The 60,948-nt window shown below is 40.2% G+C and overlaps 6 long non-coding RNA genes across 8 annotated transcripts; all 6 read left to right on the forward strand.

Moving 5' to 3' along the window:
• The first annotated feature begins 10,142 nt into the window (after positions 1 to 10,142).
• On the forward strand, positions 10,143 to 11,784 carry LOC143889807 (uncharacterized). Its single transcript, XR_013254942.1, has 3 exons — positions 10,143 to 10,316; positions 11,382 to 11,437; positions 11,530 to 11,784. It is a non-coding gene; the product is annotated as an uncharacterized LOC143889807 (long non-coding RNA).
• Positions 11,785 to 20,718: 8,934 nt separating this feature from the next.
• On the forward strand, positions 20,719 to 34,207 carry LOC143890742 (uncharacterized). Of its 2 annotated transcripts, XR_013255237.1 has the most exons (4): positions 20,719 to 21,874; positions 32,893 to 32,948; positions 33,050 to 33,186; positions 34,153 to 34,207. It is a non-coding gene; the product is annotated as an uncharacterized LOC143890742 (long non-coding RNA). The 2 variants fall into 2 exon arrangements; XR_013255236.1 differs by lacking the exon at positions 34,153 to 34,207 and having other exon boundaries at positions 20,720 to 21,874; positions 33,050 to 33,339.
• A 4,105-nt stretch (positions 34,208 to 38,312) lies between these two features.
• On the forward strand, positions 38,313 to 39,151 carry LOC143889350 (uncharacterized). Its single transcript, XR_013254810.1, has 3 exons — positions 38,313 to 38,547; positions 38,616 to 38,671; positions 38,774 to 39,151. It is a non-coding gene; the product is annotated as an uncharacterized LOC143889350 (long non-coding RNA).
• A 1,363-nt stretch (positions 39,152 to 40,514) lies between these two features.
• LOC143889725 (uncharacterized) lies at positions 40,515 to 41,256 on the forward strand. Its single transcript, XR_013254918.1, has 3 exons — positions 40,515 to 40,623; positions 40,705 to 40,760; positions 40,867 to 41,256. It is a non-coding gene; the product is annotated as an uncharacterized LOC143889725 (long non-coding RNA).
• Positions 41,257 to 44,371: 3,115 nt separating this feature from the next.
• On the forward strand, positions 44,372 to 45,556 carry LOC143889421 (uncharacterized). The gene is made up of 3 exons (XR_013254831.1): positions 44,372 to 44,435; positions 45,157 to 45,215; positions 45,300 to 45,556. It is a non-coding gene; the product is annotated as an uncharacterized LOC143889421 (long non-coding RNA).
• Positions 45,557 to 58,267: 12,711 nt separating this feature from the next.
• Positions 58,268 to 58,904, forward strand: LOC143890822 (uncharacterized). Of its 2 annotated transcripts, none has more exons than XR_013255253.1 (3): positions 58,268 to 58,442; positions 58,516 to 58,571; positions 58,681 to 58,904. It is a non-coding gene; the product is annotated as an uncharacterized LOC143890822 (long non-coding RNA). The 2 variants fall into 2 exon arrangements; XR_013255254.1 differs by having other exon boundaries at positions 58,268 to 58,402.
• The last annotated feature ends 2,044 nt before the right edge of the window (positions 58,905 to 60,948 follow it).

Genomic DNA, 60,948 nt, shown 5'->3' on the forward strand with positions numbered 1-60,948 from the left:
ATCATGAAAAGGTATCCATTTCTTTTCACTTCCCTATAATATTCTTCACCAACTTCTGTTGTTTTTTCATACTGCAATTCAATAATGTAGACCATTTAGCATGATGTCGGGATCAGGAAAACAAGTTTCCAACTGCTAAATTTTGGTTGGCTATTTTTAAGAAGATTGAGGGGAGAACATCTTCTTGAGATCTTCTTGAGATTGTTTAGTTGCCTTTTAAGGTCTTTGACCACTAGCACTGTCCGGCGACGGTCGGGTGATGTGGCGCGCTCGAGATCTTCTCTCCAAATTTCTTCAAATCAAACAAATTTGTGGAGAAGATCTTGGGGAGATCTTTTTGCCCTTATCCCAACCCCCCCCATCCCATATTTGCAAGACAAACCAAACAATGTTTCTTTCTTCCACCCTTAATCTTCCCGTTGACTAATCTGCTTTAGATCTCCCCTTTGACCGTTGGGATATAGATCTCCCAACGAATTAATGGCATCCAAACAGAGCAAACATGAATTAGGTGGCTTCACTTTTTGAAAAAGCCCGTGTCAATCGTTGACTTCCTTTTCCCATGGCTGAGTTCTCACTCGAGTCAAAGTTTTATCCTAGTAAATCAGTCAAAACTCCTTTTACTCATCTGAGTTCATGAAAATTTGACTGTACCTAAGTCCTCATTTGTAGAAAACCGAGAAATACCTCCTCAACAAGGATCAAACACGATATGCAACAAGCAAAAGATCCGAGCAACATAAGAATAAAGACAAGATTTACGTGGTTCAGCACTGTGCCTACGTCCACGGGTGAAGAACTTCACTATTTCGGTTTTAGGGTTACAAAACTCTCTTTTTTTACCCAAAAAAACCGAGAGAAAAGCTAGCTACCTGTAACCCTAACACGGTGGTTTATATATCAATGCCGCCACATCAAGAAAACTACTGAAATACCCTGTACAGCAAAACCGTAAATTAAATTTTCCTTCTTGGGCGCTGCTTGGGAAACTCTAGCAGGGGTGCGCTGCCCCTGCACCTCAGCGAGCTGACCATAGAGCTCGACCTGTGTGCATCAAAAACATTAGTCTGTCAGGGTCCTGTATAATGTCAGAATCCAAGATATTTGTACAACATCATCCGAGTCCACATGTATATTGTCTACACAACTTAGCTTTCCGCAAGAAATTCCAACATTTTTATTCAACACTGTCAGGCTCACGCAGCATTGAGAAATCTCAAGAATTTGTTGAACGAAGAAATAAATGTGAGATTGGTTGAACAACTTGTGTGAGAAGTACTGCGAAATCTGTTCAAAGTCGGGGTGCAACTTGGGCCGGGCTCAACCCGAACCCGACGGGTTGAACCAGATTTTGGCATGGGTTGGGTTGGCATTTTCTCGGGTTGGGTTGGGAAAACCAGCCAGATCTAATTTCGGGTTGGGTTAGGGTTGATGCCTTGGCAACCCAATCCGACCTGAACCCGACCTCCATCTTCTAAGTTTATCAAATCATGAGGATTATGTTTTTTTTTCTGTGTATTTCTCTATTTCGCCCTAGATGAACCCGAATCCAACCCAAGTCAACCTGACCCAATTTGGAGGCGGGTTGGGTTAGGGTTGACCATCCTCAACCCGAGGCTTGGGTGGGGTTGGGTTGGGTTAGGGTTGAGGGAATGCTATCCCAGGTTGGGTTAGGGTTGGCCTCAACCCGACCCGACCCAACCCGATCCGAGTTGCACCCGTAGTTCAAAGATGTCATTTTCTTACAGGAGACTTACCGAACTTACATTTCTCATTTCATCTGCATTCAAAGCTATTTACATTTCATCCTTTTACCAGATATGCCAAACAACTTCATCTTTTTCATAATAAGTGTACAACAGTTTGGTCATTTTCACTGAAAGCCAGGACCAACCATCAGATATTTGTTGCTGAGAATCAATGGTGGACCACATGATTCCTATAAGCTCAGTTGTTGTGGGACCAAATGCATGTTACTTTCCAAGAAGCTCCTCCACATATTTCTTTCCTTCCTTTTCTTCCTTTTAGAAGAAGACAAGAGGCCTTTTTCCCTATCTGTATACTTGATTTCCATTATGTGTTGGTCTCACAGCCACAAATGTAGCCAGGTTTGAGAGCAATTTGATATTTTCAGGCCACTATAAAAGATGTGGGGCCAGACAATCCTAGCGGTCAGATTCAGCGTGCTTATTATATGATATTTGCCTTGATGATCTTGATTAAGCTCTACTAATGCTAAATTCAGTCTTCTGTCACCATTCACAAATAAATAAATAAAATTCAGTCTTCTGTCATACACTAGAATTTGACCTTATGCCAAAAACTGTGGGTAGTTGAGCTAGATGGAGTCAGTACAATCATAGCCGTCCGATCGATGTTAGAACTTGATTGCCCGTCGCAACCATCAATCCAATGGCCCAGATTGTCTAACTCCAGGTAAGTGCCTAGCGCTAATCCCGGCGCATGATGGGTTGCATGTTATCTGAAGTAAGGGTGTCAATTTTGGCTCGGGCTCGGAAGCTCGCTCGAGCTCGGCTCGAATCCTTAATGAGCCGAGCCGAGCCGGCTCTCAGGCTCGTTAAGCTTAACGAGCCGAGCCCGATTTAGGCCCGGCTCGGCTCGGCTCGTTAAGGCTCGTTAAGAATTTAATATATTTAAATATATATTTATATATTAATATATACACTAAAAGGGTTGTCTAGGGAGTAAAAGAGGGAGGCAAAATATGTCACTTCATTTTAGGAACCCCATTTGTTACTTGGACCACCCCCATAGTGTAAAAAAAGTAGTGAAATTACACTATATAGGGCTGTCCAGGGAAGATGAGGGGTGTGAAAAAAAGCTCTGTAAAGCCGCTCGCGAGCCTGGCCGAGCCGAGCCTGATTCGAGCCCGAGCCGAGCTTTTGAGCTTAACGAGCCGAGCCTGGCCAAGCTCGGCTCGGCTCGGCTCGGCTCGTTTACACCCCTAATCTGAAGTATCTCATCAGTTTGGGTTGTTGTATTGGGAAAATCTGATCTTTTCAGGAACAAATGGGATCTGTGAACTGGACAATCCTATCCGTCAGATCAGACCCGCATTTGATTTTTGGCGCACAATTGGTGTGCCTGGGTCCACAACAGCTCCACCCCTTCCGTGGGTCACCCACAAGGGCACGCAAGGCTGACTTTCCATCCAATCACCTGGAACAACTGTGAGCGGGGGAAATCCAACAATTAATTTCATCATCAATAGGTCTTAAATTAATTCTCGAAATAAATTACTTCTCAAATGATCATAATAACTAATTAAAATCCAACAGAAGTGTCCTTGTCAGCAATTCTAAATGAAATAAGTTGTTCCGGTGAGGTTCCGCTTAGGGGTGTAACTCGGGTCGGGTTGAGGTCAACCCAACCCAACCCGAAAACTTCAACCCCTAACCCTAACCCAACCCAACCTAAATTGATTTTTCCCTAACCCGAACCCAATCCGACCCGACCCGATTTCTATGACAATCACCTGTTTACTTTTTACTTTAGTTGGTTGTTTGCCTTTACTTTTTGGAAATAAGTTAATAGGAAATATTAAATAAGTATTATAATTGTAAGGATGGAAAGAAAAAACAAAAAAGTCAACAAAAGGTCAAAAACTATAAAAAAAACATGTATACTGACAAACTGTGTTTATCTTTGGTGGGTTCATGGGTCGGGTTGGGTTGCTTGGTCCCCAACCCAACCCAACCCGAATTTAAGTTAGGTTGCCAAATCCCAACTCGGACCCGAACCCAACCCGAAATTGGTCAACCCAACCCGCCTAAAAATCGGGTTCAACCCAACCCAAGTTGCACCCCTAGTTCCGCTAGGCTAAATCCTCACTCGCCTGTATCCCGCGGTGCAAATCCATACTCAGGATTCGAAAAACATAAGAATATAATGAAGTGAGCTTAACGCTCACCCGAGTAGCCAAATCACTATAAGAGGCGGATCAAGCATGTTTACAACACAAGATAAAATCATCATGTACATGTCGGAAATCATGCAACAATCACTTATGCCCAATAGCCTATGTTTAGAAAATCCGCCGGGCAATCTGATCCGATCGTGCACAAATTAAACGGAAAAGTAAAATAAATAAACAAGCCACAAGATGAACACCAAGACTTTAAGTGGTTTGGCCAAGCCTACTCCACGGGCGAGAAACACGATCTTCTACTATGAGAAAAATAATATACAAGGATTACAATGGATTAATCGCAAACCCACAAACCCGCAACCCTTTCCTTGCTTCTCAAACCCAAGACTGTACACAAGAGATAATGAGAAAGATAAACCCGAAAAAGAACCCAAGAGAAAACCTCGAGATGAAAAACCTCATCTCCCTTACTCTCTCTTTTTCTTCTCTCTCCTTTGGCAGCCGACACACCAAAGACGTCTTGCTTCGCCGCAACCCAAGAGAACAACACTTCTCTTTTTATAGTTTAGTTTTCCCCAAAAGCTAAAAATAGAAATCTCTATTTTTGCCTTTACCTTCCCACCTAAGCAACCACCGTGGGTGGGAAATAAGGCAACTTTCCCAACAATCTCCACCTTGGCTTATTTCCCAGCCACCTGAAGATTTTTCGTTGATGTTGCCACCGGTCCACCGGTCCGCTATCGTAGCAAACTGCCATTGGCCTTCAGAAGTACCAGCTACACACCCTCGAATCACATTGGTTATGACTCCTCCCGATTCGATCAACACGGCCAATGCACATGTGTAGCTGCCAACCCGTTGACTCACTTAGTCAACCTTGGAGAGGGATCTCGATCCATCCTCCCCAACGTAGGTATCGTCATCCTCTCATGCTTGCCATCATTTCTCTTCAACGCCTTAGCCAAGCCCTGTTGAACTAGGATGTCCTTCACCCTCATCTGCCATAGGGTGAAATTGCCATTTTCGTCAAATCTGTCAATATTGAACTGAGTAGAACTTGATTTTACCGCCATCTCAGATTACTCCACTTTTCAGGGTGTAGCGCTCCACCTCGAACGAGAATCTTTCTTGGACAATCTTTCTACTCTAAAAAATCTCTCTAACCCCGATCCAACCACAACACCCACGATCACTCCACCCGGCCTCAACGATCGCTCCACCTGAGCTTTGATACCACTTGTTGAGAAAATCCGCCGAGCAATCCGATCCATCGTGCACAAATTAAATGGAAAAGTAAAATAAATAAGCAAGCCACAAGATGAACACCAAGATTTTACGTGGTTCTGCCAAGCCTACTCCACGGGCGAGAAACACGATCTTCCACTATGAGAAAAATAATATACAAGGATTACAATGGATTAATCGTAAACCCACAAACCCGCAACCCTTTCCTTGCTTCTCAAACCCAAGATCGTACACAAGAGATAACGCGAGAGATAAACCCGAAAAAGAATCAAAGAGAACCAAGAGATGAAAAGCCTCTTCTCCCTTTCTCTCTCTTTTTCTTCTCTCTCCTTAGGCAGTAAACACACCAAAGACGTCTTGCTTCGCCACAACCCAAGAGAACAACACTTCTCTTTTTATAGTTTAGCTTTCCCCAAAAGCTAAAAATAGAAATCTCTATTTTTGCCTTTACCTTCCCACCCAAGCAACTACCGTGGGTGGGAAATAAGGCAACTTTCCCAACAGCCTGAATACACGGTCAGTGCCACAACCCCACTGACAAGTACAGTGATCGGTCTAACGTGGTCGTGGCCAGTGCCATGACCTCACTGGAAGGTAATGATACCATAAGTACCATGTGTATTCCCACAAAGGCGCATTCTACCGATCTATGTGACCACGTGCTAGTGCCACAGGCAGATGGGAAAACCCGAATACCTAGCTAGTACTCTAACGGCATGCATGATCAAATGACTGACCTAAAGAGTCAAAACATTTCCATGGAAACTCATGCAATAGAAATCATTAAACCTTTACAACATAATACACTCATGCTTGATGCTTGATCCTGAGTTTTCAAAATAAAACATACTTCACAAGTGCATGAGATGTGATTCATGCAAGGTTTTTCATAACTTTTCCAAATACATGCTTTTATAGATAAATATAAGATACGATATCAAAACATGATCTGAAATCACAAAGAATAAGCAAGAGCATTTATGTTTCCAATAACATTTAAGGTAAGTCACTTACATCAGCCAAAACCCAACGTCAATGGCACCGGTCAATCTTCCACTGGCAATGCCCAGAACAATTCAAGGTCCCACACAAACATGATGGAGAATAATACATTCCAGCAAACCACAATCATAAGAAAACAAGAGTTTAAGTGGCTCACCACAATGGGCCACATCCACAGGTAAAGTAAAAGCAACACACAATCTGCTAATTTGCACCAATAGTACTGTTGCTTCAACTGGTACAATCCACCGAAAAACTCTTGCTCCGCCCTTTTGTGTGCCCACAATATAACCTCCAAGCCTTTATATTGAGTACAAGGATAATCTCTCCTTCGACAAATGAAGTGTTTCTAGTGTGAAAACCCAAATCCAATGTTTCTAACATGCCCACTTGCTGGAAAACTATGGGCATGGCAAATCCAAGGGTTCTTGTAGTGGGCATTGGCTTGTGGTGGCACCTTGCACCCTTATCAATAGCCAAGTGGGCCAAGGGAGATAGGCCAAGGAGAAAACAAGGTGGGGAAAAGACCATGGCATGAGGCCAATGGCATGAATAAGACCAAGTGTTTATGGGCTTGGTAAAGAGGCATGGGAAAGACCTTGGTGGCATATCACAAGTGTGCAAGGCAGCAACAATGCCGTGGGCTAGGCATGGCCTAGTGAACTGGCGGACAAGGCACAATATTGGTGGACCGGGCATTGGCAGGAGCGGCAGTGCACAATATTCAATGGCATTGGCGCCAAGCGCTAACACTTGCGGGCAACAATGGGCTAGACGTGGGCGAAATTGGCCAATCGCACAGGGCACAATGGGCCAATTGGGCCATGGCCCACAAGCATTCCAGCGGGAGTTAGTGTAACTGGCGCCAAGTCAATGGGCTAGCGGGCATGCAAACAATCCATGGGCATGGCAAACAACAGTACAAGGCTATTGCTGGGAGTTTGGTGTAGTTATGGGCGTGATAGCTAGGCATTTGGCCACGGGAGTAATGCACATCAAGGTTTCTCCACATGGGAGGTTGTGGGCTGTAAATAATTGATGCACATGTGTAAATGGCCGTACGAGCAGTTGTAATTGTGGCCAATGGGCTTCTTGGCAGTTTGTAAATGGGCCAATGGCCTTGGGGTGGTTGCCAAAACTGGTCTATATTGTTGGAAAACGCCCCATGCACCAAGATAGGGGGATCGGGTGTGTTCTTTGAGAGAGAGGTTCCTTATAAAGGTTTGGGCCTAGAGTGGGAGATCTGTAAAAAGAAAAAGCAATAGAGATTGCTCGAGGAGGTAGGCATTGTTTGTCCGAACCGCGTTAAAAATTGGTGTTCCTCGTTTGCTTGTGTGCTTTATCCTTTTCTTGAGAGAGCCTCGGAGGTTTGGTTGGGTGACTAAGTTGGGAGGACCTAGGCCATCATGGATTACCATTGAGTAGGAGCAAAACAACCTCGTGACACCTACTCTTATGAGGATTGGTATTCCAAAGATGACCCATGATGACTCACCCATCGAGGCTTGAGTTCTGTTCAATCTATTGAGGCAATCATTCGTTGAGGTTCGAAAGCCTATTTCGCGGCTCATCTTTCTTGTGACACATTCTTCAACAACATGGGGTAATCATCTTCAGTAGATATCGGACTAATGTACGTATATCAAATTAGGAAATTTTCTTTGTAATGAAACTTATATTGATTTTTCAAACCACATACGTTTGAGGGGGCATGTTAGACTATGTGATATCTCACCATCGCATTGGGTTAAGATCTCACCATTGGATCTTCTTGGAGGTGAATCAGGCAAGTTTGTTAGATGAAGTTACCTAGGCAACTAGATTTGATTAGAATAATATATTTCCGTAGTTATATTCTCTGTAAATCATCCAAGAATCCAAGGTCAATAGAAATCTTCTCAGATTTTGTCACAAGAATCAGTTTTGGACTCATAGTCCTTTGTCAAAATTTAAAACAAACAAATGTGAACTGCTGACCGTGAACTGGATTCCCAACCAAGCCACAGATGAACCTACGACTTGTGAGATTTGACCTTAATGGATGCCCATGTTCAAATCAATTGCTAAAAAAAAGTGCCTACACTGACAGGAATGAATACTATTCTCCGGGGGAAACCAGGAATGGGGAGAAATTAATTGATATTCAAGATCATTTGTTTTGAAATTTAGGGCCTCTTTCAAAAGGACATTCCCAGTCTCTCACCTCCCTAAATTGGGAGTCACAAACAAAGATAATATTGTACGCTATTAATGGGAAAGGACAGACTAAAATAATAAAAAGGGGTCAAACATAGAAATCAAACTGTGATTCACATGTCTTTATGGTTATATAAACCCACTGTTAATGAACACCAAGATTTTACTTGGTTCGGTGAAGCCTACTCCACAGGCGAGAAACACGATCTTCAACTATGAGAAAAACAATATATAAGGATAACAATGGATTAATCGCAAACCCACAAACCCGCAACCTTTTCCTTGCTTCTCAAACCCAAGATCGTACACAAGAGATAACGCGAGAGATAAACCCGAAAAAAAACGAAAGAGAAAACCCTGAGATAAAAAACCTCTTCTCCCTTTTTCTCTCTTTTTCTTTTCTCTCCTTTGGCAGCAAACACACCAAAGACGTCTTGCTTCGCCGCAACCCAAGAGAACAACACTTCTCTTTTATAGTTTAGCTTTCCCCAAAAGCTAAAAATAGAAATCTCTATTTTTCCCTTTGCCTTCCTACCCAAGCAACCACCGTGGAAAATAAGTCAATTTTCCCAACAGCCTGAACCCACGGTCAGTGCCACAACCCCACTGACAGGTAACAGTGATCAGTCTAACGTGGTCAAGGCCAGTGCCACGACCTCACTCGCAGGTAATGATACCATAAGTACCATGTGTATTCCCACAAAGGCGCATTCTACTGATCTATGTGACCACGTGCTAGTGCCACAGGCAGATGGGAAAACCCGAATACGTAGCTAGCACTCTAACGGCACGCATGATCAAATCACCTAGCACTCTAACGGCACGCATGATCAAATCACCTAGCACTCTAACGGCACGCATGATCAAATCACCGACCTAAAGAGCCAAAACATTCCCATGGAAACTCATATGCAATGGAAATCATTAAACCTTTACAACATAAGACACTCATGCTTGATATTGAGCCAAAACATTTCCTGAATCAGGCAAGTTTGTTAGATGAAGTTACCTAGGCAACTAGATTTGATTAGAATAATATATTTCCATAGTTATATTCTCTGTAAATCATCCAAGAATCCAAGATCAATAGAAATCTTCTCAGATTTTATCACAAGAATCAGTTTTGGACTCATAATCCTTTGTCAAAATTTAAAACAAACAAATGTGAACTGCTGACCGTGAATTAGATTCCCAACCAAGCTACAGATGAACCTACGACAGTACGACTTGTGAGATTTGACCTTAATGGATGCCCATGTTCAATTGTTCAAATCAATTGATAAGAAAAAGTGCCTACACTGACAGGAATGAGTACTATTCTCCGGGGGAGACCAGGAATGGGGAGAAATTAATTGATATTCAAGATCACTTGTTTTGAAATTTACAGCCTCTTTCAAAAGGAAATTCCCAGTCTCTCACCTCCCGAAATTCCATTTTTCGCCCTTTACCAAATTTCGGGCTGAAATTTCAGTAATTTCGGTCCGAAATTTCGGTTTAATGACATTATTTATTAAAAAAAAAAGTGTTACACAATTTCGGCCGAAATTTTGGAATTTGGGTCCTAAATTTCAGAAATCCGAAATTTCGTTTTTTGGTGGGTCCGAAACGGTTACCGAAACCGAAATTTTAAACCTTGATTGGGAGTCACAAACAAAGATAATATTGTACACTATTAATGGGAAAGGACAGACTAAAATAATAAGAAGGGGTCAAACATAGAAATCAAACTGTGTGATTCACATGTCTTTATGGTTATATAAACCCACCGTTAATGAAAATATCAGTTATGTTTTGAGTTATGTTTTGCTATTTACTCCATTGGTAAAAATCACTTTCAAGTACCAGAACTATTAAAACCAAGCTTGATTCATAAATTTGAGAACCCATTTGATAAAAACTAAAAGCACGGAAGATATCATGGGCAGATCGTACTTTATCTTGCTTCTCATAGTTTCATTTGTTGTGGCACTCTGCTTCTCTCAAGGTATTCTTTTCTTTTTTCATATTTATGTTTTCTTTTGGTAAATGATATTAGCAGAAATGATTTCAGCTCTCCAATGTTTGTTTTTTTAAAACATGCGCTCCTATGTTTGTCATGTAGTATTTAAAGAGCTGTCAGAGGAATATTAGGATACTCAAAAAGCTCTTAAAGCCCTTTAAACACTACACGGCAAACATGGGAGTGCATGTTTATCAAGACATTGGAGAGCCGAAATCATTTCCCTTTTTATACGGTGTAAGCCAGTATAATCCAGTATTTTTTAAAAAGTACTATACGGCTTACACCATAGGATCCAAACTGTCCATTTCATGGGCCAAAACGTATATAGGTTGTGCTCAAAAAATCATCTCCATAGGTAGCCCTCCAATCTATAGAGTTCCTCTATAGATCGGAAGGCTAGAATCATTCTATGGATATGAGTTTTTGACACAAGCTATTTACATTGCGGCCCATCAAATGGATGGTTTGGATCATTCTGTTGTGTGGCCCGTACAATACTTTTTGAAAAATACTAGACTATAAAAACTCTGATATCAGCACAACCATTTTTTGTTACTGTCTCAAAACATCTTGTCTTTTAGTATTTAAATGGCTGTCAAAAGGTTATTACATTTCCCAAAAAGCTTTCAGGAGGCAATTAAAGAAGAAAAGAGAGCTAAGTTTGTGCAAATATCAAATATGGTTGTCCTGATCATGGTTTTAAATTTCGACCGAAATCCGAAATTTCAGATTTCGGTGGAGACAGACACCTAAATCACACAAAACCGAAATGGTCATTTATTTTGGCCGAAATTTTGGAATTTCGGTTTTTCCTAAATTTGACACAAAAAATCTGTTTTTTTAAATATTAATTTAATATTTCACCGAAATTTCGACCAAAATTTAATAATGAATAAAATATTGTTTTTTTTTGGTACCAGATTTCGACCGAAATTTCGAAATTTCAAGGTCCGAAACCGGTACCGAAACCGAAATTTTAAACCTTGGTCCTAATAACATTTCCCTTTACTTTTACTTTTGATTGAACTTGTTTCGTATACCACGTAGGGTTTGGGAGAAAGGAAATGAGAACTGAAAAAGGAGCTCCAATCAAAATACTTGAGGTTGGTTTTCCTATTTGTCATATTTTTCTTAATTTTGAACTGTTTTAGTTTTTGCCATGATCTTGAACTCTTGCATCAATGTTGTTTTTTAGGTGAGAAATGAAGAAGGGGGATTAATGCTGGAATCTCTAAAAGGAGACTATGATGAACCCCGGCCAAACCAACCTAGCGGAAAAGAAAAGCCTAAAGATCAGCCCTAAACATCAGCTACCTCCTCCTAAACATTCAAGTTAAATAAATAAACCAAAGCTCTATACCGGTTGTTTTGGATATTAAAATTTGTGCTTATGTTACTCATGGATTCTTTGCTTTGCTTACGAACTCAGCAAGTGGACACAACACACCAATTAGGCTTGATTGGGGAAACATCTTTTCGCTTTAGTATAGAAGTAGAATTTATCTGTAACCATGTGTTTAAAAGTGAATTTGCATTTGGGTTTGAGTCATTCCTAATTACATTCTTCTTTAAATAATGGTTGATAGCATTAACAAAAACAAGTTAGATTTGGTAATGTTGCTGTGGAATGCACTCTAGATAAAACTCCGAATCAAATCCGTCAGGCAAAGAGAATTAGAAATCTTCAACCTGTGGATGTATATTGATTAGTGGCATAACATGAACTGAATTAGGGTCAATCTGTAAGCCATATTCAGTTAAAAAAACTAAATTTATGTAATAGTATGGATGCAAATCCATATTAAACAACAAAAGCAATGAAGAAAATAAACACGCCGGAATATAATACATGTTGTTACTGATATCTGGACTAGGCTCTCGGAAAGTGAACCTTGCTGAGTTGAGATAAGTTGCGATATGCGTACATAGAAGAGCGTCGGAAAGAGAGCCGGAGTTGGTCTCTACGGGTGACTCCCATGGCTAAGTCAATCGCGGCAACAGTATGAGCTGAGCTCTCTGAGGGCCCAATGAATTGAAAGAGAGATTGTGAGATCTTGATTGCTTACGTCGAAGTTTGTCCCACTTTGATAGAGCAGAGTCCTAGGCAATAAATGATGGTCGACTTTTCTGTAGGCTTGCCTGATTGGGCGAGTTTCCCGGAGTTCATCCATTATTATGGCGATTGTGAGTATTAGGGTTTCTAGGGCTTCCGGAAGAGAGGCAATGTCACCCTTTTACCCTCTTAATCCCTTTTGTTTCCTATTGTCATGTGTCAGGCTCCAACTGGATGCCAAAATTTTCCCCACCATATTACCCTCTACTTCCTTGGGTTGATCCGGGCTATGGAAATATATCTTCAACCTAAGTTTCATCAGGTCGGTTCGCTGGGATATGAAAGTTGGTGAAGCGTATTCTCCCAAGTCCTTGTCAGTAGGTTGGTAATTTGTGTCAAGGATTGGCCTTGGTAACCTCAATCCTTCTAGTTTTGACTGTTAAACCTGGGCTAGGCTTTCACCTCGTCTTAGGTCGGTCTCCAAGTTCCTGACTGGAGGGTGTTGGCTGAACTAGATCGGTCTTTGGAGGTGTTTGGCTGGTTCAGGTTGGCACTCGGATCATTCACATCGGTAGATCTAGGCCAATCTTCGGGTAAATTACCTCTGTTTTCTGAGATTGAACTAAGATTTTTCTTCTATCTCGGCCTTGGATTTTATTCCACCTAGATTTGTGTGGCTCGGACGATGGTATATCCTTCAGCTTTATGAATCCGGATTTGAGATTCATGCAGTCATGTAGTTTGTTCATGCACCACGGATATGAGATCTGTATTTACATCGGTCTGTTTAGGTCGGATATATGTTTTCTTGCATCTCAGACGATCTTGGTCCCTCGAAGGCCTTCATTCACCTCGGACCGTTTATGTCACGCCATTGGCTCGAAGGTGTGACAGGCATCAATTCACCTACAAGGTAGACCTCGTAGGCATGCAAGGCTTTCAAATATCACAGACTACCTTTCCAATCCTCCATAGAAGATTTCAATATGAATCAGAGCAACTTCTGTTTCAAGATATGAATAATTGACCATCAAATTCAATGCCCAAACCCCACATAAAGTTATAATTGAATTCTCACCATCTTTTTCAAATTGTTTAAATCAAACGAATAGTCACAACATAAATGAATTAAGTTTCCAAGTGAGCTAATCTCCCAAAGCTAGACTAGCTGAACGCCTCTCCATGCCCACGCGGAACTTCGACTCATGATCTGAAAAAAAAGAAATGGCATGGGTGAGATAAACGCTTAGCAAATAATATAATTTAACATAGTTGGATCTAAGAATGCCAAAAAAAAAAAAAGAAGGCTAAAATAGGTTATTCAAGCAAAGCCGAATCAGAAATGTTGGTCTTAAAACATAAATTCAGAAACCCTCACTTTTTATCAAACAAATAAAGAAGAGCGGAGATTCTGGTTGATGCTGATTGTGTACAGGAAGATATGTCCAATCTCAACTACAATTATGAACTTTTAAGGTCTTCAAAGAGCTGGAATATCATATCACCCGCCCCTTAGGATCTATAATTCCATGGGCATGGTATTCCTAGTTTGCCCCAAGTGACAAATATGTATCAAAGAGCAAGCACATTACACACATTCAAATGTAAACACCCAATAGATGTCATGAAATAAATCTTTTATTAATAAATTAGTTTCAATACAACCAATGTATTGGATTTAAGGCATATAGTCTAACAATCTCCCACTTGCTCTCAAAACAGTCATGCAGGTATTTATGACCCTTTCCCTTTAAGTGTTTCTTAAACATTGTCTGCGCAAGGGACTTGGTCATGGGATCCACCATGTTATCCGCCGAAACAATTTCATGTATGGATATGCATCACCTCTGTTGATGATCTCACGTGTCACTAGATACTGCTGAAGGATGTGCTTTCACATCGGGTGAGATCTTGGTTCCTTTGCTTAAGCAATTGCCCCTTGTTGTAACAAGAACATAATGGGCCTATCAATATAGGGAACAACCTCTAGTCCATCCCAGAACTCCCGTAGCCTACTGCCTCTCTCGCTATATCTTATGCAGCGGTATACTCTGCCTTAGTCGTGGGGTCCGCTGTGGCGTCTTGCTTGTAACTTCTCCAACCAGTTAGCTAAATGGAACATGAAACTCTTTCACATTATGAATGTAAGACTAATATTCGCATCGGTATATCCAGAGATTAACTTATCATCCCCACCATGGACCAAGAAATAATACTTAGTCCTCTTGAGACACTAGAAAATATGCTTTGCCACAATCCAATGCTCAAAACTTGGGTTAGACTAGTATATGCTACACAGAAGAAGTGACATACGTCCGGCCTGGTACACATTAGACTACGCACAACATATGCATGTGATGTCAATCCTTTGCTTATCCTCAGACGTCTCAAAGAACATCATCTTGGAAAGCTTGATTCCATGACGAAATGGAATTAAGCCCTTCTAGGAATTTGTCATAATTTAGCTAGTATCTCGTCCAACTCTTCTTGTATAGCCCTAATATTCTGTTTCCGGTCCCTAAACACTTTAAGGCTCTATAATAGAAATCCATATCCCTATATAGGACAATATCCCTATGTCATTCCCAATGATTGGGATGTTATCCACGTACAACACTAAGAATGTCACAACACTCTCACTAACCTTCTTGTAAACTCAAGCCTCCTCCATATTTTATGAGAAGCCAAACTATTTGACTGTCTCACCAAAACGAGGTTCCAACTGTGGGACACATGCTTCAATCCATAGATTTCAACAACTTGCACACTTTCGATTACCCTTTTTGGCAGCCTCAAACCCCTCAGGCTGGACCACATATATCTTCCTGAATGTTTACATTCAAGAAGGCAATTTTGATGTTGATCTGCCAGATCTTGTAATCCTAGTGCGCTTCTTTTGGCAATAAACTAATGGACTGTGGCACGGCTATAGGAGAAGCGTTTCCACATAGTTAATACCAGCCATTTGGCTATAGCCCTTTTTGCTAGTAGCCTAGTGATGCAGGAGCATCCCATTAAACACATCAGTCTTGTGTGGTTCTTAGTGTGTGTCTTTGTTTGTCCATGTGATGTCTTGTTTAGTCATTTTACTTGTTGTAATTATCCTTAATGGTCATTTTGTGTCATTATGGGTAGTTCATGAGTTTTATATTGTATTAGGGGTTGCCTATATAACGTCCTTCCCTCTCATTTGTAAAAAGTTTTTGGAATATAAGATTTGGGAATTGAAATTTTTGGAGAGATTCTCTTTGGAGAGAAATTTGAGATAGAGATTGGCTCTTCTATATATCTTTCGTATTTCTCTTAGGATTATGGGATTTAGATATTAGTGTTCTAATCTTTATTCCATATCTTCCATGTATCACTTTCTTGTTGAATGCAAGAATGTCATCCTTCGATTCGGCGATTGATCAAGCACTTGCGTCCCCTAGCTCGTGGTGCAGATCTAATCATCCGACGATTCCACTCTTGATCGAGCTCATGTGTCCCCTCTCACATGGCGTAGATCAAGATTTATCTTTTTCTACAAAAAAAAAAAAAAAAAAAAAAAAAAATTAAAAAAGAGGATTTTTTTTAAAAATCTACCCGATCTCCAAGATCGACGAAGAACACTTCCAGATCCAATTACATCAATTGGTATAACTGTATAAGAGCAATACAGAGGAATTCCCTAATTCTTCCTGTTGAGAAAATCCGCCGGGCAATCCGATTCGATCGTGCACAAATATAACGAAGATTTTACGTGATTCGGCAAAGCCTACTCCACGGGCGAGAAACACGATCCTCCACTATGAGAAAAAATAATATACAAGGATTACAATGGATTAATCACAAACCCACAAACCCGTAACCCTTTCCTTGCTTCTCAAACCTAAGATCGTACCCAAGAGAAAACCCGAGAGAAAACCCCAAGAGAAACCCAAGAGAATACCCGTAGAAGAAAACCCAGATAGAAAATCCTCTATTCTTCTTCTTCTCCCTTTGTCTCTCTCTCTCTCTCTCTCTTCACTTCTCTTTTTCTTTTTTTCTCTTTCCCTGTTTTGATTTTTCCACTCTCCAAAGAAGAAAGCCACTTCCTCTTTTTAGTTGTTTCCAAGAAATCCAAATAAGAGGGTTTCTATCTTTGCCTCTTGCCTTCCCACCCAAGCCACCTATGGTGGGTGGGAAATAAGGCAACTTTCCAATAATCTCCACCTTGGCTTATTTCCCAACCACCTGAAGATTTTCTGTTGATGTCTCCACCGGTTCACTATTACCGCAAACCACCATTGGCCTTCTAAAGTACCAGCTACACACCCTCGAATCACCTTGGTTCCGACTCCTCCCGATTTGATCAACACGGCCAATGCACATGTGCAGCTGCCAACCCGTTGACTCACCTAGTCAACCTTGGAGAGGGATCTCGATCCATCCTCCCCAACGCAGGTACTGTCATCCTCTCACCATCATCTGCAACCTGGAAATCTGTCTCTGCACCAACTGCGAAAGAGACCCTATGCGTGCGCACGCCATTACCCTGTTTCCATCTAGCCATCGAGATATTAGAAACAGTAGTCACCGTATCCCCAATCAGACGATATAATCCACCACACTTCTCTCCTTTCATCAGAACCATACAACCGCGTGTGATTTTCATGGCTCCACCTGCAGCTGAAAACCTGCAACCCCTGGAGTCCAACCGGCCAAGAGATACTAGATTCTTCCGTAGCTTTGGGACATACGCCACACCACCCAAAGTACGAACCACTCCAACAAACATTTTGATCTTCACCATCCCAACTCCCGTGACGTCACAAGTGGACCCGCCACCCAAGGACACTACACCAGCCCTTGTCTCCTGGAACGTATCAAAATATTCCCTCCTGGAGCATATATGAACAGAGCAACCTGAATCTAGAATCCACTCATCATGAGAAGTGTGGTTACCTGAGGAGACTGTGAGAACGTCTCCAAACACTTCGCACCGTTCTCTCGCCACCACAGCATTCGTAGCACCATTGTCCACCTAGTCAGCTCGCTTTGGACAATCCCGCTTAATGTGGCCATATTCCTTGCAATGGTAACATTGCACACCCTTTCCGCCGACCCTGGATCTTGACCTGCCTTTTCTTGATCCCATGTCAGACGACCTTTCTCTTTGATTCCTACCATGAACAACTACCCCTTGTTCTTCACTTACACTAAGAACATGTTTCTTCCGCATCTCATTCGATAAGAGTGATGCCGTGACTTTCTCAAACTTTATTGTATCCTTACCATACAATAAAGTCGTCATCAAGTTGTCATACGAATCAGGAAGAGAAGTAAGAAGCAAAAGGGCCTTGTCTTCTTCCTTCAACTTTTCTTCTACCTTGTGGAGCTGATCCACAAGCCCGTTGAACACCGTAATGTGTTCCAGAAGATCCCCGCCTTCCTGCATCTTCAGCCCGTACAATTGCCGCTTCAGATACAACCGGTTGTCCAAGCTTTTTGGCATATAAAGTTTTTCTAACTTATCCCATAATTTAGGCGCTTCTTCTTCTTCCATAACGTTAAACATAATGCTATCCGCAAGACATAGTTGAATCGTGCTGACCGCCTTCGACTCAATGTCTTCCCACTCGGCATCTGTCATCTTCTTTGGCTTCCCATCCTTTCCTTTCAACGCCTTAGACAAGCCCTGTTGAACTAGGATGTCCTTCACCCTCATCTGCCATAGGGTGAAACTTCCCTTTCCGTCAAATCTGTCGATGTTGAACTGAGTAGAACTTGATTTTACCGCCATCTCAGATTACTCCGCTCTTCACGGTGTAGCGCTCCACCTCGAACGAGAATATTTCTTGGACAATCTTTCTACTCCCAAAAATCACTCTACCCGCAATCCAACTACAACACCCACGATCACTCTACCTGGCCTCGACGATCGTGTACAAATATAACGGAAAAGTAAAATAAACAAGCAAATCAAGCCACAAGATGAACACTAAGATTTTACGTGGTTCGGCAAAGTCTACTCCACGGGCAAGAAACACGATCTTCCACTATGAGAAAAATAATATACAAGGATTACAACGGATTAATCACAAACCCACAAACCCGCAACCCTTTCCTTGCTTCTCAAACTTAAGATCGTACCCAAGAGAAAACCTGCGAGAAAACCCTAAGAGAAACCCAAGAGAATACCCGTAGAAGAAAACCCAGATAGAAAACCCTCTATTATTCTTCTTCTCCCTTTGTCTCTCTCTCTCTCTTCACTTCTCATTTTCTTTTTCTCTCTTTCCCTCTCTTGATTTTTCCACTCTCCAAAGAAAAACAGCCACTTCCTCTTTTTAGTTGTTTCCAAGAAATCCAAATAAGAGGGTTTCTCTCTTTGCCTCTTGCCTTCCCACTTGCTTATTGTGGGTGGGAAATAAGGCAACTTTCCAACACTTGCTTATTGTGGAAGTGGAGGAAGATGATTGATGCATTACTGTTCTTGTCTATGAGCTGTTGCTGAAATTTGTAAGAGTTTTAATGAAGTCACTGGAAATCCTTTAAAAAAACAAGGAAAAGAAGTTGAATTCCTTCCATTTCCTGTTCGTGAACTATCACCACAGTTGATTGCATGCGGTTGTCGAAGGTTATTTCATGGAGGATTTCATCTCCAGTTTACTCCGTTATTCTTGATTAGGTAATTTTTATGTTTGAATTCAATCCAGAACTCAAGTTGTGGTATGAGAAAACATTTGAATAGAGAACTCATGGCTCAGATCTAAATGATTAGTAGCCACAGAAATCTTGAGCTGAAATTGTTCAGGTCTGGATTAGAGATTTCTCTTATCTCTAGAGCTGATCCAAATGATCGTTCTAATCACATTCTATTCGGAGAGCTGATGTGGATTCTTAGAACAATTGCCTGAAATTGGTTGTGGAAAGTTTAAGCCATTGATCTGAGCCAAGAAAAGCATTTCTTGTATTGAACAATCTTGTTTGCATACAGACTTACGGTTGAGGTCCTCTAAATAGAGGTTTCTATACTATAATTATTTCCTCAGTTCGATCTTTCCATGACAAAATGCTGTGTAATCTGATTGATAAATGCCTAAAAACCTCAATTCCTTGGTCTCTGTTTCATGAGAGAGCTGGACCTGAGAGTTCTTTGTGAACTTGTTCTCAAGACCTAGAGCCTCATTGTAATGTTTATCTTTTATAGGACCAAAAAAGTGTCGAATTTGAGTTGAAGGAAAGTCACTCAGTCAACAAAGAGAATCTTCTATTAAAGCTAAGATGTAAGGACCATTTCTTACACCTTGAACAGATTCTATGCTTGCATGGGTTCAAAAATCATTATGGATATGAGAGTTAGAAGAGCCTTATTGTCAGTGTATCTTGAGTTTTTCCCTCTTTGACTCTTGAATACTGAAGGAACCATGCATGCAATTCAATCACACAACTATGCTCAGCCATAGCTAGTCTTTGTGGACTCTAATTCAAGGGATTTTAGTGTCAAATGCTTGTATCTGGTTTCTCACTTCATTGATGATATGTTTGGAATGGAAGTATAAAATTCTGCCTACCCATTGTTTGTTTGTTAAAACACTTTCAAGAGAGTGAGTATTTGAGGCTGAGTTACTAATGGGGATTCACTTCAACCTTGACCAAGGATGTTAATTGCCTTCGGTTTTGACATGTAAAAATGTAAAAACCTCGCCAAAGCTGAAGTAATGATATTTGTTTTGCGTCTTTTGAAAGCTGAAAGTACCATCGCCATTTGATTTCATCCCAAAGGCTTAAGTTCGTGAGATTGAAGCTCTTGTGGTGCTTGTTAATTTCACAAATGCAAGTGAAGCATTTTTGAAAAAAGACAGTTCAGTAGGCTGAAAATTTATTCAATCCTATGTGTATTTGGAAGATGCTGGCGTTTTGTGAAGGCTGCATTTTGGTCATCTTATTATTGTGTTCATCTTATTCTTCAATAAAGTTTTAATGCCAAAATATTGCTAAAAGTGTGCTTCTGGAACTGAAAAAAAGAAGAAACATAACTCTGCCTCAGGAATTATTTTGTTTTGCATGCATACCACCTGCTCAGAGTTTTGCTCAAGATCTATGAGGACCCACGATCTGAGAGACGCTTCGATCTCCTGATGATCTTTGGATGATCGGTCTTCTGGTAATCCGTTAGCAATCTCCTCGACACCATCGTCGATCTCAACCGTCTGATCGTGGATCAGGAGGACTTCGATACTCCGATCATCGATCTAGGGATTTCGGTCGTCATTTCGATCAGATTCAACCTGCATCACAATCTCCCTAGCACTTTCATAAGTTTTAATTTCATATGTTGCTCAATCGACCAATTCAACCTGGGCCAACAAACACAAATTTGATTTATATTTTAGTTTACTTCCGGATTTACATATTAGCAACGGCATTTTCATCTATTTGGCAGACAAATACAAGTACCCTTTGATAATCCAAAAGACTCACCGTACATTTTTGAGAATCAACCATATTACAGGTGGTATTTTGTAAAAATCCCTTACACTAATCAATCACAACATGGATTCAGGTTCCCATGGCGCACCGGAGGATCATAATCAGGATCTACCATTGCTTCGATCATCAGTCTCTCTTCCTTCATATTCTTCTAAACACCCAACAAAAATAAAATAAGATCTAAGAGATTGAAAGGAGCATAGAAAACTTAAAATATCCTCCGCAACAAAAATAGTTAAAAATATATAAAATTCACCTCAAGCAGATTGAAAGGATAATCTTTTCCATATATAATTTCCTTTCTCCCAGATCCTATAAAACAAAGAGATTACAAGCCTCAATATGGAAAAACAATGGGGGAAAAAAAAAAAAACAGAAAAATAAAGCATAGAAATTAAGCGAGAAGAGTACTACTACCTTCTGAGAACCAGTTAACAAAAACCAGTGAAATTAGTAGTAGTATGAGGAGGTAACATCGACCCATAATTTCTTTAACGGCAACTGTGAGGAGTAGAAACAAAAAATCACTTCTGGTTATGAAGAAAACAACTTTTCTTGAGACCTGTTAAACTCTGGTGTAATGCTAAGATAAGCAGATTAAATGGGTTTTTTTTAGAATTGAGAGGTGAGGATGAGGCTTGAAATATACAGGGAAATGATAGAAGCTTGACTAAGGACCATGGGGACCCACGTAGCTATGTTTTTATTCTTTGAAATATTTAGGGAAATGATACAAGCCTTCCCCTTCTAACATGGAAATGATATTTTCATCCCATTTCCTAGCTCTCAATCAGTGTGTCCGGGGGGAAGAGTTATTTGCTCAAAATTCTCATAAGGGCTAATTTTCCCTCATTTGAGAGTTTATAAGACTTGGAGCTAGCGGGGGACGACCGGAATCTGGCCATTAAGGTTTTTTCCGACCTCATCCGATGAGTTTTCTGGTTAGATTATCGGAAAGATCGTGTGAGGGAATGGAGCGATGCCAGTCGGATCGCCGGAATTTGCAGGAGTTCGCATGAGTTTCTTCATTCAGGTATTTTACATTTCAGTTTGTTTCCTTTTCATTAGCTTAGCTTGGTTATAGATTATGGAGAAGTCTAGGGAATTAGGGTTTCATACCCTAATTGCAAAGACTTCCCCCAATCCAATTAGATTTAGGTTTGGCACTAGATTTTCCAGGCTAGTTTTTCTTTAGTTTATTTCAAATTCCAGTGAGATACAATGCTGAATCATGAGAATTGTGGAAGATCATTCCATAATTCCCATGGATCCCCAATGGAATTCATTGAAATTTGAAATTCTAGAGAGATCCGGTAGATAATCAGTAGTAGATTAGTGCAAATAATCCCTAATAACTCTATTAACTCTCGGATCTCAGAAAAAAACGGAGAATTGAGCAAATTCTCTAAGCAATTCAGAACGTACGAATGGAATTTAGATCATATGATTTTTTATCGTACTATTTAAAAAATGTACGATCAAATCTGAAATGAACGATAGTACGAACTTTCCAGAAAATAAGATTTTTCAAAATTTTCAATTTTAAAAGTTTGATTTCAACATCCCATAGTAGAATTTCTAAATAAGAGCATATCTAATTCGAAGACCAGGATTTACTATGTATGAATGGTGCCTAACACCTTCCATTCATGTGATTTAGGTAAACTTAGATCTCTGGTTGGACAATTTTCCTTAAAACAGAGTCATACCTATTCCTATCTCAGATCATCAGATCCGTATCTGATGAGGATTTCGAACCTAATTTCTAAAAAATTTCAAATTAATAGGAGTTTAGGTGAATTTTCAAAAAGAATTTATAACTCCGCACTAAATGTGTCTAGGGGTGGCAATGGTAAACCAAACCGAAACCGAATTTTCGGTTCGGTTTCGGCTCGGTTCCGGTTCGGTTCGGCCAATTTTGCCACCCCTAAATGTGTCCACAAAAAGCCGATCTATGGAGGCTGGTCTTCACAGACATTCGTAGGTTCAAAAGCCCATCCATGTTTATCAACAAAACTAGATGACAGAAATGAGTGTGTGTGGCTCCCAAATGAAACAATACATGTGCAAATGAAGAGGATACAAGAATAGTACGTGACACCACAGTCTTCGAGACCTGTGCTTCCAGAACTGACATAAGAAACACTCACTGCTAATTAGGGCTTTTGCCCCCCATCTCTTTTTGCCCTGATGGCAGGGCCTGAGCTTGTTTTAACTCTATAAGTTGAAAGCATTAAAAAAAAAATTCTGGTGGAATTCTTGAGTTTGCTATGCTTTAGTTATGCCTTCATCCATAGCTAAGGCTTTTACTGACCAATTCGGCATAAGATCCAATTTGGAAGTCTTTAACCATCTGTCTAATGGTTCAGTCCTCCTAGGAATCGATAAGCTATCGCTCTGTATTTCTACATTAACTCTATCTGGGAAAACTTGCCCAACCTAATGAACTCGGCCTCGTATTCTGACACAGATTTACTGCCTTGTTTCAAATTGAAGAATTCATTCTCCTTCAATATCTTAATGCTGGCAGGGAAGTACTTATGTAAAATGCCTGCCTAAACTCCTCTCGAGTACATTCTCTTTCTCTCCAATGAATCCTCGTTTCTTTCTCCCACTAGTCTTCTTCTCCCCTTCGCAACATGCAAATGACATCATTCAGCTTTTCTAGAATTGTGAATCCCAAGAAACTGAAGGTCTTCTCCATACTCTCAACCATGAATTTGTTGCTAGGGGGCCATTAGTCCCCTCGAATGGCACTGCCATCCTATGAAATTCTGAAAGTCGATTACCCTGCCTCGGCTGAATCTTCTCTTCATGATGGGTAACTACCCCCACGAGAATCCTCATCATCTGGCCCAAGGTGGGAGACCTGGCCTCTCATGCTAAGGCTCCTGGTGAGTTCCCTCCCTCTGCAACGGGAAGAACATGATGGGTAACTACCCCCACGAGAATCCTCATCATCTGGCCCAAGGTGGGAGACCCTGGCCTCTCATGCTAAGGCTCCTGGTGAGTTCCCTCCCTCTGCAACGGGAAGAACATGTGGCATGCGATCACCACCCCTAACATCATGAGGCTCCTCACTAATTGGCTTTCTCTAGAGTGGGGTGTGCTCGGCCCTGGGGCTTTCAACAAGATCTGACACATGCATGTATCCTCTTCATGCCATATCTACCTATTATCATCATTGTCAATAAGATTTAGTAAGATTAAGTAAAACAACACAGATGAGCTTGAAGAGATCATCAGCTTGAAACTAGAATAGTAGACCCTAGGAACCCTCCGAGAAGCTGTCCTCGTGTGCTGGTATGATTCAGTGAGTCCCGATGGTTTCTGCCGAGGAGTCTCCCCATGGGGAGACTCCTCTTCCTCAAGAATCCCTTGGTGTCTCTCCAACCAGATTTGCAGGCGCCACCTACCTGGTACCTCCTCCCCCTGTTATTGCATCAAAACCTGCGCCTCAACCACCCTCTCTGGGACGCAGCTATGCCGACGCAATGGCTAGGAACCTGTTCTTGCCGAAATCTTCGCTGGGGTTGTTAAAGCCATCCAAAACTGCCTCTGGTATTCCTGCCCTATTTCTCAGTGAAGAAGAAGTCAGAAAGGGGTCTGCTCCTTTCAAACTAGCTTTAGTTGCCAAATGTTCTTATGGGCGCCCTCCCCTATATGTGGTCAAGGAATCGATCAAACAAAAATTCCATATTTCTGTGGAACCAGTTGTTACAATCCTGGATCAAAGGCATTTATTGATCAGATTTGGCACGGAACGAGATTTCCTCTCGGTCTGGCTCTCAGATAACATGAAGATACAGGGCTACCTCCTCAGGTTCCTGAGGTGGTCACCGGACTTCAAGCCAGGTATTGAACCGCCTATTGCCCCTGTGTGGGTAACGCTTCCGGGCCTTCCCATGTACTTATTCAATGAAGATTACCTAGCCTCAGTAGGAGGGCTGCTTGGGAGAATGTTGAAAATTGATGCTCCCACCATCCAGGGCACTCGAACAGAATTTGCAAAAATCTGCATAGAGATCAATATTAGGGAGAAGCTCCACGAAAAGTTTTGGCTTGGCTCCCCGGGCGGTGGAGGAAGATGGCAGAAGGTGACCTATGAAAAAATCCCAAAATACTGTGATCACTGTCTCAAATTTGGGCATTATGAACTAGAATGCAGATCAAAAAAAGAACACGAATCAATTAATCCTCTTAAGGATCTCTCAATGGAAGGAAGGGTCAGGGCAGCAGATGTCTCGGCCCCAGATCAAGGTGAAAAGCAGAACTCTGGCAGGGTGGGGAAGTCTACGAAGGCCTGGGTAACAAAATCATTCTCCGATCGAAGAGATCCAGAGGACACCAGAACCATGCAGGACAAAGAGAATATTGATCAAATGGTTACAGGATTGGAAGAGACAAGATTTAATGAAGAGGAGGATTTGATGAACCAAACAGAATTTTTTGCAGATGAAATATCAGCAAGGATAGCCTTCAAGGAAGATATGCAAAGACAAATTCAGTTCACCCAAATAGAGCCATCAGGCACCCATGAGGAAGGAGAACAGTCTCTGGCACATTCAGCATCAGACCAATCTCTAGGGACGGAGCTAGCTGAGGAAAGTCCTTTAAACCATGAATCAAGGGAAGTTAGACCCGAAAATTCAGAGATGATCCTAGAAGCAGGAGAACCGGAGGAGGAAATTCCAAGCCGTGTTCATTATAGTGAGGGAGCAGAACCCGGGAGATTAACAAGAGAGTCGTTAACCCCATCCTCGGAGAAGGAAACTAGCACAATCGTCGAAGACGGTTCAGAGATTCATCTCTTAATTTCACCTAGAAATCAGGCTGGTTCGAGTTCTGTTCCATTACAAAATCCAAGAAGGGACATTGAAGAAGGCACAGTCTCGGCTGGAGCTAGTCCAAAGTCAACAGTTCCTAGAAGGGAGCTAATCAAATTAGGAGTTAATGTTGAAGCCAGAATTCAAGCAATTATGGACACAGTTAGGCAGGAGAACACGGGAAGTGCTCTGTTATTGGAGAAAGATTGCCTGGAGATAATGCTTACAGAAGAATCAGCTAAGTTGGGAGTTTCATCTCAGGAATCAGCCAAAGCTCAATCTGAATTTACCACCAGGTCAGGAAAGAAATGGGGGAAGCCTTCAAAATGATTTCAGGAATTATATGGAACATAAGGGGAATTAGGAGCAGGAGCTCCCGTAGCAGGTTAAATATGATTAATAAGATGCACAAGCCATGCTTCATCGCAATTTTGGAACCATTTCTAAACGAAGCAGCGATTCAAGGGGTGGCCAATCTGTTAAATATGGATTATCACATGACAAACTCAGACTCAAACTCAAAAATATGGCTGATGTGGAATAATATGATTGATATAAATATAATATCTTCGTCTCAGCAAGCTCTATCAGTGAAAGCCCGCCATCGGGATTCGGCAAAGTCTATTTTCATGACATTAGTATACGCAAGTTGCTCAGTAGTCGAAAGAAGACTTCTTTGGAGCTACCTGTTTGACTGCAGTCAATACTTTACTGATGCGTGGATGGTGGGTGGGGATTTCAATGCCGTATTAAGTGCGGAAGAAAAACTGGGATTACATCCTCCTAACTGCCGATCTACATCTGACTTCCAAGATGCAGTAGAAGGAGCAGGATTGATTGATGTGGGATACTCGGGAAATAGGTTCACAAGATGTAATAATCAGATGAATGAAGGGTGCGTATGGGCTAGATTGGATAGGGTTCTTGTTAATGCATTGTGGATGACAGAATTCTTAGCATTAAAAGTTACTCACCTATCTCGAACCAATTCAGACCATTGTCCGCTACTTGTGAGCTTCAGGTCCAATGCCAATCCTCCTGTGGGGTCGTTCAAATTCCAAAGAATGTGGTGCAGGCATGAGAACTTTCAGGAGGTGGTCAGAGGAGCTTGGAGTGTGCCGGTAGATGGGAACGCCCTTGAGATCTTGTCCATAAAGCTAAAGAACACAAAAAGAAACCTAAGAGCTTGGAACTCGCAGCATTTTGGTAATGTTTATCAGAATGTTAAAGATGCGGAAGACTCTGTAATAAAAGCGGAAAGTATTCATCTGGAACTTCCAAACCAAGTAAACACTGCAAGCCTTGATGGGGCTAGGGCAAAGTTGAACGAGGCCATTCTCCAGGAAGAAATATTTCTAAGACAGAAATGCAAAGACAAGTGGCTTAAAGAGGGGGATCGAAACACAAAATTCTTCCATGCCTCAATTCAAATGCAAAGGAAATACTGTGGAATGAGGAGGATTATGGAAGATAACTCTTGGGAGGAGGACCCTCAGAAAATACGTGAGTTGGCTGCTAAATTCTTCCTCAAAGCCTTTCAAGAGGAGGGAGTTTCAGAAGATGAAGAAATGCTCGAAGCTATTCCTTGTCTTGTATCTGAAGAGGTCAATGTCTCGCTGATTCAAGCTCCCTCAGAAGAAGAAGTCAAGGAAGCCGTGTTTGGCTGCCCAGAGGAGAGTGCTCCTGGCCCAGATGGTCTTAATGGGACTTTCTTCACAGCTTGCTGGGAGGTAATTAAAGATGAAGTGGTGGAAGCAGCAAAAGCCTTCTTTGCCGGAGGTAAGTTATCGAGACACTATACCTCCACTCTAATTACGTTAATTCCGAAAGTGGAAGACCCAAAGGACTTTTCTGAATATAGACCAATCAGTTTGTGTAACTTCTGTTATAAAATCTTTGCCAAGATTATTGTAACAAGACTTGCCAAAGTTTTGCCTAACCTGATTTCTCCAGAACAGGGAGCATTTGTTAAAGGAAGATGCATTTCAGACAATATATCAATTGCCCAGGAAATGATGGTGGGAGTAGGTAGGAAAGTGCGAGGAGGTAATGTAATGCTCAAAATTGATATGGCCAAGGCGTATGATAGATTAAATTGGGATTTCATGCAAAAAGTGTTGGCGCGATTTGGATTCTCGGAGTCTTGGCGAAAGCTCATCGAAGAAGCAACCCAGAAGTGCTGGTTCTCAGTGGTTTTGAACGGGGAACCAAATGGATTTTTTAAATCTTCGAGGGGTCTCAGACAAGGCGATCCTTTGTCTCCTTGCCTCTTTATTATTGCCGAAGAAGTCCTAAGCAGAGGAATATCTAAACTGTTCCGTGAGGGTAAGGCTAAGTATTTCTTGAGAAGTAAAGATAGCACCCCAATATCTCATTGTCTGTTTGCAGATGACACCGTGATCTTTTCAAATGGAGGGAAAGCAAGCTTGAACCAGATTATGAGATTCCTAAAGCGGTATGAAGCTATGTCAGGCCAGCTAGTTAACGCTAACAAAAGCAGCTTTACCACATCAGACAAGATGACCCTCAGTAGGCAAAGAGCTATTGGCAAAAGTACAGGGTACATGCAAAAGAAGTCCCCTATAATGTATCTAGGAGCTCCCCTATTCACGGGTCGTCTTAAAGCGAGTTTCTTTGATGGGCTAATAGATAAAGTTCGGAAAAAGATTGAAGGATGGAAAGGGAAAATGTTATCCTCTAGAGGAAAACTTATATTAATCAACCATGTTCTATCAAGCCTTCCCATCTTCATCCTGTCAACATTATCCCCTCCAAAAAAGGTTCTCCAGCGCATTGACAGTATAATGGCCAACTTTTGGTGGGGGAATTCAGAATTTGGGGCTAGAAACCATTGGGTTGCTTGGAAGAAAATTTGCAAGCCAACAGACGAAGGGGGATTAGGCATAAAAGCTATGGAGGACCTATGTATTGCTTTCCGAATGAAGGCTCTTCATAGGCTTCACCAATCCCATGGGCTATGGGCCTCATTCTTGAAATCTACCTACAGCAGGGGTAAACACTTAAATTTAGTGGAGCCAAATGCAGTCTCATCAAAACAATGGAAAAATATTATTGCTACAAAACCCTTGTGGCAAGAAAATGCGAGGTGGACTGTTGGAAAAGGAGAGGTGTTTTTCTGGACAGATATTTGGATAGGGAATAAGCCATTGGTGGAATATACAACAGGATTCCAAGGAATCGATCTTAAGGGAAAAATCAAAGACATGATCAATGAGAATGGAGAGTGGAAGAAGAGTCATATATTGCCTTTTTTTCCTGGTGGTTGGGATGCAATTATGGACAAGGTTAAGATCGTCATCAACCGATCGCCTGACAAGCTCATTTGGGCAAAAACATCGTCAGGTAATTTCAGCTCTAAATCGGCTTGGGAAGTATGTAGAAGGAGTGGCCCTAAAGTGAGTTGGGCGCAAGGTATTTGGGATTCCATCCCACCTAAGATGGGTTGTTTCTCTTGGAAACTTTTCCTCAATGCCATTCCAGTGGACAGCAGAATCAAAGATCTCAAAATCCAGATGGCATCCAAATGTGAATGTTGTAAGCACAGTAAAGAAGAATCAGTTGATCATCTGTTAGGTAACAGTGGCCTAGCAAGGGGAATCTGGGAGTTCTTCGCAGACCTCTGGGCCATGAAACTTCTTCCATTGCAACCAGTAAGGAGCAGGATGCTTGCTTGGATATCATATGGCAGGAAAAGGAGCACCCAAGCTGGATTTCTCCTTGGCATGTCAGCTTTGATTATCCCTTGGGAAATCTGGAAGGAACGTTGTAATAGAAGAATGGAAGGTAAAGAGAGAAGTACAAATTGGGTGATTCAGCAAATATTAAATAAGTTAAAAACTGTGAGCTCTAGCCAAAAATTCACCAAAGAAAACAATATGGTGGAGTGTTTAGCTTTGGAGCAAATCCAGATTGATCCGCAGAGGCAAAAGATCAGCAGGGATAATTGGATTTGGTGGGAACGTCCGATGATTGGTTCGCTCAAATTGAACATTGATGGAGCAGCCAAGGGAAACCCAGGAGAGTCGGGAGGCGGTGGAGTTATGCGAGATGCCAAAGCAAAAGTTATATTTGCTTTTGCGTTCTTCTACGGGACATCTACCAACATGGTGGCTGAAGCGAGAGCTCTATTGGACGGCCTTAGGCTATGCAAAGCCTTTGGGTTCAAGAATTTCGTAGTAGAGTCAGACAGCAAAGTTCTCATGGACTTCATCTCTAAGAAAGGAAGCCACCCCTGGTCCATCTCTTTCTTCTGGCCCGAAATTATAGACCTCATGGACTTCATGGGCCCTCATCATCAGCACCAGTTTAGAGAAGGTAACCAAGTGGCAGATGCTCTTGCAAATGAAGCTTGCAAAGCTAGATCTCATCAAATTTTCCATGGATGGTCAGAAATGCCTCGCATAGCCCGGGGGGCTGCAAGATGCGACACTAATGGTTTTCCAAATATTCGCCCAAGCAAATGAACGAAGCAGGTGGTGTTGTGTAGGGTCTTTGGTTCCCCTTTGTTTGTCGCGGTCTAGAGGGCTGGTTGTTTGCCCTCCTTTTGTATTGTGCCTTCAATAAATAATATGCTGAGGCCCGCCCCGGGGTCGCATTCCTTTCCGGGTTAAAAAAAAAAAAAAAAAAGTAAAACAACACAGATCCAGAAATTTACAATGCTATATGTAACACAACGAAACTACACTATGTCCTCGGAGCTCATAACTGTTCGTACTTTTATACCATCATAACTCGCTCACATGTCGAACTAGGTGTCCCCTGTGCACATGAGTCCAACATGTGGTTCCTTTACGATACAACTAAATGATGTGATAACCAGAGGTCCCAGGCGCACAAGAGTCTGTCGTATCAATCCTAGGTGCTCCTTTCCTAGTTTCTACCCAACACTCAATTTACGAGTTCAATTCTAATGAATCAGCTAGTTCTACTAGTCTATAGGTTCTTTAAACAATGCTCTGATATTACTAAATTGTCACGCCCCGAATGGGGGTATGAGATAGCGTCGCACGCCCATGGATCACCGCACAGAGGCGTAAGGCAAGCAGATCAATTATCACTTGTTCCATAAAAAGCCTACACTACCGTTAGTTCCATAGCCCCACTAACCGGTGGTTGACCGGTCTAGTGTGGTCACATCTATTGCCACAGCCCCAACTGGCAGGTAACGATACCAAAGGTACCACGGGAAAACTCCCAAGATTGTGCCTTCAATCGATCTACGTGACCACGTGCTAATGCCACATCCCCAACTGGCAGGTAACGATCCCAAAGGTACCACGTGCATCCTTTTTAGATCTAGTGCCACATATCCACTTCTAGATGGAGAACCCCAAATACATGTCTAGCCTAATAACACGCATGATCAAATCACGACCAAAAGGCAAAAAACCAATTCCATGGAACCAACAATGCAATAAAACCAGTAAATCTTTCCACAACAAAAGTCATGCACACAAGCTTGATCTTTTTTTAGAAAATACAATATTTTAAAACTTGATCAGTTTCTTGAGACATGATTTCATGAATATAATCACCAAAGCACAAATAAATATTTCCAAATCAACATGGGATTGAAAACATTGGTGTTGAGATAAGTCGCTTACAATTTGTTGATCAAAGTCTCCCTCACTACTATGTCTCTAAGCATGTCATGGTGTGATAATTAATCATAAGTTAGAGTTTGTGCACTTAAACAAGTAATCCGGGAGAGATCACGCCCCAAAATCAGCCTTAGAGGGCAGAATTGCAACCCAGCGAGGTTACCGGTTTCTGTCGATTGACCAAAGGGAATTGGAAATTTTCCTTCGACTGGTTTCGATCGACCGACCATGACTTTCGGTCGACCAAACCAGAGATTCTAGGGGTATTCCCAGACCGCGTGGTTTCTTTGATTTTTGTGTATATTTCCTCCGAACTTGTATATTTTACGAAAAATTTAGTAGGACAACATCCTAAGATTTAAATTTTCGATTTATTCATCATTTCCTCTCTCAATCGAGATTGGTTAATACGAATTTGCCGGAATCCTTACAAAGCGATGATTCCAACAAGTCCAACAATTTGCCAGGTGACAAATCGGCATCAACCGAGGACAAAACTCATCCCTAATCCCTGATCTTTACCTACTTAATATGCTTTTCTCCCTAAACCAATGATTTAAGTATCTCTTACCTCGAAAATAGGTTTATTTAGTCATGACACCCCATACTTATTCCCCTGCTCTCTGAGTCTATGCCGCGCAGCCAAACACTACTTACCACTATTCTTCTAAGTAATTCCAGGCAAATCCAATGCTCGTCACCTCCTTGTTGACTTCTTATTCTACTATTCTACCACTATTCTCCAAGGTAATTCCAGGCAAATCCAATGCTTGCCTCCTCTCTCCCTGTTGACTTTTCCACTATTTTCTCCAAGGTAATTGCAGACAATTAGTCCACTACTCTCCCAATCTATATATGCTGCGCATCCAAACATTACCATAAGTAAACAAGTATTCTATGAAGAAAGTGGGTAGGGCGTTGTGGAGAAGAAACATCATACCATGTAGGGAAAGACCAGATCAGGTCAATGGAGTTGGTAAAATATCACGTCAAGACTTAATATTTATTTATTATTTATTATTATTATTATTTTTTGGTAAGTCAGCTGGGGTTAGGCAAGACCGTACCAGATATCATAAATGAAAGAGGAGAATACAAAATCTAAGGGGGCTCAAAGGCCAACAGGTGGGGAACAAGCACCCATACAACAAAAGCAAAGCAAAACTCAGAAAGAGACATACAGGGGGAACAGAGAAAAAAAAGCTAGATCCTTTTGAAGGGGACTCCAGAGGAGTCAGTTTATATTTATTTATTTATCGTGATAGAAGCAACACGTCAAATAATATATAATTTTCATCAAAAAATCCGGAAGTTGTCCGAATTAATTAAAGCTGGTTTTGCTATTTGTACCAGGGCAAAAGCAGTTGTTCTTGGGTTCTGTTTCCAACATTTGCCAAAATTCACAGCTAGATTCTCCTACCTGAAAACAACCCATTTACTAAAAACTAGAGAGATCTCATGGGTCGATCTTACCTTATCGCATTTGTTCTAATTTCAATTGTTTTGGCTCTCTACTTCTCTCCAGGTAGTTGTTTCCAATTTTCCTACATCTTTATTTTTAATTTTCATCACATCAACTTTTTTTTTCCTCTCTCTCTTTATAGGATTTGGGTCCAAGGAGATGATATTTCGTAGAGTAACTCCTCTCGATCAATCTACGGTGGGGTTTTCTTTCATTTTCCTTTCAATTTCTAATCATTTTTAAAGCCATTTTTTGTAGGCCATGGTTTTAAACACTTGTTTTCTTTTGATGTTTTTTAGGAGGATTGGAAGAAAAGTACACTGTTGATGGATTACGATACACCGCACATGAATCTGAATCCTCGTATTGGCAATTAACAATCAAAAGAACAACAATACACAAGGACGTGGGTGGCAGTTGAAGATAATAAGCACCAGTTATGTAATCCTTGTGTTGTTTTCATGATATTTTTTTGTTCCATGTGTGAAGGAAAAACTTTAATCGGGTTAAGTAATCGTTTAGCTTAGAATTCGCTTTGAAGCTTGGCTGGAGTATCTGCATATTAATTCAATGCATGGGTACATGTCAATTGATACTAGGGGTATAATACCCTGCCCACTGCATACTTTGTGATTGTCATTGTGGCGCGTACATTACTTTTTGAAGCTGTCTTGTCACAAAAACTCTGATATCACCACAACCATACTTTTTGACTGTCACAAAACATCTTATATTTTGTTAGGGATTTGCTAAGGTGAAGCTGTCTCCATTCACGAGGTGGCTGGTCTGACATGCAACAGACCAGCTGCGAAAAGCCTTTTGCGATGGACGCTAGCAATTCCCATTTTGTTATTGTCACAAAACATCTTGTTTTTTCGTATTTAAAGGTCCGTCAAAAGGTTATTACATTTACCAAAAAGCTTTCACGAGGCAATTAAAGAAGAAAAGACAGCTGAGTTTGTGCAAATATAAAAAATGGCTGTGCTGATAACATTTCCCTTTCTTTTTACGTTTTGATTGAACTTGTTTCGTATCAGAGAAGCAGGATTCGTACCTGGAGTTGGGGATTCGCGAATCCCCGAATCGCGAATCCGAACCGTGATTCGATTCGAATCCCCGATTCTAGGGAACCCCGATTCCCAATTTATGAAAACTCCGATTCCCACTTTATAGGAACCCCGATTCCCAGGCGATTCCCTGCGAATCCCCAACGAATCCTAACTCCCCAACGACTCTCAGCGAATCCCCGATGAATCCCCCGTCGAATCTCCGTCGACTCTCTGGCAAACCCACGATTCCCGCTTCCAACCATCCCAGGAGCCTTCGATTCCCGCTTTCAAATCTCGAATCGAATCCCGCTTTCAATTCCCGCCTTGGCAACCTTGTTTCGTATACCACGTAGGACTTGGGAGAAAGGAAATGAGATTCGAAAAGGCTCCCATCAAAATACTTGAGGTTGGTTTTCCTATTTCTCATGATTTTTCTTAATTTTGAACTGTTTTAGTTTTTGCCATAATCATGAACTCTTGCATCATTGTTGTTGTTTTTTAGGTGAGAAATGAAGAAGGGGGGTTAATGCTGGAATCTCTAAAAGGAGACTATGATGAACCCCGGCCAAACCAACCTAGTGGAAAAAACAAGCCTAAAGATCAGCCTTCAACATCAGCCACCGTTTCCTAAACATTCAAGTTAAATAAATAAACCAAAGCTCTACACCGGTTGTTTTGGATACTAAAATTTGTGCTCATGTTACTCATGGATTCTTTGCCTTAGTGTTTAAAAGTGAATTTGCATTTGGGTTTGAGTCAGTCCTAATTACATTAATAGCATTAATAAAAACAAGTTCGATTTGGTAATTTTTTTTTGGAATGCATCTCTAGTTAAAACTCCGAATCAAATAGACAGCAAAGAGAACTAGAAATCTTCAACCTGTGGATGTATTGATAAGTGGCATCACATGAACTGAATTACGCTGCAATGTGAATGCCATATTCATTTTGTCATGCCCCGAACCGAGTTCACGGCCAGGCACGTAACAACTGACAGCGTTGCTCACCCATGAAATCCAATTCACAGACATGCAAGGCCATCTAATCAATCACCACCTGTAAGCAGAGCAACTAAAGTCTAACATTAACTTAAATCAATAAAAAAAAAAATCTGTAAGACCATTTTCCATAAAGCCACTACTAAAAATTGTTCATAGTAATTAAATAGAATTCACACCAATCTCTCTTAATCATATTAAATGAAGTAAATATATTGGACGACAGTCTCCTTAGCTATTCCTCACTCACCCCAAAATCCAGCGATGCAATCCCAATTAATCATCAGAATTACTAAGGTAATAATAGAATGAGCTTAATGCTCAGCAAGTAGTATAATACTAATCTAGTTGGGTCTAAGCATGGCAAAAACAGAAAAGCTAAAACAGGTTATTCGAGTAAAGCCGGATCTACAATGTTGGTCATGAAATATGTATTCAAATTGTCAAGCCCAAACAGTTATCACGGCCCCGGCACATGACAATGCTGCATACCTGTAAAGTAACCTCTAGCAGTATGCAAGGCTAAGAAGAAATATTCAGAACCATCTATAGCAATTAATCTACGTTTAAAAGGTCATACATAAATCAAATTCTCCCTCTCTCTCTCTACCCAAACATAGAAAAATAACTGTATCCTTTAACACTATCCGAAACAATACTCATTGTCTATAAACTTAAATGAAACTGATAAGAATGACTCAAAGAGATTATGCCTCCGCTCCCTCGTTAGTACCGTGAGGATCAAAATTTGAAAATGCATGTACAATCCACAGTAAGCCAAAGTGCAGTACGTAATAGCGTATCATTCTAGTTGGGTCAGGCATGCCACATAAGGAATTTGAAGAGAGGAGTCAAATGAGAAGAAATGCAATAAGATGATAATAAAAATTCTTCACATGTCTGATCAGCTAAATAATGGACCAGAGTGAAAGGAATCATGAACTTACAGGTAAGTATCCAAAGGTTCATATGCCAAAGTTCAAAGGTATCAAGAGTTCAATGAATCACACACAATAGGCAACAATATCAAATCAACAGCATTTCTACCAATGGGGGATATACGTTGGCCGCGTCTGGGTAATCGGCCTAGTAATGTAATACCAAAATTTACCGTGGTTCAAAAGACACGCTATTTTACACCGGCGGTGAATGATGTTGAAACTAGTTCCTATTCATATTCACATATACCTGTCGACGCAGCCAACATATAGCCCCCATTGGTAGGATCAGAGTTCTTATGCTTGCCAACGTATTGTTGGCCCATTGGCGGGGCAGTTCAAAGTTCAAATCTAAGCATCACATGAAGTGTCCACAATCATGAAATAGATGTAAGGATTGGTAGATAAAACAGATATATGCTTATCAGAATCACAACCGAATAATACATAATCATAAATTGTTTATAGTTTAGAAGTCGGATACATAGCTTAGAAGAATATGGGTTCTTATCATGTCACAACCAAACAATACATGATCAAGAAGCATTCATTATCACTAGATCATACACACACTTCAAAGGGACATAAATCCAACCCCACGACTTCGGACGCTCGAATAGAAGTGTTCAAACGCCCAAAGGAGGTTTCGCGCCCAGACAGATGGAATCAAAAGAAACCGAGAGCCCAGATTTTTGAAAGTTTTGCATGTGTTTTGGAGCAGCTTCCCATACTCTCCTCACTCACGGCCTTCTCAAATCTTTCTTCTACTAGCTTCGTTTGGTTGCCCTGAGTCTCAGCAGCCGTGAGGATTTTGAAGGAATTCATTGTTTTGTTGCCATTCCTTGTTTGGTTGCCATTCCTTTCTTCTACTAGCTATTAGATGTCAGCCTTAGTGCAACGGTAAGGTTGCTCCATTGTGACTTGGTGGTCACGGCTTTGAGTCACAAAAACAGCCTCTCTTTGCATACAACTAGCCCTACCCAGACCCCGCAATGGCGGGAGCCTCGTGCACTGGGCCACCGTTCCTTCCCAGGTAATTATACATTTCAAACTCCCACCCCCCCCCCCCCCCCCCCCCCCCAAAAAAAAAAAAAAGAAAAAGAAAAGAAAAGGAAAACGATAAATGCACCCCTTTTCATCACATGGGACACACAACTGTAGTGTACCTGGCAATCAAATCTGTTGAATTCTTCTGACGTGAAGTACATCAGCCCCTCTGCAGTCATTGATACATTACTGCTGGGTGTCCCAAGTAATGAAAAGGGGAGCATTTATCATTTCCCAAAAAAAGGTAGAATTTGGCTTGAAAAATCTTGGTACTGGTACTTTTTTCTCTCCTCTATTTTTCTCGCTCCCCTCCCTGTATTCTATCTATTTAGTTATGACACCCCATACTTATTCCCTTTCTTTCCAGAGTCTACACTGTGCTAACAAACACTACTTACCACTATTCTCTGAGGTAATTCCAGACAAATCCTGCTTGTCTCCTCCCTGTTGACTTCTTATTCCACTACTCTCCTAGGCAAGGGTGGATCTAGGGGGGGCAATACCTAAAAATCTGAATTTTCCTAAATTAGTAGGTTTAGATATCAAATTTTCTTAAAACTTCCCCCCTTGAAATTAGGGTTGCCACTTCAAATTAGGGATTTTTTCCAAGTATGTTAGCATTTTTTTAGGGAAATGATAAGTTTGCCCTCCTTTTTTACTTGGGATAGCCCACTCTAGTGTAAAAGATAAGTCAAAAATACACTTGGCAAGGATGTCGCAAGTAAAAAATAGGGGTGGATCGATATATCACTACCCTTTTTATAAAGTTGCCCCTAAAAATTGGGATTTTTTCCTTCATAGTTTAGTTATGTTTTTCGTATAAAGTTCCTATATTATAGGCTTTTTTAATGACTTTCTCATTCGCAACCTAAATCTCTCCCTTTATGCGAACTCACCTTAGTTAAGCAATTATGAGATTTTATATGTTAGTGCACGTAAATTTTTTCTCAAAAAATACTGCGGGCCCACTTCATCGGATGATCCAAAGTTTTCATTTGTTGGGCCACAACATAAATAGGTTGCTCCACGTAAATCATCTCCATAGGATGATCCTAACCCTCCGATCGATAATGAGATTGTCCTTTAGATTGAGGGCTTAGTATCATCCCATAGAGATCATTTAAGTTGTGTAGAACATGAGATGTATATAGTGGGTCCCACGCATTAGAACACAAGGTGTAATTACTGGGCCCCGCTACATAAAAATATTAGGTGTAAAATGCGGGCTCCACCTTAAGGATTAGAGGGAGATGGTGGGCCCCACCTATCAAAATTTGCAGTCCAAAATGGTGGGCCCCAACATGCTATAACAACCATTTTCTGCCCCTCCTAAAGTATATTACTGGATCCGCCCCAGCTCCTAGGTCAGTGCTGCGCATGCAAACATACCTAGGTAAACAAATATTCTATGAGGCGTTAGGGAGGAGGCTAGATCCAAGTCAATGGAGTTGGTGAAATAGCGCCCCAACTTTGTATTTATTTATTTAACTTGATAACAACCTAAACTGACGGTTAAGGAATGCGGATTGAAGCAGCAAGTCTAATATATATTTTCACCAGGAAATCCTTAACTCTTCCTAATTAATTCAAGCTGGTTTTGCTATTTGTACTAGGGTAAAAGTGGTTGTTCTTGCCAAAATTCACAGCTAGATTCTTCTATCCGAAAACAATCCATTTCTTAAAAACTAGAGAGATCACATGAGTCGATCTTACCTTATTGCATTTGTTCTAATTTCAATTATTTTGGCTCTCCACTTCTCTCCAGGTAGCTGTTTTCAATTTTCCAACATCTTTATTTTTACTTCTCATCACATCAACTTTCTCTTTTTATAGGATCTAGGTCTAAGGAGATGATATTTCGTAGAGGAACTCCTCTCAATCAATCTATGGTGGGGTTTTCTTTCATTTTTCTTTCAATTTCTAATGATTTTTAAAGCCATTTTTTTGTAGGCCATGGTTTTAAACACTTGTTTTCTTTTGATGTTTTTTAGGAGGGTTGGAAGAAAAGTACACTGTTGATGGATTACGATAAACCGCCCCTCAACATGAATCCTGGTATTGTCCCTTAACAATCAAAAGAACAACAGTACACTGGGACTTGGCTGGCAGTTGAAGATAATAAGCACCAATTATGTAATCTTTGTGTTGGTTTCATGATAGTTTTTTGTTCCATGTGTGAAGGAAAAACTTTAAGATGGTTGAGTAATCGTTTAGCTTAGAACTCGCTTTGAAGCTTGGCTGGAGTATCTGCATAACGATTCAATGCAGGAGTACATGTCAATTGCTATGCCCACAGCAACTAAGTAAGATTTTATGTAAAGTAATTACAAATTTAATATGTAGTGAGACCCAATTGAAGACATCTATAAGGGAATTTGTGTGGATGGTTCTTAGCAGATCGAGGGTCGGATAATTTGTCATGGTAATCGGATCAGATTCATCAGATTATTTAAATCAAAGGCCGAAGGCTATAAGTTCTTGATCAAACCTATTTAAAACGATCAAATCAATGATCAGATGTTCAGATCAAATTCATCAGATTATTTAAATCAAAGGCCGAAGGCTATTAGTTCTTGATCAAATCCATTTAAAACAATCAAATCGATGAACCAACAAGCCCAACATCACATGATTCGACAAGTAAAGAGCCCCCATAATTTGTGAAAATCATATGGAAGGTCGCCTCGGGGAGAAGTTTTCCGATATTGGGTTCGGTCAACCGAACACGCACTCAGTCGATCGAGCTTCGCTTCGGTCGACCAAGTGGGCCTTCGGCCGATCATAGCGTAGGCACTGGATTTTTTAGAAGTTTTCAGTTTGGAGTTCTGCCGACTGAATAATGGCACGGTCAACCGAACCCCACTTTCTAGAAGGGTCTCCTTGTAGGTGTGTGGCACTATCATGTGTTGAGCTGTTGTCCCGATTCGGGCTGTTGTCTCTGATAGTTGGCTGGTTTTATTTTGGATATGTGGATTAAATTGTATGTATGATATCGAATGCCTTGCACGCTTGTAAGGCTCTCCTTGCAGGTGTGTGGCTGGGTCATGGTCTCCATTCGAAGCGTGACGACTTTTTTCATTTATTTGTCATTGGATCGGATTTGCCCAGTAAATTTTCTCAACAAACCAGATTTCTTTAACTTCATATAAATTGACGACAACTTTTTTCATTTATTTGTCATTGGATCGGATTTGCCCGGTAAATTTTCTCAACAAACCAGATTTCTTTAACTTCATATAAATTGACGACAATACCCCTATTAATTAACTAAAGACGATTAGGGATTTAGGGTATTTCAGACAGAAAGGTAGGGATTGGTGGCTCATTGATATTCATGAATAGGCTATGCCAAATGAAGAGATCTACAATGAAGAGAAGGGAAACTTATGGATGGGATGTGGCCATAGAAATGAAGAAGATGCTGATGGCAGTCCTATATCACTTCTAGACAGATGTGAAGAAACAAAATCAGAGGGGCCACTACCATATCCTTTAAAAATTTGGATTCTATGCCATCATAGTGATAGGCCTCTCGTTTTTTCGCTTGGGGTGTAGCTTCTTAGCTTACTCTAATATTTGTTTTGTAGCATTGTCATGTTGTTACAGTTTGTACCTAGGCTCTTTAGCTGTTGTGCCCCTCCCACATCCCACTGATTAGATTTCTGAGTCCCCACTTTGCCTCTCTTCTTTTTTATCCTTTCCCTTCTATAAATGCATCTAATACTCTAGTAAGAAATCGTGGGAACCATTTTCTTAAACGCCCTGAAAGAAGTTATGGGTCGATCATACGTTCTCACTGTTCTTCTTATTTCATCTGTTCTTTCTCACTGCTTACACCAGGGTAATTGATTTTACGTCTTTTTACCTTTTTCTTTTTCTTTTTTGTTGCTTTCATTGAGGCTATTTTTTCTATGTATTGTAGGATTTGGGGGAAAGGAAATGAGATATGAAGAAGCAGCTCTTGTTAATCAACTTGAGGTGGACTTTTCCCTTTTTGTTTGTCTTTGTTTTAACATGGTTAATTTTCAGCCGTTATTACAGGATAAAATCCTAAAATCTTGCTTTGTTTCTGTTGGATTCTCAGAGGAACTTGGAGAAAAGAAGAGTCACAATTGAATTTACTACTGATTATGATGGTCCAGTGAGAGGTGCAAAACCTGGTGGACAATGTACCCCAGTAACCCCACCATTAAGCATGAAACAAAGAGGACGGGCAAAGAGAGAGAGAGACAGGGGGTGTTAAAGTTAGCATAATTTTCTACTGTGCCAAATCAGATACCCTGGCTGAGGAATGTAGCTATTTCATTGCTACTGAGTCAGCTCAAAACTCACTTTGAGACTTGCCCATTGCTTCTTCTTTGTTTCTTAATTTGTCTATTTTGTGAGTGTTTTTTAGTAGAAAACTCATTGAGTCAACTTGAGACTCACATAAGGTGTGAAACAACGAATTACTCCATAAGCTTAAGCTGTTAAAGATGGCGTTATTTAATCTTTTATACTTTAACACTCTCCGTCACGTGGGCCCCCTCTTTTTTAGGGTTGGCCTACACGTGTCACATGTGACCCCTTTTTATGGGTTGGCCAGTAGATGTGGATTTTTAATGTCAAGGAGCTTTGAACCCATGGCAATTGCTCTGATGCCATGTGAAACAACCAATTACTCCAAAAGATTAAGTTGTTAAAGATGGTGTTATTTAGGGGCCGTTTGGATACGCGGATTTTAGAATTCCGAATTTCTTCAAAATTGTAGCTAAGAGACAAGAGAAGAAGCGGACCAACCATCGTTTTTGACTCGTTTTTTACTTCTCGCCCTTCTCTCCGTCAGCAAGAACATAGCAGATGCTCCCACATTTCCAGGTTTTAGAAATCTCAGGATGCAGGAGAGATTTTTAAAACCTGATTTTCTTACTTAAAGTCCAAGAAACGCTGTCAGGACAGTATACAGCAGCTTGATCATGAACCATCTTTAACACTGTTTTTCAGACTAAAAACCTGGATTCTAAAATCCGCGTATCCAAACGGCTCCTTAATCTTTTATACTTTAACATAGGTCACCTACACATTAATGCTAATGAATTATAAAGAGAAGAATACTCATACCGGAGGCTTCTGAAAAACCATTTCCTAAGTACCGTCCCACAGCCCCACAAAGTATGATTAAGGTCAATTAAGGTGAAACAACTTTTATTTAGTTAATCTAATATCTGAACATTTGAATTTAAAGACAACTCACATATGATCAAAGATGTGTCGGTGCGCTTAGGGTACATTTGCAAAATTAAGCAACTATTACTCTATTTGTTATGCGTTCAAGACATCAGTCTGCTTCTAAATTTGGTAACAAGGTTCTCATAATTTGGTCCAAAACCCATGAGAATGTAAATAGCCTGGTCATATTCTTGAATATGATGGATGGATGATGCAAATTGATAGGCTAACATCTTAGTACTGGAAGGGAGTATGTGACTCCGACGACTCACCCCTAAAAGCTAGCTGTTAGAGGGAGGGTGCACATTCCCTTATAACCCATCCCCATCCATCTCACTTATCCGATGTGGGACTATTTGCTTTTGCGTGGAACCCCAACAATCTCCCCCTCCACGCGGAAGCAACGTGGACCATCTCGCCCCTCCACGCGGCAACAATGTGGGAACCACGAGATCTTCTCTAAGGGAATTCCACTGTCCTCGGAGTCATACCGGGGTTACCGAGATCTTCCCAGGAGTTACCATGCCCCAGCTCTGATTTTGTTGTTTTTAGAAAGGTTTTTCGATTGCCTATCTAAAGAGTCCAATCTTATGCAATTTGGACTTGATTTGGCTACGTTAAAAGCATTTTACAGATATGGTATAGTTAGATTACAAGATTACTATTTTACGATGTTTTAGTCATGTTTCTAGTTTTTATTTTTGTTGATTTAGATAGAAGATTGAGAATAATTGTTTGGCAAGTATTTTGGGTTACTATTCTTAGGTTTTGGCTCTCTATATAATGTAATGGCATGAGGAAAGAAAGGGAGATTGAATAAATTTTATTTTTGGGACATCACTTGTGAAGATAGCATTGGCTCTTTCACGTGGGTGAAGGAGCGTCGTACCTTTCACGTATTATATTGAAGTTTTTCTCCAAAACTGTGGCATGGGTTTTCAAACCCACACGAGATTATTTTAGTTGCTGCTTGTGTTAATCTTCATCTTGGTGTCACTGCCGCCTCATGCTTCCCTGCATCACTAGGCCATTCAAGAAATTCTTTGGGTTGTAGACGACCATGGAACTCCGAAAAATTAATCTTGATGGAGTCGAAATCACGATAGATCCTTCCCAACATAGCCTCCTCACGAGTATTGGCGAAGGAATTCACATTGGACTCGTCACTAGAACCTCCATGGCTTGATCCACTATGCTCACTACGAGCCTCTTGGAGTTCAAGTCGCATAGTAAGTTGCTCAATTTGTCTTCGAAGCGGTTAAAGTTCATCATCTCTTTCATCTCTCAAATTTTCCATCATATGGTTACCACGCCTTCGTCTACCTCTTCGTACCTCCATGAAAACTAACGTTAGCTCTGTAACACATGATGCGAATGCTTAAGAGGGAAGAAGAAGAAATCTAAAACTTAAGAACGCAACAAGAGAAGAAGAACCAAAATGGGAACAATGCTTAACCCTATTGATATAAAATCAATTACAAAAGTTTATCAAAATAAAACCCCCCTTCTACAGATGATTTCTATCAATTTAAATGAAAGACATTAAGAGAAAATCCGTTCAAACTCCTCCACAAGCTAGCTTAGGGACTTACATAACATTAATCGCTTTCGAACTCAAAAAATTTGACTAGCTTGGGAACCCACAGACACATACCACTAAAACTGCAGAGCCCAAATACTTGTTGAAAATTTCTCAAAATGTTGTACAACTTCCTAGTTTACCACTTTTCCAAATCTTGCCATCTCGAAGTCAAAGAATCAAGTTGAAAAAGGCCAACAACATTATAGCGGGAATACACTTTGGAACTCCACCCAAGCCACCTAGGCATGACATGGGAACCATGTTGGCACTACAACAATTCCCTAGGTTAACATTGAAGAAGAACTTGTTATTTGAGCTTCTAATCCGTGAGTATCATTCACTGTGTTATTTGAGATGCTATAATGGGTTAAATAGTTTACCGGAATAGAAAATAGTGCAGGGTTAAGTTAGCTATATATTGTTTTGATGAAAATTGCTCTGATATGATATGCACTTATTGATATCGAATGCCTTGCATGCTTGTTGGGTTTGCCTTGCAAGCATGCGGCACTGTTACTATCCGGGCTGGATTCCGGGTTTGGAGCACGACACCGTCAATGTGGGATCAACAATAGACAAGAATTTTCTCCTTAATTAGATCAACAGAACCGTAAAGTAGTTGGCTTTTCTCCACCATAACATAATTTCTTGGTTTGACTATAGAAATACCGTTATTTTAATGACGAAATGACACATCATACAATGCCAGTTGATTTGATAGTCCACCTGTAGCAATAGTTTACTTCTTCAACAGAATAAAATTATGTTTTTGCTTGTGGGGATTTAAAATGAAGAGTATTGTTGTTATACCATCTCGTCTTAGAAGGCTCTTTTAATGAATCAAAACCTAACTGCAAGAACAGGTCTCGTCTTAAAGTCTTATTTCAAATACATTTACTAGAGGTCTTCTTTCACAAAAACTTCATAATGCAATTCTCTTTAAAGATTAGCAATAGATTTTTTCATATAAAACTCCATAATGCAATTCTCTTTAAAGAATATATAGCAATAGACTCAGTCATATAATTGGAGGACTGCTTGTAAATAAGGAACAACTAACCAAGAAGAAACAAAATAAGAAAAGAAAATTGGGCTTGAGTCAAGACTTTGTTCTTCAACCTAGAGGTCGGAGGTTCAATCCCAGCTTAAATACTAGGAAAAAAAGAAGATAAGAAAATGACACTGGGAAGGTTTGCAAATGAATCTTTAACCAGATTTTGGCAATTAGAGGTACTACTTTCTGTTAAACTTTTACTAATTTTTAATTGTTTGTTTGGTAAAGATGCGGCTCTAAGAACATATAAATCCTTATTCAAGGGTCATCTTATTCAAGGCAAACCACTTTTCAAGAATCAGAAGCAGATGATCTTGGTTCTGTTTCAAACTTTAAAACCATAGCCGGATTGAATCTAAATACAATCCATTTCATAAAATGGTGAAAATAATCATGGGTCAATCTTACTTTCTCACAGTTGTTGTGATTTCAGCCATTGTTGTGTCTGCATGCTTCTCTCAAGGTAATTTATTTCCTTCTTTCTTTCATTCTTTATGCCTCTTCTAAGGCTTTGTTCCTCTATTCCATAGCTTACGGAAGAAATGCAATGGGACTTGAGAAAAGAGCACCTTCTGGTAATCTACTTGAGGTGGGCATTCCCCTTTTTTTTCCTTTTCTAATTTTGCTTAGTGGTTTCATAATGTGACTTGCTTTGCTTTTGTCTGATTCTCAGGAAAATTTTGCGAAAGGAGTTGGGATGGAATTTTCATTGGATTATGAAAGGCCCACACAACGACCACCAATCTGTGGATAATTTATTGTTACATCAGCTCTGAATATAAACATATAAATGTTGGCATAAATTGTTATGTGTACTAAATAAGTCCGGGCATTTCATAATGTCCATGGCCAGATATGATTTCTCTAGCTCCCCAACATTTGGTCTATCTGTTTAGTTGCTGTTGTAATTTCCTTGCTTTTGTTTCTGTTTGTTATTGTCTTGTTTAGGTTTGTCTCTCGTGTTGTTCTTGATTTTCTCTTAATGTTATGCATCGTTTTCCAAGTGCAAAAACAACAAGACATGAAATTTCATGCATGAATGTGCAAAACACTAATGGTTGCATTTTACTTTGATTTATGTGGATGCCTTTGTACTGCCAACTCACTAAGTCAACTCGATTAGGACTTGGTTATGCTTCGTAGGGAGCACTTTCTTAATTTGTAATGACATAAACACAAGGGAATCAGCATCTGAAATGTTAATATGGAGTGCATTTTCTACTAGGAATACACTTCAGTAGGAAAAAGGCTCCTGCTAAAATTGATCTCTACAGTATGAACAACTTACCATGAAAGTTTTTGTTCATGATTCCAAAATTTCCCTTCAACTTGGGATCAAGTTATCGAAAATTTTCAACAGTGGGTGTCATTTGAACGAGATCTATACTATGAGATTTGGAGAAAATAAATATATAAATTGGCAGTGATGGAATTATAAAAATTTGAAAGGACCAAACTTCATTCAATCCAACTTTTTTCTGTTAAAACTGTCACGCCCCCAACCTGAAGGCGCGACAAGCGCCTCATGCCTATAAAATAAGCCTTACAAGCACGCAAGGCTTTCATGCTCAAACATTACATGCAATTCTAGCAATTCAACCTTACCAATACGCCAAAAGCTCCAGAGCTGATGTAACGCGTTAGGCAAGGCCCTTTAAACTTGTCTCATACCAGGCCGGGTCCCACCAAGTCCCATACCTATGCGGGCCCCCACTCAGGACCATAAGATTCCACCACGCTTCCGCATCCGCATTCCTCGGCGGTCCACTCTGTGACGGCTTTCACTCTGACCTTTTTTCCAGGTAGCCCTTTCTACATGTCGCCCCTTCTGTGACTCAAACACGGGACATGGTGGCTGCTCTGATATCAAATGTTAGGTAGCTTACCAATGCGCCCAAAGCTTCAGAGTTGATGGAATGCATTAGGCAAGGCCCTTTAAACCTGTCCAATACCAAGCTGGGTCCCACCCAGTCCCATACCTAGGCGGGCCCCCACTCAGAACCGTATCATACTCCCTCGCACCACTATTGACCAGCTGTACTTAATCAAGTCACGATATTCTCACCAGCGATAATTATGGCACTAGGAAGCCGTCACATTGCACCCGGAATACGGAAACTCCTCCTACAAAGGGGAACCATCCTCTCCACGCCATGGGATCAGCTCCCCATGGGACCAAATCCCTTCTCCAGAGGTAACGCATTACATCCTAGTGCTATGCTATCATTCTGTTGATCTCAAAACTGACTTGAGTGTCGGAGGGTTCCCTTGGACTTCCAACTCTAGGTGGTTCCTAACCTGTTGTCTGTGAGCGCAGGTCACAGGTCAAGCTTTGGACAACGGGCGGGACCATTACCATCATAGTCGTTCGTTCGCTTCACCAAATTTGAGCACCAACAATCGTAAAAGCACATATTTCATGCATTAATCATTTTAGTCCATGTAATATATAGACAACTAGTGTTTGAACATAAATATGATTATTCGCATATAATGATTATGATTGTCCTAGGTATGATACAGTAAATATCCGACTTGTGAATAGACATTTTTTTAAACTGGAATTTATCTAGAAACTGGGGCCGGCATCTTTGGTTTTATTTATAAGAACAAAATATACAAGAGGGCGACATCGCACCTTCCCTCCAAATCCAAATATAAATAAAACAAAAAATATTTTCCTCTGAAGTTACAAATGCAAATATGATTAAATTTTCTTGTTAGTGTGACCCGATCTAGATAATGATCAGTTCAACTTAGCTGTCTATTTCTGAATCACAATAGAGTTGATGTCAACCATTGGTCTATTTCATTTCATTCGTGGAATGTCCCTATAAAAAAAATGATGTAAGTACAGCTCTGTTGATAAATCTTTGTTAGTCTTGTGACCTGGTCAGAAGAAGACAAATCAATGACCCAAAACGACCCGGCGAGTTGAACACTAAATAAGTGTACAAATGGAAGAGATATTGGGTCTTCTGATCTCTACTTCTTTATCTATTTGCTTTGATTTTCGGGTAAAACTACTTAGCGAATTTGAGAACAGACGATTTCAAAGTAAAACCAAAGAGATCATGGGTCGATCTTACTTTCAAATGCTTCTCCTTATACTAGTTGTAGGACATGGGAGGAAGGTAATGAGAACTGGGAAAGGAGCTCCTTTCAGTCTGATTAAGGTTGGGTTTTCCCATGTTTTTTATCTTATTTCTCTCACAGTATTTTCTAAGTACCTGCAGTTTTTTTGGGTAATGATTTTGAAATCTTCATTTTGTTTGCGTTGGTTTTCAGGCCACGATTGAATCTATGATGGATTATACACTGCCAGTACGCGATCCAAATATTGGCGAGGGTATCATTAATGATAAAAAATGAAAAAATAATTGTAACATTTTCTGTTTAATTTTCACTTTGTGCTGAGGCCCTGTTCCACAGTTTGTTTTTTTATTTTGAGAAGCGATTATGCCCAAAAACTGATTGGATGATCCTAGCCCTCCAATCTATTGACAGACGTTGATATATTTAATTCTCTACATATCGAAAAGGTTAGGGTTAGGGTTAGGATCTGCCTATGGAGATCATTTTTGGGGTGAGGCCTATTTGCATTGGTGCCCAACATATGATCAGTTTGGATCTTCAAAGATCCAAACAAGGAAAATGATATATTCAACCCCTTTCATTCGGGGCCACCCTTTTTTGTGTAAAAAAATGGGCAATGATATTTTCACTCCCCCCCCCCCCCCCCACGCTAACATGATTTGACGTCAAAAAGCGTAAAAGTTGCCCCTGTTCACAATATAAGAGGGGTGAATGCGTACTGTAGGAGGGGGGGGGGGGGGGTGAAAATATCATCCCAAAATAATTAGTCATAAACAAGGTTTTAAATTTCGGTTTCAGTACCGATTTCGGACGGGGGGGGGGGTGAAAATATCATCCCAAAATAATTAGTCATAAACAAGGTTTTAAATTTCGGTTTCAGTACCGATTTCGGACCCCACCGAAATCGGTACCGAAACCGATTTGGATTTAACATAGGCGTATTTGGGGCAAAGGAAATCGGTACCGAAACCCACTGAGGCTATTTTTCCTATGTATTGTACGATTTGGGGCAAAGGAAATGAGATGTGAAGAAGCAGCTCTTGTTAATCAACTTGAGGTGGACTTTTCCCTTTTTGTTTGTCTTTGTTTTAACTTCGTAAATTTTTAGCCGTTATTACAGGATAAAATCCTAAAATCGTGCTTTGTTTCTGTTGGATTCTCAGAGGAAGTTGGAGAGAAGAAGAGTGACAATTGAATTTACTACTGATTATGATGGTCCAAAGAGAAATGTAAAACCTGGTGGTGGACATACCCCACCATTAAGCACGGGCAAGGAGAGAGAGGCGGGGGGGTGTAAATGTTAGCATAATTTTCTACTGTGCCAAATCAGATACCCTGGCTGAGGAATGTAGCTATTTCATTGTTCCTTTGATTTTCTTTGTTTGGGTAGTTCCTTTACTAGAAACTCACTGAGTCAGCGCAAAACTCACTTTGAGACTTGCCCATTGCTTCTTCTTTGTTTCTTTGTCTATTTTGTGAGTGCTTTTTAGTAGAAAACTCATTGAGTCAACTTGAGACTCACATAAGGTGTGAAACAACGAATTACTCCATAAGCTTAAGCTGTTAAAGATGGCATTATTTAATCTTTTATACTTTAACACTCTTCGTCACGTGGGGCCCATCTTTTTTAGGGTTGGCCAACACGTGTGACATGTGGCCCATTTTTATGGGTTGGCCATTACATGTGGATTTTTAATATCAAGAAGCTTTGAACCCATGGCAATTGCTCTGATGCCATGTGAAACAATCAATTAAGGTGAACCAACTTTTATTTAGTTAATCTAATATCTGAACATTTGAATTTTAAGACAACTCACATACGGTCGAAGACGTGTCAGTGCGCGTAGGTTACATTTGCAAAATTAAGCAACTATTACTCTATTTGTTATGCTATAGTTCAAGACATCAGGCTGCTTCTAAATTTGGTAACAAGGTTCTCGTAATTTGGTCCATGACCCATGAGAAAGTAAATGGCCTGGTCATATTCATGAATATGATGGATGGATATGATGCAAATTGATCGGCTAACATCTTAGTAACTGGAAGGTAGTATGTTAGAGACTCCGTTCCTTTCCCGGATTCGTCAATCGATGACGAAGGTGCATCAATCGAGCCCTAGTTAGAGAAGCGCACATCTTCTCCAAGTCAAGTCACACTGTGCAAGAAGTGTCAAGACCAATGATGTTCGCAAGGGGACATTGGAGAGCAAGGGGATGAGCCAGTTAAGGATGAGCTGATATTGTCGGTGCCACACCTGAAAGGAAAGATTAACAATAGGCGTATCCTTGCATTTTTTACGCTGCGTAGGAAGAGATGTTGCTTCACCCGAGACGAAGCTGAAGAAGTAGAGAGCATGGAGCAATGGAAGGAACTATGACCACCATAGTGCATAATTCGGTCCATCAAGGTTAATAGAAATTGTTAGCCCAAGGGTTCAACAGTCAAGACTAAACCTAAATTTTGATGGTCACAATCCCAAATTGATCAGTGTGGCAAAGTACTAATGTCTTTGGTGTTGTCAAGCTAGCTAAAGTGAACATATGATCTACAAAGAGAAAATTCAGCTCAATGGAAGATCATTACTGTTGCAAGCACAAAGCCAAAGCCAAAGTTGAAGCCACAAGCAAGAATTGATGGTGCCTAGGCCAAAATATCTAGAGAATACCTAATACAAGCTCAAGCGTCAATCTAAAGTCAAGTGCAATCAAGGATGAAGACCATTTCATACTATTCTTTAGATTGTACTTGGAGAGCACTCCTTAGGATGCATTTTAAGTCACAACTCAGCCTTTTTCAAAACATCCAAAAGTAGCTTCAAAAGATCTTCAAAGAGGCACAACATATTTCAAATTTGGTCCGATTTTAGCCACCAACGTTTCTTATCTAAACACTTTCTAAAACCAAATTTGACAATGCAAAACAGAGCCACAGACATTCCCACAGACATCTGTCAAATGTCTGTCCTCTGTTTGTCCATCGTCTACAGGAGGTTTTCGAGAGGAAAAAAGAAGTCTTATCGGTAAAATACACACAGACGTATGTGGATACCCAACAGACTTTTGTCAAGGTACTGAAATGTTGGGTATATAATACAACCCATGTATGTTCTAATATAAGCCCAATAAGATAATGGACCGGTGTAGTGGGCCTATTTGGGCTAGAGCCCACTAACCTATTAAAACCCTAGTGTATCTAATATATATAGGGGCTGGAGGCAACAAACTTGGTATTCCAAATTAGATACCTTGGGTGTAATGCTTCAAGCAACCTCTTGCTTCAAGATATTGTCATATTTATTTGTTAAAATCAAAAGATGAAGCTTTTGATAAGTTTAAAAGTTTTCAAGAATCGAGTTGAATTGCAACTGAACTTGAAAATTAAGAGATTTAGGAGTGATAGAGGACGAGACTACAAATCACATCCTGAATAGAGTGCCAAACTCAAATTGCTCCTCCACTCCGTATGAGTTACGGCATAAGCATCCTTATAGTTATGGCATAAGCATCCTTGTAGTTATGACACTCTTAAGATTTAGGGATGTATTGCTTATGTAAGGACACCAGTCCTAGGAGACCTAAAGTGGGAACTAAAATAAACACTTGTGTTTATTTAGGAGGTGGAGAAGATAGTGCTGCTGCTCGATTTTTGGATCTATCAACCAATATGGCTATAGAATCTCGAGATGCAGTTTTCTTTGAGAATAAATTTCTCAGAGATCAGGGTTTGACCATACTAGGCGATACAGAGATGGATACAGAATTGCCGGTTGAGTCTGAACTAGTTCCTTCTAACACTTGTCCCAATCTGATTTCTAATCCAGTTCCTGTAAGAGTTTCTACAAGAGAGAGAGAGTACCCAAAATTTTGGTGAGGACTTTGTGACCTACCATTTAGAGAATGATTCATCATCCTATAAGGAAGCGATGAGATCTAAGGACTCTTTATTGTGGGCAGAAGCCATTGATGATGAAATGAGCTCTCTGTTGCAAAATCTAACTTCGCAGCTAGTCGATTTACCAAAAGGGTCTAAGACTGTGGGCTGTAAGTAGATATTGAAGAAGACACTTAATCCTGACAGATCCATAGCTCGATATAAAGCACGTTTAGTAGCTAAGGGCTATACTCAAGTGAGTGGGATAGACTACTTTGATGTCTTCTCACCGGTCTGTCATTTGGCCACGATAAGAATTCTTTTTGCTTTGGCATCTATTGAGCATTTTATTGTACATCAAATGGAGACATCTTTTCTCAATGGAGAACTGTCAGAGGAAATCTACATGAACCAACCTGAAGGGTTTGTCATGGAAGGTTTCGAGAACAAAGTTTGTAAGTTAAACAAATCTTTGTATGGTCTTAAACAAGCACCTAAATTATGGCATCAAAAATTTGACAAGGTAGTAAAGAGCTTGGATTTTCTAATCAATTACTCGGATAAATGCCTTTACTATCATTTTATGTCGAATAAGGTCATGATTATTTGCTTGTATATAGATGTTTATTCTTGTTTCCAATCTCTCTCTGTGGTGAGTAATGTGAAACTAACCTTGGGTAAATAATTCGACACGAAATACTTGGGTGTTATTGACACCATTCTTGGTATGAAAGTAAGTTTTGACAAGCAAGGGATTTCCCTTAGTCAAGCCCATTATCTTGAAAAACTACTTTCTTTATGGGGATGCAGTGAGTGCAAACCGATTGAGACACCATTTGATTATACTAAGAAGCTGATCTCTAATGAAGGAGACAGTGTGAATCAGTTAGCTTATTCTCAACTGATTTGTAGTCTCATGTATGCTATGAGTTGCACTCAGCCAGACATAGCCTTTACAGTTGGCATGCTGAGTCGTTTCACTAGTAATCATGGCCATGAGCACTGGGATGCCCTTATGAGGCTGATGAGATACCTTAAGGGTACTCATCATTATGCTCTTTGTTATGGTGGCCATCCTCCTGTATTGGAAGGATATTCTGATGCATCATGGGGCTCAGAATTAAAAGACAGTAAGTCTACCAGTGGTTATGTGTTTACCCTGGGTGGAGCTGCTGTTGCGTGGAAGTCGAAGAGACAGACTTACATTGCTCTGTCCTCTATGGAATCAGAACTCTATGCTCTAGCTTCTGTAGGAGATGAAGCAGAGTGGATAAAGAATCTGATTATGGATATTCCACTAACTCGGTCAAGGATTAATTCCTTAAGTGTGTTCTGTGATAATGAAGCTACAATTACGATTGTGAAGAACTCACTCTTTAATGGTAAGATGAGACATCTTAGGCTGAAACATGCTATGCTGAATTATCTCATTGAACACGGGATTATTACTTTGATTGATGTGAGATTGAAGGATAATATGGCCGATGCTCTCGCAAAGGGACTGAACAAAGATTGAATATTCAAAACTGTGGGGGAGATGGGGTTAAAGTCTGTATAGACATGACTTAACCTACATTCATGTTATTTTGAATTTTCGAATCTCCCTTTTGGCCAAGATAGGCACTTGAAATATTTCGATGATGTTTAGAGTTATTGTATGTCATTCCACATTTGATGACATGTCCTTCTTGGGAAAGGTTGTTTCATACCAAACTTGATGATTCAGCTTAACTCAAATATGGACAAGATGACTGTAACATTCCACATGAAAATATGAAATGGTTCATTGCAAAAGAAACTATTAGGTCTTGTTCTTTATTGAAACTTGACAATGATGAATGGTTCTTTGCAAAAGAAGTTGTTTAGGTCTTGTTCTTTATTGAAACTTGACGATGATGCTTATGGTGAGAGTGATACTGATACTTTTTCAGCCATTTTGGAATTCACAAGGATTGGCGAAAAATGAGGAGCTTATCTTGATTTGGACTTTGATGAAGATGACTTATTTGATGAGTAAATCTTCTAAAGTCATAAAGACTATGCTTTCATTTAAGTATGCATAGAGTTCATTTTTTTTTGTAGAACTTTATTTGGATCTCGATGAGAATCATACCCCATGAATGAATTCATCTAAGATCAGTGGGGTTCACTCATATGTGAAACTAGCTTTTGGTTGAGTTTAGCTTGCTATATATATCTAAAACTCTTGGTTTTTCATAAAAGGATTCGTGTTTTTAGTTGGATTACAGATCTTTTATGATATAGACCATATGGTGATGTGGATGATTCAATATTTTGTTTTGAACATTACACTATCTATCTATTGGACTGTGCTATATGTATAACATAGGAGGAGATTGTTGGGTATATAATATAACCCATGTATGTTCTAATATAAGCCCAATAAGATAATGGACCGGTATAGTGGGCCTATTTGGGCTAGAGCCCACTAACCTATTAAAAACCTAGTGTATCTAATATATAGGGGCTGGAGGCAACAAACTTGGTATTCCAAATTAGATACCTTGGGTGTAATGCTTCAAGCAACCTCTTGCTTGACCTAATTCCTCTAGCATGAAATTGAAAAATTTTCAAATGGCTACATTACTTATGGATGTTTTTGAAGTCAAACTTTCCCCATATAGTTAGCAATGACTATATTCTGTTTTACTCTATAAATCCCACACCTTGGGGAGCATTTATCAACACTTTGATTATTGGAAATTGTTCTCACAAGTCATTCAATTCTTTTCCACCAAAATCTTATTGTGCCTTAGTTTGCATTTACTATCGATGAAGTTCTCCATAGGGTCCGTTGTAAATATCTGTTGGAGAAGATACTTGTGATGTAGCGGTGTACTAGCCTTTTTCGAAGGCATTTCAATACACTTGTAAGAAGTGGGTGAGCGAACATCGATTCGACCTGTGGAAATTGAAGCTCTTGGTTGGAGCTTGGTAGCGGTGTAATCATTGTAAAAGGGAATCTTAGCCTTTCAAGAAGACACTAGTGGAACCACAAGCGGGATTTGCTTGTGAGAAAGGAGTAGGCCTAGAGGTTTAGGCCGAACTACGATAGAAGCAGTCCATTCTCTCTCTCTCTCTCTCTCTCTCTCTCTCTCTCTCTCTCTCTCTCTCTCTCTCTCTCTCTCTTCTTTTATTTCCTTTATGTGCATTGTGGATACTATTTACTTTGACATCAGAATTGTGCTCTTATTGTGCTAACCCATTCTTTGACTTCAACTAAAGAGCTTAAAAAGGGATCAAGTGTCAAAAAAAGGTTTTAGGAAGAATTTTCGAAAGACAACCAATTCACCCCCTCCCCTCCTTTTCCCCGGTTGCCTACCTGGTCATTAATTGGTATCAGAGGTTTGGGCTCTCGCTAACAAACTTCACCGTTTGAGAGTTCAAAAATTACCCTAAATGGAAGCCATCACCCAAACCGTAGAAGGTCAATCCATCTCTAGACCCATCTACTTTAATGGCATAAACTACGGGTATCGGAGAGCCCGAATGAAGATTTATCTTAAATCCCTTGATTTTGAAATCTGGAAAATTATTCGAGTAGGATGAGAACGATAAGAAAGCATCCACCACAAAATACCAAGGCAATGAATCCCTTCATATGTGCACTATCCCCTTAAGAGTTTAACAGAGAATCAGTACTCGTAACAACCAAAGAGATATGGGACATGTTAGAGGTCACACATGAAGGTACAAACCAAGTGAAAGAATGAAATATAAATCACTTGCTTCCCCAATATGAGCTATTCATGATGGAACCTCATGATACTATATCTGAAATGCATACTTGATTCTCAAACATCACTAATGGACTGAAGTCATTAAGAAAGAAATTAAGCGATCAAGAACTTGTAAGTATTGAGATCCCTACCAGGTGAATGGGATCCTAAAGTCATAGCAATCCAAGAAGCAAAGGATTTATCCAAAATGGTCTTAGAAGACTTAGTAGGTTCACTAATTACCCGTGAAATGATCTTGAAAAGTAGACAAAACCTACAAGAAAGTAATAAAGGAAAAGAAATTGCTTTGAAACAGATACAGAAACAAATGAAGAAAGCGAAGATGAAGAAATTGCCTTGCCCACTCGCAAGTTCAAGAGATACCGAATGAAGAACAAGAACGACAAAAGAGACATCTTCCCAAGCAAGAAGGAAGAGAAGGAAGGTCGGCCTCATTGTTTCAAGTGCAAGGAGTTTGAGCACATCAGACCCAACTGCCCCCTAAATAAGGTACCCACTTCAAGTGAAAGATTCAAGAAGAAAGGCATGACAACCACATGGCATGCATTGTCATAGTGAAGAGGAGGCAATTAGAATTGAAACAGAGTACTCCTCCAAAGAAGAGTCGGAAAAAGAAGCTAGTGAAGAAGATCACCCCCATCAGAAGAAAAAGGAAATCCTTCATCAGAGGAAAACTAGACCCCCAAAGATTCAGAAGCTGAGAAGAGCCAAGGGACCAAGGTAATTTAGCCAGAAGATGAGAGACGTCTTGGATCATTAGGGGCATAATCATGAGGACCGGCTCTAGAGATCAAATGTTTTCTCTCTTCTCTTGCTTGTTTTGATATGAAGGGGCGTGGTCTTGTTTCTTTTAATATAATATCATTCTTAGGTAAGGGAGAAGACTAGGTCAAAGTCAATGGAAAGGTATCATGACCTTGGTTACTCTGCCCCCTTAGTCATTGTTCAAAGGATTGGGGAGTGGTCTTTTTTCTTTTATTATAATATCATTCTTTAATTAATATACTGGTAGGTGAAACCGAGAAGATTAGGTCAAGTCATTGGAGTTGTGGTGAAATGTCAATACTTTTTATTTATCTACTACTATATAGCTAGAGAAAAAACGAATTTCTTTTCTTTTTCTGTAGGATTTACACGTCACCATTACTCTTTTACCATTAACCCCTTTGCTGATATCTAACATCTATCTCTATGAAAAATTATTTGAGGGTAAAATCGTAATCTACATACGAAAAGTACCGATCCGGGTACCTGTCTATGACAATTACGAAAAAAAACTACCAAGAAGAGGTAAAGACATATGCCAATGACGAAAGAACTACTTTATATTACTCATGCAGGACACTTGCAAAATATTGACGGATTCCGGGCACCTAAAGAGGAACAACAATTATGGAAACCTCTATCGATTGGAGGGTTAGGATCAGCCTATATCGATTGGAGGGCTAGGATCGACCTATGGAAATGATTTTACGGGCACAACCGATTGATGTTGTGTTCCATCACATGGATAGTTTGGATCAACATATAACCCGCTATAGATCAGAGGGTTCGGATCAACCTATGAAAATTATTTTTGGGGCACAACCTATGTAGGCAGTGGCCCATCTAATGGACGGATTGGATCATCCAATGGTACGGGCCATATCGTACATTTTAATAAAGTGAGGAGTGCGATCATCAAAATACGGTGAGTAGTGCCATTATAAAATATGGTAGTGAGGACATTAGCACTATATATAATTTAAAACTATCGTTGTTACTTAGATGTTCCCACGCAGGTCGGGTTCAACCCAAATTTGGGTTGGGTCGGGTTAATCTTTTTCGCAAATCGGGTTGGGTTGGGTTGGGAAAACCCGAATTGGAAATCGGGTCGGGTCGGGTTGGGCTGTCGGGTAACCCGACCCGACCCGAAACCCGAATTTGGGTTCCATCTGAAGAAGTTCTGTATATGTGTTTTTCTTTTTCAACACTGAAATAGTCTCCACAGTCCACAATGGATGGTTTGGATAATCCTATGGTGCGGGCAGTACCGTACTTTAATAAAGTGAGGAGTGTGATCATCAAAATATAGTAGTGCGGATAACATTTCTCTTTGTTAATTGTTAGTCCCTGTTTGGTTTGGATTTTAAGAACCGATTGTGAGTTAAAAACTGATTATTGGTGACTCACTATTGGTTCTCAAAATCCAAAACAACCCGGCTTGAGTTGAGGTACCCGGCTTGAGTTGAGGTGGTCAACAATTAGTACCATATCAAATCGGGTAAACCCGACCCAACCCAACCAGAATTGGAAATCAGGTTAGGTCGGGTTGAGGAAATTGCAAATCGGGTTAGGTCGGGTTGGAAATCGGGAACTACTTTTCCTTATTCACTATGTATGGGTCAAATTACGGAAAGTTTGATATTATGAATGCAGGACACCTGTAAAAATATTGACGAAATTCTGGGCACCTTAAGAGGACCAACAATTATCGAAACCTCTATAGATTGGAGGGCTAGGATCAGTCTATGGAAATTATTTTACGGGCACAACCTATTTATGTTGTGTTCCATCACATGGACGGTTTAGATCAACCTATGATGTGGTATGTACAATTCTTTGACGGCTCGTGCATCGCACAGGGTTTTTTGGTAGTTTACTTATATAACAAGATGAAAGGCAAATTGACGGTTAAGGCACGTCCAATTGAAGCAGGTCAAAGTCAAATAATATATAATGGGTGATGATATTTTCACTCCCCCTGCAGTACTTGCACACACCCCTGATAACGTGATTCGACATAAAGTTGCCCACTTTTCATGTCAAACCACGTTATAAGGAGGGTGTGCACGTAATGCAGGGGGGTGAAAATATCATCAATTTTGTATGGCAATCAATCCTTAAGTATTCTGCTTAAGCTGCTTTTGTGATTTGCAGTAGGGCAATAGTGGTTGTTCTTTGGATCTGTTTCCAAATTCTACCAAAGCCAGAGCAGGATTATCCCATCTGAAGAAAACCCATTTCCTAGAACTTCAACGAAATCATGCGTCGATCTTACTTTCTCACAGTAATACTAATTTTAGTTTTGGCTCTTTGCTTCTCTCAAGGTATCAGTATTAATGAGTACCTTTTTGTTTGATATTACTTTTCTTCACTTAGGCTTATTTTCTCTATTTGTAGGGTTTGGGAGGAAGATGATGAGATTTGAGAGAGGGGCTCTTCAAAATGAATCTATGGTGGGTGATTCTTTCATTTTTGGACATTTCTGTTGTAATTTTATGATTTTAAGGCAGTTTTTCTAATCCATGTTTACCGAAACTTGCCTTCGTTTTGATTGTTGTTTAGAAAAATTGGAAAGAAAGATGGATGACGGATTATGTTGATCCACCTCCCAACTCTAATCCTGGTCATGGCGATTAACAATATAAGGCAGATGAGTGTGTGACACATGGCAATTCAAGATGGCATGTATTTTGTAATTACTCTGTTATTTCCAGATTTTTTTTGTTGACATGTGTTACAAAAACTAGAATTTGGTTGAGTAATACTATAACGTTTTTTGTTGAGAATAGTCTTTGAAGCTTTTGTAAATCCCGGCCCTCATTAGATTAGTTTTGTTCTTAATTCCTTTGTTATTTAGATTAATTTTGGTTTAGACAGTTCAATTTAGAGAGAGTGTTTACTATTGTGCTGATTTGTTTATTGAGAGAGAGAGAGAGATTTCCTTATATATGAATCTTATTTAAAGAGGAAAGGTAGGGAAGAACGATCCAATTTCGTTGGTGTTTTTCTTTTAGAATATAAACCAAAGTCTTCATGGAATAGGAGTCTTTTTCCTTAATTAACTTGTATTGAAGAAAGTGTGGCTTTTTGACGAGGGACCATTGTTAGCCATTTTCTTTTAATCAAAGATACCAACGGAGAGGGCACCTGGAATAACTGCTGGGGCACTGCTGGCTGTCCCAGGTGAACACCCCGGTTCTTGATTTTGAGCTCCCAAGTTCTGAGGTTCTACTTCAATTTATTCATTCAGAGCTATAATCGGATCGCGGTCGACGATCTGGTGAAGAGCCAGAGTGCGAAATTTTGCGTCCAGCACGAATTCTGCGTCCACCACGAGATGCCATTCTTGAAATCAATGGCAACAATTTGGTTAGAAGAATTGACTATAGTTTCAACAACACACATATATATATATATATATATATATATATATATATATATATATATATATAGAGAGAGAGAGAGAGAGAGAGAGAGAGAGAATGAGAAAATGGTTCCTACACATATGTGTAGAGAGTTCTCTACACACTAGCTTAAAATACAGTGGGGGCCCACATTGTTTGGGTGATCCAAACCATTCATTTTTAAGGCCCTCACATAGATAGGGTGTCCACAAAAAATCAGATCCATAGGATCATCTTAACCATTCGAACTGTGGAGGTAAAATGGACGTCTTTAAACCTTCACAAATTAGTCCATTTTTTGCCTCCACAGTTCGAATGGTTAAGATGATCCTATGGATCTGATTTTTTGTGGACACCCTATCTATGTGAGGGCCTTAAAAATGAATGGTTTGGATCACCCAAACAATGTGGGCCCCCACTGTATTTTAAGCTAGTGTGTAGAGAACTCTCTACACATATGTGTAGGAACCATTTTCTCATATATATATATATATATATATATATATATAGAGAGAGAGAGAGAGAGAGAGAGAGAGAATAGAGTTCCTAAGGTGTCACCTCATATAGCTTATATGAGGTGGCGCTCACAAAACATAAGGGGCCCACATTTTTTGGGTGATCAAAACCACTCATTTGAAAGGCCCTTAGATGGATATAGTGCCTACAAAAAATCAGGTCCATAGGATCATCCTAAGCCTTCCATTATGCGAGGGCCTTTCAAATAAGTGGTTTAGATCACCCAAAAAATGTGGGCCCCTTATGTTTTGTGAGCGCCACCTCATATAAGCTATATGAGGTGACACCTTAGGAACTCTATTCTCATATATATATATATATATATAGGGATTTGCTAGCGTCCATTGCAGAAGGCATTTCACAGATGGTTTGTTGCATCTGACGACAGCCATAGAAGCTCACTTTCCTGCAGTTTTTGTTTTCATTCACGAGGTGGCTACTGTTAGATGCAAAAGACCATCCACGAAATGCCTCCTGCGATGGACGCTAGCAAATCCCATATAGATGATGGGCCTTGCAAGTGAATGATTTGGATCACGACAAAAAATGTGGGACATGTGTTTGGGCACTCAAGCTCTTATATGAGCTCAAGCTCACGAATAGTTTCCCCATTTTTTGGATCACCACAAAAAATGTGGGACACATGTGTTTGGGCACTCAAGCTCATATAAGCTTATATGAGCTCAAGCTCACGAACAGTTTCCCCACATATATATATATATATATATATATATATATATATATAGGAATAAGATTGTACACTCAACCGTACCTAAAGTTAGGTACGGTAGAGTGCCAAATCACATGGGTCCCACATTTTTGGTGGGCATCTAAACCATTCATTTGCAAGGCCCCATCATAGATAGGGTGCATACCAAAAATAAGCTCCATAGGACCATCCTAACCCATC

This window comes from Tasmannia lanceolata, unplaced genomic scaffold (genome assembly GCF_043159265.1).
Source record: "Tasmannia lanceolata isolate RefF3 unplaced genomic scaffold, GAP_Taslan_0.1 ptg000013l, whole genome shotgun sequence".
Lineage (NCBI taxonomy): Eukaryota > Viridiplantae > Streptophyta > Magnoliopsida > Canellales > Winteraceae > Tasmannia > Tasmannia lanceolata.